Here is a 69,156-nt window from a genome sequence, read left to right as displayed (position 1 = left end):
AAGGAAGACATGGCTGACATGGAAGACAAGGCAGACGACCAGGCCGAAGAAGGCTGGACAGACGGCCAGGGCAACAGACTTGAAGACCCCCCATGGCAGAGCAGACGACCACCAAAGCAGTTTATATGGGCTTGAAGACCCCCACAGCGGAGCAGATGACCACCAAAGCAGTTCAGATGGGCTTGAAGACCCCCACGGCGGAGCAGACGACCACCAGAGCAGTGTAGACAGGCTTGAGAATCCCCACGGTGGAGCAGATGACCACCACTGCAGCTCATATGGGCTTGAGGACCCCCACGGCGGAGCAGATAACCACAACAGCAGATCAGGTAGCACTGGGAACCAACATGGCTGAACAGGAGAAACTAAAACATGAAGCACAGAGAACTTAACATTGGCCACTAGGGCCATGACAGTACAGGCAGGGAGCTCAGAAAAGCCCTCCAGGGCTCTGACTGGAACATCCTCTCTGGTCATGTAACGGTGAGCAGACAGTTCAGGAACCTCCTCTGCGGTTGTGTCGGGACAAACAGACAGTTCTGGTACGACCTCTGCGGTCATGTCGAGGCAGACAGGAAACTCAGGGACGACCTCTGTGGTCGTATCCAGGCAGACAGGAAGTCCATAACCCACGGGGCTGGGTTAGGCTCTGGAGCGGATTCATGGACTGGAACAGTCTCTGGAGAGAAGTCATTGACTGGAGCGGGCTCTGGAGCGGATTCATGGACTGGAGCAGTCTCTGGAGAGAATTCATGGACTGCATTCGATGTGTGTGCAGCCCACACACACCAAATGGCTGTGGCCATAATGGCCAACGCTGCAATCTCTGAGGGCTCAGGCGTGGCAGCCATGTTGGCTGAGGGCTCAGTCGTGGCAGCCATCTTGGCTGAGGGCTCAGGCGTGGCAGCCATCTTGGCTGAGGGCTCAGGCGTGGGAACTATAGGGCAGGAAGATGCATAAAGCACAGGGCTAGCAATCTTTAAAACAGGACATGCTGGTGATAAAGATGGGCCAAACATCGGAGCTTGGTGTGTCCTGCCCCCCTCCAAAAAATGTTTAGGGGTAGCTTCCTCCTTAACCTCCCCCACAGTAAAAGGTGAACCAACTGTGAGCAGAGCAAAATCCAAAAATTCGGTGAGCGACCCTCAAGGACCATAACTGATTAAATAATCTTGCAGTGGTTTGTTTAATCCATGACAGAAGAAGAGAGCAAAGTCAGGCAGGTCAGATAAATAGGCAATGTCCAGAAACTTTTGAATATGATCCTCGAAGGTACAATTACCTTGACGTAGGCGGACAAGATGTATTGCTGGATCCATGTTGTGGCTGGAAACGCTCAAAAAAGCCACTGGATCTTGGTGGGGCTGATTATTCTGTAATGGAAGGGACAGGACAACAGAGTTGGAGATCCACGTGCAGGCTTTATTAATCGGATGAGCGTGGTCGTTAGTGATGGGACATTTGAACCGAGGCTTCGGAGCTTGTGTTGAGCATAAATGGGCGTGCCAGATGAAGCGTCGATTCGAGGCTTGTGTTGGGAATGTAGAAATCACGTGACCGATGACAAACGAGGCCTCGGTTTGTGTGGAATACGTCATCGGTTCGGTTTGAGTGTCGCTTCCGAATAAAGGGGTGTCGAAACACGCGCCACCTTGTGGGTGTTTCAGGAGTAGTAGAACCAGTAATAGTAGTATAGTGTCGGAGAGTCAGAGTTGTGTCATTGTCGTTATTGTATTATTAGAGCTATATTATTTTATTATATTGGGTTATATTAGTGTTAGTATATTTTTGTTATTATTACTTATATTAGTTATATTATATTATTATTATTATATTACATAGATAAGATTAGTTGGATTGCTTTGGATTTTTGGACTTGGACTGGACTGCTGGTTGATTTGGATCGCCCTTTTGGATTTGTTTGCTTTTTGTGTGACCTCTTAATGGAGCCAACAAGAAAGAGGAAATCCTCCCCTGTCTGGGAGCATTTTGAAATGGTTGCTCACAATAAGATATGTGCAATTGTTATATTTTACTGTCTTAATATAATTATAATCCTCACTATATGGCTGTATAATCTTTCATGTCTATTATTTCATGTTTCAAGGTGAAATGCTTGCTGTGCCTGAAGGAGCTGACATACAGCAAAACACCTCCTCCATGCTCAGGCATTATCGAGCACTGCATGAACATGCAGAAACTACTAACAATCCACACAGTACTCAAAGTAATACATAATATTTATTTTTCTTTATTTAAATAAGTTGTTAGGCTACTACAATACACCAGATTTGTATTTTATTATAGATTCCAAAAAAGAAATGGTGAATGAGGCCCTGGTGAACATGGCCGTCAAGGACTCCCAACCCTTTTCCATTGTGGAAGATGCAGGATCTCTCAAGATCTGAGGATCCACTAGTATATTGGGCTCAACAGAAGCATCTGTATCCTCACTTATACCAGCTGGCACTGGCATTCTTATGTTTCCCTGCATCCTCTGTCCTTGCGAAAGGATCTTTTCCAAGGCTGGAGAGGTTTTGTCCAAGAGGAATCGTCTAAACCCCAACACACTTCAAAAAATACTGTTCCTCAATAAAAATCAATTATAATCCTTCCTTCACCCACCCCAAACTGCTCTGTTGCAGTTTGCTCCATATCCCCAGTCCCATAAGCACAATCACTGCACTCAACACAGCATCAATTTTGTTGTACATACTGTCACTCACTATCCAAACAATTTATGAATAATTAATTAACTGTGTGTGTGTGTGTGTGTGTGTGTGTGTGTGACAGTTGTCTTTGCACAAGTAAAATCAGACAGAGAAAGATACATATTTTATTTTATACCCAGGCAATTCAGGTCATAGACTCAGGATTAATTTTGTCTGCTATTTCTTTGCACAGTAGCTAGGTGTCACTAGTGAGCAATGCTGAATGAAGCTTCGGGTAATGAACCTTTTGGTGAAGCAATGGGTTGCGAAGCCTCAGTGCTTCATGAGGCTTCATTTGCCCATCACTAGTGGTCGTACAGGCAGAGGGTCAAACACCAGCAAACAGATATAGGAAGGCAAGGCAAAAGAGTAATCCAAACACAGGCAAAGGTCTAGGCAGGCAGCAAATGATTATAAACAAGGAAACAGTCCAGGGTCAAAAACAAAAGCAAGGAAAGGCAAGGGCTAAACAATACTCAGCAATGAGTGTGTGCAGCTTATAAAGGGAACCTGATGGGAAACAGGTGTGAGTGTGATCAGTGCCTAGCTGAGGGATTGTGGGAAATGTAGTCCAGAGTGAAGTGACTGCGTGTATGCAATGAAAAAGTCTTAATGGTGAAACAGAGAACTCTGGTGGGGAGTGGAAGGAAGCAGCAGTGAGCGGAAACGTGACATAGCCTAACAATCATTTAACTGATTTGAAAATAGAAATTAGTAATGTGTATGCCAGTTTAAAGAAATGCTTTTTTTAGATTTTAACTGAAAGTGTGTCTGGTGCCTGAACAATGCTAGGAAGACTGTTCCAAGGTTTAGGTGCAAAATAGGAAAAGGATCTACCGCCTGCGGTTGATTTTTATATTCTAGGTATTATCAACTGGCCAGAATTTTGAGATCACAATAGACGTGAAGGACTATAATGCATTAGCAGCTCACTCAAGTACTGGGGAGCTAAACCATTTAGGGTTTGGTAAGTAATTAGCAAGATTTTAAAATCTATACCACGTTTAATTGGTAGCCAATGCAGTGTTGACAGAACCGTGCTAATATGGTCATACTTCTGGTTCTAGTAAGAACTCACCAGCTGTAGTTTGTTACTGATTATTACTGATTAATTATTACAGATTAATTACACCACCTAATGTCACGTGTATGTTCTGTTTACCTTCTGTTCTGTCTTGTCTGCATTAGTCCTTATTAATCATTATGGTTTCTAATTAAGTCTCATCAGCTGTTCCCGTCTAGTAGTCATTGTCTGTGTATTTAAGTTCCTGCCTGTTCTGTGTTCTTTGTCAGTCATGGTTTATTGTAAGTTGTTACTGGTGTAACCCGTGATGCTCTCCTGTTGGATTAAAGACTGTGTTTTCTGCTATTACCTTCGTCGTGAGTTTTCTAAGATACCAGAACCGTAATAGAATGACTGACCCTCAAATTGAGTAACGAAGATGGACTCACCAGCGTTGCGTTTCTTCCTCCTCTCGGAGAGCAGGCCGTATTTGGAATACCTGGTCTGGACCCTCCGCAATGACGGCCTCTTTCCCTCAGCCAGCGAGCCCGAGGTCGTTTCAAGACCGGAGAACATCAAAGCCCCGGAGTCGATGCAAGCGGGTCAGTCCATCGCAGAGCCAGAAGCAGATCTAGACCTGATTGATCTGTGGTCCACGGATCCAATTCCCACCCAAGTCCCCACCCCCGAATCCTCCTCGTCTTTGCTGGTCCCGTCCGGTTATCTGGATGCTCCGGTCCCGTCCGGAGATCTGTCCGTTTCCCTGCCTGACTTCCTGATCCCGTCTCCATCACTGGTCACGGCCAGTCCCCAGGATCTGTTGGTACCACGGGTGTCGACAAGCTCCTCGGCTCTGTCCCCGCCGCTCACACTGTGCGGCTCATCCTCTTCGCCTCGGGCATCACCTCCATCAGCTTGGCTTGAGACCGAGTCCTCGCCTCCACTTCGGGCCTCCAGGCCCACGTCTCCATCTCGAGCCGTCAGCCCGTCACCATCACTTCGGCTCACCGCTCCCTCAACGTTTCTGTGGCCCGTCTGTCCGGATGCTCCGCTGTGCTCACTCGTCACTCCAGGTCGGCCTCCGGCGGTCGACGCCCAGCTTCCGCTACGGACTTCTGGGATTCCAGCTGCGCCGGAACCCTGCACCCCTACAGCGTCATCGGGCTCCTCTCTTCCTCCGACCTCCCCGTCGTGCTCGCTCGCCCCATCGTCACCTCGGTCATCCGAGTCCCCGTCATCGCCTCGGCCCCGCGAGCCAGCAGCTCAGCACCAGGCTTCCAGGCATGCGATGTCGCCTAGGTCCGTCAGCCGCTACGTTCCGCCGGCGCCGGCGCCTCCACTCACCATGGTTCCGTCACCGCTGATTGGTTCCAGGGTTTCGTCCGCCTCTGCAGTCAGGATCTCACCCTGGCTCCTCCCACCGTCAACTTCACCATGGTGCCCGTGGTCTACTCCTCCAGGTTGCTGTCTGTCAACCGCTCCACGCCCTCCACCGAAGCCTCCGCCCTATCTCTTCTTTATAGACTTTGTTATGGCGCGAGGAATAAAAAGAAGTTTTTTTTTTTTTTTTTTTTTTTTTTTTTAAGATGAGGTTAAGTGCTCACGAAAGAGATGGGTTGTCAGCTGTCTTTTGAATATTGCCAGGGATTCCGCATTCCGGATGAAGGCAGGAAGATCATTCCACCAGCAAGGGACAGTGAATGAGAATGTTCTGGAAAGTGATTTCATGCCTCTCTGTGATGGTACCACAAGCCTTCGCTCCTTTAATGAGCGCAGGTTTCTGGTAGGAGTGTAGACGCGTAAGAGTGAGTGGAAGTAGGAGGGTGCTGAGCCTGTGGTGGATCTGTAAGCAAGCGTCAACGCCTTGAATTTGATGCGAGCAGCAAGTGGTAGCCAGTGAAGAGAGATGAAGAGAGGCGTGACGTGGGCTCTTTTGGGCTCGTTGAAGACGAGACGTGCTGCTGCGTTCTGAATCATTTGTAGAGGCTTGATTGTGCATGATGGCAGTCCAGCCAGAAGAGCATTGCAGTAATCAAGCCTAGAAATGACCAGAGCCTGGACCAGAAGTTGTGTTGCATGTTCTGTTAGAAAGGGCCTGATTTTCCTGATGTTGTAAAGTGCAAATCTGCATGACCGAGCTGTCTTTGCAATGTGGTCTTTGAAGGTCAGGTGATCATCAAGGATTACTCCAAGATTTCTGGCCGAATTTGATGGGGTAATTGAGGATGTGCCTAGCTGGATGCTGAAATCGTGATTTAGAGTCAGATTGGCAGGGAAGACGAGAAGCTCAGTCTTAGCCAGGTTGAGCTGTAGATGATGTTCTTTCATCCATGCCGAGATGTCCGCCAGACAGCTTGATATTCGTGCAGCTACTGTGGGATCATCTGGTTGGAATGAAAGGAAGAGTTGTGTGTCATCAGCATAGCAATGGTAGGAGAAACCATGTGCCTGAATGATGGGACCAAGTGATGTAGTGTAAATGGAGAAGAGGAGGGGTCCAAGAACTGAACCCTGAGGAACACCCGTGGTCAGTTGATGAGCTTTGGATACCTCCCCTCTCCAGGCAACCCTGAAAGACCTTCCTGTGAGATAGGATTCAAACCAGAGAAGTGGAGTACCTGTGATGCCCAGTGATGAGAGGGTGGACATGAGGATCTGATGATTCACCGTGTCAAAGGCAGCAGATAGATCGAGCAGAATGAGAAATGATGATTTGGAATCAGCCTTTGCAATCCGCAGGGATTCAGTGACCGACAGCAGTGCAGTCTCAGTCGAGTGGCCACTTTTGAAACCAGATTGATTGACATCCAGCTGGTTGCTCTGTGAGAGGAAAGATGACACCTAGTTGAAAACAACTCGTTCAAGTGTTTTTCCTATGAATGGTAGGAGAGAAACAGGTCTGTTGCTGTCTACAAGAGACGTGTTTAATGTGGGTTTCTTAAGCAGTGGGGTTACCCGAGCCTGCTTGAATGTGTTAGGGAAAGTGCCAGTGTGGAGAGATGTGTTGATGATGTGTGTCAGTGCTGGTAAAAGTGTGGGAGCGATGGCTTGTAGAAGGTGTGTGGGGATGGGATCTAGAGGGCAGGTAGTAGGATGATTGGAGAGGAGAAGTTTGGATACTTCTGTCTCAGTGAGGGGGAGAATGAAGAGAGAAGGTGTGTGGCTGTGTGTGTGGTTGGTCTGTGTTCTTGTGTGTGTGGAGCGGAGAACTGACTGCTGTTGTGTGGAGCGGAGAACTGAATGTTCTGTTTACCTTCTGTTCTGTCTTGTCTGCATTAGTCCTTATTAGTCATTATGGTTTCTAATTAAGTCTCATCAGCTGTTCCCATTTAGTAGTCATTGTCTGTGTATTTAAGTTCCTGCCTGTTCTGTGTTCTTTGTCAGTCATGGTTTATTGTAAGTTGTTACTGGTGTAACCCGCGATGTGTAACACCTAAAGGAAGCAAATAGGTTAAATAATAGAGGACCCAAAATTGAGCCTTGAAGAACACCACAAGATATGACATCACGTCTGGTGGTGTAGGTACCCAGTGTGACTTAGTATTCCCTGCTGTTTAAGAAGGATCTGAACCAGTCTAAGACAGAACCTGACCCAACCCAGTTGTGTAATCAGTTGAGTAGACTCTCATGATCAGCCAGAGCTGCACAATTAATTGTAAAAAGACCGCGATCTTGATTCAAACTTAATTAATGCCGACGATTCTCCCGCGTCTTTTAAACCTTTGACAAAATCATACCGGAACATTCAAATATGTGTTTGTGCTGCCAGAGAGAGAGAGCAGTTTTGAACCACACATTGGTTATTTCTTTGTTTCAAATTATCACAGAAGTACTGAGATATAAGTTTTAAGTTTTTATTTAAGTTAATATATAAACACTGAAGTCTACAATAGCGATCAAAATAGAGCAAACTACCTTTTGAAACGAACTTGGCATGCCAAGTAATGGTTGTATCAATTACATCTTATTCCACTAGGTGGTGACAAGTGACTGTTAGAAAAATTTATTTATTAATAAATTTATTATTAACTGTATTTATTAATGAGTCATTGAATTCATTCAAAACCATTTTTAAAGAATTCATTCAAACATTTTCCAGCAATTAGAGTTAGTAATTTATATTTTATCAGAACCTCTAGTAAATTAGATGTTATTTTGTTTAGTTTTATATTCAGAATCGTGGGGGAATCGTGATCTCTATTTGAAACAAAAAAATCGTGATTCTCATTTTATCCAGAATCGTGCAGTTCTATGATCAACAGTGTCAAAAGCCGCACTCAGATCTAAAAGAACAAGGATTGCCAAGTTACATGAGTCCTGAATAACTTGCAGATTGTTTAAAACCTTAATCAAGGCTGTTTCTGTTCTCTAGTTTGCCCGAAAGCAAGACTGAAATGTCTTATTAAGTTTATTGGTGTTGAGATACAGCGCATCCAGAAAGTATTCATAGCGCTTCACTTCTTCCACATTTTGTTATGTTACAGCCTTATTCCAAAAGGGATTGAATTCAATAATTTCCTCAAAATTCTACTAACAATACCCCCCCATAATGACAACATGAAAGAAGTTTGTTTGAAATCTTTGTAAATTTATAAAAATAGAAAAAAAGCCCATGTATATAAGTATTCACAATACTTTGTTGACCAAGTACACCCTCGGTCAAGGCACCAAGTACAGCCTCTTTATTTCTTTCAGTCTTTTATTTAATCTAATTATTTTTTATTTTTGGGCAGTTTCTCCCATTCTTCTTTGCAGGACCTCTCAAGCTCCATCAGGTTGGATGGGGAGCGTTGGTGCACAGCCATTTTCAGATCTCTGGGCTCTGGCTGGGTCACTCAAGGACATTCACAGATTTGTCCAATAGCCACTCCTTTGTTATCTTGGCTGTGTTCTTAGGGTTGTTGTCCTGTTGGAAAATGAACCTTCTGAGGTCTAGAGCGCTGTGGAGCAGGTTTTCATCAAGGATGTCTTTGTACATTGCTGCATTCATCTTTCCATCGATCCTGACTAGTCTGCCAATTCCTGCCACTGAATAACAGCCCCACAGCATGATTCTGCCACCATCATGCTTCACTATAGGGATGGTATTAGCTTGCTATTCAGGCCAAAGTGTTTTGTTCTTTGTTTCATCAGACCAGAGAATTTTGTTTCTCATGGTCTGAGAATCCTCCAGGCGAGCTGTCATGTGCCTTTTATTGAAGAGTGGCTTCCATCTGGCCACTCTACCATACAGGCCTGATTGATGGAGTGCTGCAGAGATGGTTGTCTGGAGCTCTGTCAGAGTGACCATTGGGTTCTTGGTCACCTCTCGGACTAAGGTCCTTCACCCCCGATCGCTCAGTTTGGCTGGGTAGCCCACTCTAGGAAGAGTCCTGGTGGTAAACTTCTTCTATTTACGGATGATGGAGGCCACTGTGCTCAATGGGACCTTCAATGCTACAGAAATGTTACTGTACCCTTCCCCAGATCTGTGCCTTGATACAATCCTGTCTCTGAGGTCTACAGACAATTCCTTGGACTTCATGGGTTTGTGCTCTGACAAACATTGTTAACTGTGGGACCTTATATAGACAGGTGTGTGCCTTTCCAAATCATGTCCAGTCAACTGAATTTACCACAGGTGGACTCCAATCAAGTTGCAGAAACACTCAAGGATGATCACTGGAAACAGGATGAACCTGAGCTCAATTTTGAGTGTCATGGCAAAGGCTGTGAATACTTATGTACATGTGATATTTTTCAAATTTGCAAAGATTTCAAACAAACTTCTTTCATGTTGTCATTATGGGGTATTGTTTGTAGAATTTTGAGGAAAATTATGAATTTAATCCCTTTTGGAATAAGGCTGTAGCATAAAGTGGAAAAAGTGGGTAAAAGTGAAACGCTGTGAATACTTTCCGGATGCATTGTAGTTATTAAGCTGTATGGATACTATTTGTTCAATTACTTTACCAAGAAATGGAAAATTAGAGATTGTAGTTACTGAGACAGAAGAATAATAGGGTATATGTCGAATGTCACATGACCAAACCGGAAAACTGATCTCATTGCATCTGCTTGTCAGAGAAAGTGTAAACAGCAGTGTGAACTGCATGACGACATATCTATGGACTTTTAAGGTAATCAGCAAAAATACCTAGTTCACATTGTTATAGGTGTTTTATTCTATTAAATATCTAAATGAAAAATTAAAAAGCTTTTAAATATCAATCTGCATATGCGGGGGACATCAGTTATGCCCATCTTTGCTCACTCCTTTTAAGTTATCTTGAATAAAACAGCTATTTTTTCATGAAGCACATACAAAAGACCTAAACCAGAAGCGATCTGATATGTTTTACAGAATACTTAAGTTAGATTGCCCATAACCCCTACTGCAGTTTTAAACATGTGGAAAAAAATCCTTGTGTAGGGACTGATTAATGATGTTCAGGATTTTTGGTATAAGCAGTTCAAGTGTTTTGAGAAATTTAGTTGGAAAACGGCCAAGAGAGCAGCTAGAGGAATTCATAAGTGATATAACTTGTGTAAGTGTATTGGGGCTGACAGCTAAGGAGGAGGACAAATTACATAGCAAAGGACTAGCTGGAGAGTTGCAGACCTTACAAGTACAAGGAAAGTGAGCAGAATTGATTTTATAAAAGAAAAGATTTATTAATAAACATCATCCATATATTCCACCATCATCCATATACTTCTGCAGTAAAACAGCAACAACAAACAACACTGAAAACTGTGATTGTATCTGTATACAATGAAAACAATGAATCGATCGGTGTAACAGATGTATATCTGTAGTGTAGCACATCATTTGGTTCATGGTGTCCTGAAATCATTAAACAGGACAAACAAATATCAATCAAAATGAGAGGCTCAGAATACAGGAATACAAAAATCTTATTTTTCAAGAAGCAAAAACTAGAATTTAGGTCCTCTGTTCCAAAACTAAGGTGTCTTTTGAGTAGTGAGAATGAAAGCAATATTAGTCACACCATGTCTTCTAGCCTTTCTTGGCCGCTCGCTCTTTTTTCTCAATGAAGAGAATGAGTTTTTTAACCCATGGTGTCCTGGGGTTTAGACAGATCCTTTCTCCACTTGATAAACCAGCACTGAAAAGGGGGAAAAAAGATTTATGAATGCTATTGAAAATTTTGGCTCAGTATTGTTTTTTTCTTTTTTTTTTTTAAAGAAATAATACTTTTATTCAGCTTGGACACATTCAATTAACCATGACAGTAAAGACATTTATAATGTCACAAAAGTGTTCTATTTCAAATAAATGCTGTTGTTTTGAACTTTATATTTATTAACTGTTCCTTCTAAAAATTTATCATGGTTTCCATAAAAATATTATAAACAGCACAACTGTTTTTAACAATGAAAATAATAAGAAATGTTTCTTGAACAGCAAATCAGCATATTAGAATGATTTCTGAAGGATAATGTGACACTGAAGACTGGAGTAATGATGCTGAAAATTCAGCTTTACCATCACAGGAATATATATTACATTTTAAAATATATTACAATAGAAAACAGTTATTTTAAATTATAATATATTTCACAATTTTCTGTATTTTTGCTCAAATAAATGCAGTCTTGGTGAGTAAAATAGACTTCTTTCAAAACATTACAAATATTCAAAGGTAGTGTATTTATTTATTTTTTTTGGTTAAAAAAATGCTGGTTAGAATTCGAGGGTGTGTTTTCATATACAAACCTGATGTGAAAATATATGTAAATAAACGATCAACTAATAACATTTATGCTCATGCAAAATCAAACACACATTTTCAGTTATGACAAAAGCCCTTGAATATTTACAACATCCTGCCTCATAATGAATTACTAAATTGAAATATTTCAGGAAAATGACTGAGGAAATACCTACATAACCTCAGTTGTCTTGCAGTGAGGGCCTCTAGGCAGGATCTCCACTCGCCGCAGGTTGTCATGTGGAATGATCCTGGACTCCAGTTTCAGACACATGCAGCGGGTGTTGTAACCTGCGCTGAGAGGCTGCACAGCTGAGGAAACAGACAACAGTTAGTAAGGCTGGACGGCCAAAGAAAAAAGTGAGTCCAACAGCCATTGCACAACTAAACTCACATGTGATTTAATGGTCTTGAGCAAAAAAGGATTTATATTTCCTTATATGTACTTTGAGGAAATGTGAAGCAAGTTCATCATAGCTCCAAGGAAAATGCTGCCCACATTTCGAATGAAACTATGTTGACATATTTAAATATATATATCATTATATTGAATTGTTGTCCTTCTGGAGAAATGTTGACATGGTAGACCATTTTATGCCAGCAAAACCCAGCTAATTTCTAGTGATTGAAGCAAAATATAATAGACAGATAATGAATATGAAGCTTACCACCGGACAGAACGATGCTGGCTACAATAACGGTTAACATCAGGAAGACGTTCATGATGGGTGAAGCTTCTGCTGTTGATTTCTGAAAACACTCAAGATCAGATGCCGTTATTTGGACTGCTGTACGGCCTTATATATTATGCTTTTAGAGGCCTTGTGATACAATAGTGATTTTATACCACTTCCCCTTTAACTGTTGTGTGTGTTTTTGTGTGTCTCTTCATGTGCGTGCGAAGGCTCATGTGTAAATATGTGGTTTGTATCTGTTCACATGTTCATCAGCCGTGTGTCATCTGGACACATCTCATGTTCTCCAGGTTACCAAGTTCAAAATCCCCCTGGAGTCCCAAGTTGTTTTTACCAAAAATTATATGTCAAGTGCTTTGCAGTGCGTGATTCACATTGGTCTGCTTACCACAGGTGAAGCATTTCTATATTAGCCCAAAAATTACATGAAACGTTAATCAAATAATTATATACTATCTATCTATCTGTCTGTCTGCCGGTCGGTCTGTACATCCATCCATTCGTCTATCTATCTGTCTTACTTTTGCTTAAGTCTTCTTCAAAAGACCTCAGTAATTTTATGTGAGTTTCAGGAAAGATCTCGACAATGTCTCAGATGTGCTCAGATTTGACAAGATCTCAAAGTCTGCTATCAAATGTCAGAGATCTCAATATGATCTCAAACATTTCTCATCAAATTCTTCCCAGATCATATATTATAAACACTCACTGGATGACAACTATTGACTCATTTGTGACTGAATTTTATTTCTTCTACAGAATTTTGAAAAAAACATCTGAGTTATATTTGTTGAACAATAACTGAAGTCCATTAAGTATCTTGAGTTATAAAAGAGCAGTAAATTCTGGTGTGTGGGTGTGTGTGTGTACACAAGCCTGTTTTGCTGCTGATAGTGTGACTTTTATTGGCAGGAACATTCCAGTCTGTCTGTCTGTCTATCTATGTCTGTCCATGTCTGTCTATCAAATTCAAATTTGCTTCATTTTCATTACTGTAAATAATACAATATTGCCAAAGCTTGGAATACATACATACATACATACATACATAAAATAATACAATTTTTAAATCTATCTATCTATCTATCTATCTATCTATCTATCTATCTATCTATCTATCTATCTATCTATCTATCTATCTATCTATCTATCTATCTATCTATCTATCTATCTATCTATCTATCTATCTATCTATCTATCTATTTCTGTCTGTATGTATCTGTATATCTATCTGCTATTTTTTGGCAGCTGTTACAGTAACATTTTTACAATAAATCTTCTAATTTAACCTTGAGAATTGAAGTACTATTAGATAGCTTCGATATTTGTACCACTATTTACAATGACACTAATAACTCTTAATATCTGAATGCAATGTCAATCAGTAGTTATTGATTTTTTGAATAACCAGACACAAACCTCTACATTCAATTGTGTTTGCTCCCATTTATCAAAGTGCATACACATACAAACTTTAGTCCAAAAGCGCGTACATTTGGAGAAATACACGTTTACCTCATATTTCATTAGAATAGTGTTAAACAAATAGTGTTAAGTTTTCTGTTGAAAAATCCTTTCCAAATATTGGTCTAATCCTTCTTTCTGCTATATGTTTTGAGACTGAACAGAGCAGGTGTCTTATAGAGGACATGAGAGAAGTTCATGTGCCAAGTGAATTGTTTTATCTATAAAGATACATCTGCCCAAACAAAAAAAGTATACAAAGAAAGAGGTCAGAATTAGTTTAGGGGCACTGTGCATGAAGAAATACGAGTCGATAATAAAAATTCAAGACAAGTTACAGCACATGTGTTTACAGTAAGCTATGACTTCCATGCAGGAGGAAAGTGATTTGATATCAATCAGTGAAATCTTCTGGTGTAGTATTTCATTTGTGTGCCATTATGCAAGTGCAAGATATGCATGTAAAAATTGATGATTCTTGCATCTTGCATCATTTATTATGTATATGAAATCATCATTTTCCCAGACAGCAAAATATAATCAGCTCTCAAAATATGTATAAGCAATAATTTACCACAAAATAAACATTGTGATCATTTACTCATTAGTTTCAAACCCACTTTGACTTTCTTTGGAATTTATCAATTTTATAAATGTTATTTGTTTCTGTGGATTTCATTTATTTTATAAAAGTCATTTGTTTTTAGATTTATTTAATACTTGCTGCAAGAAAAAAATTACAAATCAGTGCCCTAAACTGTATTCAGTCATGATACAAATGCTTATGTCACGGGTGGTTGCAGGTGCAGGCAGACACACAAAGACTAAACAATAAAGTTCCAACAAGAGTTTAATAACTAATATCCAAAAGGCAAACATATGGTTGCAACACACATAATCATAAACGTGACCAGACAGAGAATAAATGTAAGGGTACAACTTAAATATATATATATACAACTTATATATATATATACAGCTATGGAAAAAATTAAGAGACCACTTAACATTGATTTCTGAACTTGGAGTGGTCTCTTAATTTTTTCCATAGCTGTATATATATATATATATATATATATATATATATATATATATATATATATATATATACCCATCAGGCATAACATTATGACCACCTTCCTATTATTGTGTTTGCCCCCCTTTTATTGCCAAAACAGCTCTGACCTGTTGAGGCATGGACTCCACTAGACCCCTGAAGATGTGCTGTGGTATCTGCACCAAGATGTTAGCAGTAGATCCTTTAAGTCCTGTAAGCTGTGAGGTGGGGCCTCGGCCATTCATGTGATGTAAAAGAAAATGTGATTCATCAGACCAGGCCACCTTCTTCCATTGCTCCGTGGTCCAGTTCTGATGCTCGTGTGCCCAATGTTGGTGCTTTCGGCGGTGGACAGGGGTCAGCATATGCAGCCCCATATGCAAAAAACTGTGATGCACTGTGTATTCTGACACCTTTCTATCAGAACCAGCATTAACTTCTTAAGCAATATGAGCTACATAAGCCGTCTGTTGGATCGGACCACACGGGCCAGCCTTCGCTCCCCACATGCATCAATGAGCCTTGGCCGCCCATGACCCTGTCGCCGATTCACCACTGTTCCTTCCTTGGACCACTTTTGAAAGATACTGACCACTGCAGACTGGGAACACCCCATAAGAGCTGCAGTTTTGGAGATGCTCTGACCCAGTCGTCTAGCCATATATAGCTATATATATATATATGTATATATATATATATATATATATATATATATATATATATATATATATATATATATATATACACACACACAGTATATATATATATATATGACCTCTTAAAGTGGACAAAGACAATTTTCTGAAGATTGTTGAAAATGAGAAAAAACAACTTTATTTTCTATTTATTTTTTTACATGATCTACAATACTTTTTATACTTTCATGCAATATCACTTCTGGTACATCAGCATTAGTGCTTTCAGACAAAATGACAATACAGTCTAACATTTGGCATCATGCATATTTTCTAAAGCTTTCATAAATTTGCGTAGTCAAAATGTGTTTCTCTATCACTTTTAACGAGCATCCAAACAGGGTTCTATTGACATTTTGTAATGGTAGATGTATGTTTGCATTGAACAGATGCATTTAACAGGTCTCTAAACATAAAGTAAGAAAACGTTTGCATGTAAACATGAGAAATTATCCTTCGATGATCTTTTTCACCCATTCATCTTTGGGATTGAGGCAGGTCTGTCCTTGTTTCAGTGTGGCACTGTGTACCACAAAGAAGGTTTATTGGGGTGAAGGCAGATTAAAAGACAGATTAAATAGATTATGAAAGACAATATTAATTTGAATCCATCATGCATGCAGACATCTGCATTGTACTGATAGTTTATGTCACACTCACATGATCTGCATGTTTCTGCATTGTGCTCCAGCAGGAATCATCTGTATGTTCTGTATTAGTTTGGGGTAAATTGGTTTTCCGGAATATGTTCGAAGACACGGGCAGCGTAGCTGTGGAGCCAACAGTCTAGCAGCAAAGACTTCATGAAATGAGACAGGAATAAAAGTAATAAGAGTAGGCTCTTACAATATGTGTTTCTACACATTTTTAGAGCTGATTTACAGTATAACTTAATTCTATGTGCATCATTGATCATTACTTGAAACTATCTGTATTGCATAAAGCACTATATAAATAAAGGTGACTTGACACATGCCCATTTGTAATTCTTTAAAAAAAAAAAAGACTTAAAAGGATCAAATACAATGGATATTGCCAATAAAATTCAGAAAATGCCTCTGCTTACCTTCTCTTTTGGACAGCAGTGTCATGCATGTCAAAAAAACGAAGGTTGCTTTGGTGAACTTCATCATTGTGAAATTTCCCAATGAGCAATCAACGTGTAACTAAATAAAAGGTAAAGCTGCAGATGTTTCCTAGAGCAATTCACTTCTCTAATTCACCCGTCTGCAGACAGTGTGTGAGTATTTTGGCAGGACTTTCTCTTTTAAAGAACCTCGGTACTGACATCACGTTAATCAAAAGTGATTGTGCAACAAGTCTCCCTTCAGTGAACCCAAATTCTGCTGAATTGTTCCAGGAGCTTTGGAGGAAGGCATGCTTTGAGAAACATTTGATGATACATTTTCAACATTTTCAGCAGAAGAAAGAAAAGCTTTTCCCAAACAGAGATTGTGATTGATATTGTGAGATTGTGAAGCTAATAATATCATAATAATATAATATACCTAAAATCTACATTTAGACAGAAGACATTGAAAGATGAAATATGCACAAGGTGAAGTTTGATAGTGTTGAAGAAGGACAAATGTTGAAGGCTTCTTATGTGGTGTTACAGCACATTATTGCCAAATGCAAAAAAAGTCCATCTAATCAGCGAGCCTCTCATTTGGCCTGCCAAAGCAGACATATGGAATTATCTGGAGCAAATAAAAAAATTGCATCATAATATGTAAATTTATATATTACATTATATATCATAATGCAATGTACAAATCTATCGAAATATGTAATAATAACAGTTGCTGTATGTGAAATGTTTCTCAAGTCAACATGTGTTGTCAAATTGTAATGTTTTAGATCAAAGGGGTTCAGATGACCAAAAAGTTTGGGAATCCTTGAAGTAAGTATGATGCAAAATTACAGGAACAATGGACACATGGACACTTAGTAGGAACATAAATGGACATGAAATCTTGATTTGAGCTGAAATCTTGAAAAGATGTGAGAGGATAAAACAGAAAGAAATATTAATTCATAAATCTCCTTCTGATTTAGCAAATGCTTCTTTTCAAAGCAACTTAGAAATGGAAAACACCATAAGCATTTTGTCATAAGAAACAACATTAGCAGTACAAAATGTCAAGTTTATAGTATAAGGTAGATTATTCTCAAGCATGAGCAGAAAAAAACTGGAGCAGAAGAAAATGGAAACTGACCACCAGGAAAGGCTGATTGCAAGGAGATGTGCAATAAAACATTAATCATAATTACCATACCACAAAGTTATCCTCAACTCCCAAGCAGGCCAGACCAACCACAGACTATCTGATGTAAACTGCAAAAACCAGAGCCCTAAGCTGTCCAGAAACCCTCAACCCTCCAATTTCACTGGCTGAAACCTACACAACTTCCAGGAGTCACACAGATTTTTATTCTTTATAATAGCCTGATGTCATACGAACAAACTAAATTGTAATTTGTATATATAAAAAGAGCATTTTTTAGGTTAGCTGCATCAAGTCACTTACATTTACATTTAACTTAACCATTTAGCAGATGCTTTTCTCCAAAGCAACTTACAAATGAGAACAACAGAAGCAATCAAATCAACATGAGGGCAACAGTATAACGGTGAAGCAATATGATCTGTAAAGCTTAAAGGTGCCCTAGAACTTTTTTTAAAAAGATGTAATATAAGTCTAAGGTGTCCCCTGAATGTGTCTGTGAAGTTTCAGCTCAAAATACCCCATAGATTTTTTTTAATTCATTTTTTTAACTGCCTATTTTGGGGCATAATTAGAAATGAGCCGATTCAGGGTGTGTGGCCCTTTAAATCTGGTGCTCCATTCCCCAAGAGCTCGCGCTTGCCTTAAACAACATAAAAAAAGTTCAAACAGCTAATATAACCCTCAAAATGGATCTTTACAAAGTGTTTGTCATGCAGCATGTCTAATCGCGTAAGTACAGTGTTTATTTTGATGTTTACATTGATTCTGAATGAGTTTGAGGCTGTGCTCCGTGGCTAACGGCTAATGCTACACTGTTGGAGAGATTTATAAAGAATGAAGTTGTGTTTATGAATTATACAGACTGCAAGTGTTTAAAAATTAAAATAGCGACGGCTCTTGTCTACGTGAATACAGTAAGAAACGATGGTAACTTTAACCACATTTAACAGTACATTAGCAACATGCTAACGAAACATTTAGAAAGACAATTTACAAATATCACAAAAAATATCATGTTATCATGAATCATGTCAGTTATTATTGCTCCATCTGCCATTTTTTTGCTATTGTCCTTGCTTGCTTACTTAGTCTGTTGATTCAGCTGTGCACATCCAGACGTTCTGCCCTTGTCTAATGCCCTTCATAATGTTGGGCAGGGTTGCCAACTCTCACGCATCTGGCGTAACACTCACGCTTTCAGCATCAATCTCACGCTCTCACGCACACGCAAGAAATGTCACGCCAAAATCCATTTTTCTCCCTTCTCACTTCGTTAATTTTCTGTTGATGACTAGACCATAGCGTATTAATGACAGGAGTTTAAGGCCCACAGCTGTTACATCTCCCTACAACGTTCTCACTGCAGTATTCTCTGGTCGTTGATTGGCTGAAAACCTTACACCTGATACGTCAGTTGCGTGTGAGAATTTCAGAGAGAGTTCGGAGCATAGGTTCGGAGTCGGCACGTGTGAAAGTTTGGAAGACAATCAAGGTAAGCAAATAATAAAATGGTGAGCCTTGTCACTACAGACGTAGCCTTGCCTAATCAGTCTGTGTGCCGAGACTAAGTTACAGACTTCAACTATAGTTGCAAATGTTGTCTGACGTGCGTTATGATGTGGGCTAGCTAAATTGCTCAATAAAAACTAGTCTCATGTAGGGTCCGAAATTAACACCCGCCAAGCGCCAAATGCGGGTAGATTTTCCGTTTGGCGAGCAAATCTCAAAAGTATGGCAAGCCAAAGTACTCACAAACGCCTGGTCGGACGTCTGATTGCACACTGACGCGTCAAAAGCGCGCGTTTTGACAGCAAAACGCGCGTCCTCGACGTGTGATTTGCGTTAAGAACAAGCGTTCTTAACGCGCGCTTTGGTATCATGGGAAACGCGCGTCAAGAACGCGCGTTTTTGTGTACCAAAACGCGCGTTCTCGGCGTGTGATTTGCTATTAAAACGCGCGTTCTTGACGTGCGCTTTGGAGTGACCAAAAACGCGCGCTTTTGACGTGCGTTTATCATAACAAAAATGGGCGTCGAATACGTGCGTTTTGAGTCAGACAAAACGCTCGTTATGAACGTGTGAACAGGTAAACCAAACAGGCAGTGCAAACGTGTGTTTAAAGTGTCCATCAGGCGAAGAGAACGCGCTCTTTCCTTAGAGTTCTCAAAAGTGCATGTCGAAAGCGTGTGCTCACTCTTTAGGGCTTTGAGTCTGTTATGTTTTTGTCCGCTATAGGTTTAGGACAGTATTATCATTAAACTCAACCAAAACAACATGGAATTTTCGAGGATAAATTTGGCAGATGATTATAATGATTGAGTTATAATCCATAATAATTAATATGAAATATGCATATGAAAACGTAAAACTATTATTTAAAATAGCCGCGGGGGATGACAGTGGATATTCCTTCGATCAAGGCCAAAACTTTGTAAATTTGTAAGGAGCCAATAAAATACTACACCATATGTGTGATCATCTTGGCTATATATTACGGTGGCGTATTGCCTCATACATAATATTTTTTTTCCCTCAATTATGTCGTTAAGACATCTTTTCTCGTAATAACGAGAATTTATGTTGTTAAGACATCTTTTCTCGTAATAACGAGATGTTATGTCGTTAAAACGACATTTTGTTGGCATATATGACGTGAATGTATATAGGCTATACCTTTATCTGATCTATAGAGAATTTATCATGCCTTTATCACACTTCCGCACTCGAAAAGCAGAAGCAAATATAGTGTAAAATACCTTTAGATGCCTGTATCGATGGCAGTGCCCATAGAGTTATGAACACAATAATTGTTTTATTGGCGTGTAGCCTATGCAGTTTCTAATAGCCTAATAAAACACAGTTTTATTATTTAGCATTACTTACTTTCTGGAAAATAACTCGCACCTGATTATGCCACATGCACAAAGTCAGAATTAAGTTTTTGAGAGAAAATAATTATCATTGGTGTTTCAGTCGCATTTTATTATAGGTCTATTCAAAAATAATTTTGCTAAAATACACAGGCCTGCGCTACGGATACAAAAATAATGCTATATTGTCATAGACCTATTTATCAAAATAAAACTGATGAATGAAAGTGGAGACAATACCTCAAAAAAGGTCTTCTGTGAACGAAGAAAAAACAAGATGAAATCTTATAAAAGGAATAAATAGCCTATTTCTAGCTAGGCATACACGAAATATATTAAACCTAAATAATTAACATATTAAGAAAATGAAAGAAAAAAAATGCGACAAGTAGACCATATGATGAGTTTCGATTCATTTTTGAGAAGTTCACGGAAAGGCATTGCTTGTCTTTATTTTTCAAGCAATGTTTTATTGTGTGAGTGCAAATAATAGTTACAATAATAGTTATACCTACACGGATTCGAATGGTGTTACTCTTATGACCATAAATGTCTGAGTATTTTAAGTTGTTTATGCTTTTATAACAAAATTAAAGTGAACGCGCCGGCGCCATATCAGTTTTAGCTAGGCTACTATAACTTGACATCGCATGCAGCCTGTTTATTGTCAAAACAAAATACATTCAACCAAATACAGAAAAAGCCACTGCTCATTTTAGTCTGTGTACAATCAGGGCTGAATTTCCCGAAACCTTGTTAACTCTACGTCGTTAACGTTAATACATGTTTCCCGAAACGTTCTTGTATACCTTCTGTAAGTCATACTTTCGTAAGGTTGGTCTGGACCACTCTTAACTATACCTTATCACTGCTGACAGTCTATACGAATATAATTCTGAAGTTGTAATGCACCCAGTGTTCAATTAGGATAATGACAAAGAATAAAATGCAAAGATTCACTTCAAATGTGCTTTAGCTCTGATCCAGAGACAGACGCGCTCAGCTCTTGTCATATATCACAACTATATTTAGTGTTTTCAACCCCACATCAGGTTTATTTAGATTTCAGTCATTTAAATACACATATGAGGCACTAGGCTATATAAAAATACATTTATAGTTTGTTAAATTCAAATTCAATACACCGATGTCTATAGAAGCTGCAATAATAACCCTTTCAATTATATAATTTGACGAAGTGTTTTATTAATATCAGATACACATTGTGTATGAAACATAAGTTTACTCTATTCTTCTCCCAGTTCACCAGCCACATACTTTAATGTATTTCGGGGAAAATTAAGTAAATCCGACAGCTCTGAATTGCAGTGCAAACTCATCGCGCGACAAAAATTCACTTCCACATATTTTACAATCGGAATATATCATAAAATGCTTGGTGTAGTTAACAAGTTTGGGAATATTTTGAATAACAAAGGAAAAACGATATAAACGAGTTACATACATATCTGCCAGCTGCATGACGCGTCTCCAAGAAATTAATACTCTAAAATTATGTTCTAAATAACTGTCGCCTTAAACTCGCGCTGATGGGGGCTCCGCACCCCCAGAATATAGATAAATTACAAGATAGATTTAGTTTGTAATTTGGATTATTTTTATAAGATCCAATGAGTCCTGATAAATGCATTTTCTACTTCTGAAGTGCTTATTTTTATAAAGAACACTGATTTCTCACATAACATAGTGAAGCAGCCCCTGTATAGAGTGAATTATCGATTCTCGAGCCATTGATATCAACCAATTCAGCTTCAGTGCCATGGGCAGCACCTGGTAACGTCGCACTTAAGAAGGTATATCTTAAGCAACCTCCTAAGGTATAGTTCGGGGAACATGCCTGAAAAAGGTATACATTCAGTTAAGGTATACTTTAGGGTCTTCGTAGCGCGCTGAGAGACAACGTTATCGGGAAATCCAGCCCAGGGCTGCGTTTCCCAAAAGCATCGTAAGCTTAAGTTGATCGTAGCTCTATTGAAACCAATGGAGCTTGGAGCTACGATCAATTTAGGCTTACGATGCTTTTGGGAAACGCTACCCAGAGCGTTTAAATAATAAATAGGCTATAGGATCCAAATAGTGCATATGGAAACATATGGATTTATGCCAAATGGGTTTCTATTTCAGTTTAGCTTTAAATTAATTTGGTTTGGGGTTGACGTTTATATATTATATGTCATTATTGTTCTGTTTTTCTGAATACCATTAAATTTAAAAGATTTGTAGCGCAAGGGGAACTAAAAAAGCCTACGCAGTGGTGGGATTAAATACCCCTATGCCAACCTGAAGCCGGGCTAGCCGGTAAAAACGAAATTTTTACAAAAAAATATGCTAAACATGTATTTTAGGCTATTTCCACAACAAATCCTTTACATTGTTCTATACAAAATATAAGTATTAAATAAACATAAATTATATTGGCATTCATTACCTACAAACAATATTTTAAAGCCTAAACTACTAAATTTTGTTATACATTCAAGTTAATTTTACTGCACAGAAATAGAGTTTAAAAAAAAATAGTGTTCAAAAGATTACATGTATTGGAAAAAATATTAAAAAGAAAATGTTAGCCACATATTGCCAATCTAGACAAATACATCCCAAAAATAGCCTAAAGTTTGTCGATATTCTTATTGAATATTCATGAATATTTAGAATGATTAGAAATAAATTCAACAGGGATTGACTTGATATAGGCCTATGTATTGTTCATGCATAACATTTATTAAATAGGCCTATATCGGCCTATAGCATTTATGTATTTTTAAATCCCTCATTTGGGGCTGAGCCCCACTAATATTTAAATTATCGACCCTGTTCCAAACATGTTTTTGCGCATGTGAGTGCTGTTTTGGGACACGAAAGCATTGTTTAACAACATAATAGGCGTAAATATATTTTAATGTCCAAGTGCTAATACACAATTGGATTTGTGCCGAATGAGAGCCCAACAGTGTCAATTTAAATACATTTTTTTAGGCTTTTAAATAAATATTGTTTGTAATGAATGCCATAATTTGTTTATGATTATTTTATACTTTTTATAACAATTTTCAGTCTTGTTTTGTATTGAATACCATTATGGATTTGTTGTGGAGATAGTCTAAAATACATGTTTAAAGCTTAATGCTTGTATAATGTGTGACATAAAAGACCAAACTCAGTAAACACCATACTAAACCATACTATGTACAGCAAAGCAGATGAGCCCAGAATATGAACGCAGTTCGTTTAATTAGCCTACATTAAGTGTTTTTCTCTTATAGAAAACCGTTATAAAGAAAAAGCTCAAGGTCGCGTAATGTAGCCTACTAAGTGATAGGCTATTAAAAGATCAAATTCTGCACGAATACAGTTTTCTGTGTAGTACCTATGCTTTCTTAGTAGGCTACAGCGTTTAATATGTAGGCTAGGCCTACACATTTTTCTGGACATCGCTCATTGTTTCTACCTTAATACATTGTTTAAATTAATATGTTAGCTAACTACATATAGCCTATGTAGGCTATATATGTCTGAAATTAGGCCATAACTTGTACAGTCACCTTTGATAACAGATTAGGTACTCCAAATTGTAATGTTAAAGCATTTCCTATAAAGCTGCTTTAAAACTATAGGCCTAAGTATTGTGAAAAGCGCTAAAAAAATAAATGTAAATTGAACCGATATAGGCTATATGAGCTCTATAGATCAGATAAAGGTATACAGGTATTTTTCGTACACGTCACGTACAAAATATGTGATTTTAACGACATAACATCTCGTTATTACGAGAAAAGATGTCTTAATGACATAATTGAGGGGAAAAAATATTATTTATGAGGCAATGCGCCACCGTAATATATAGCCAAGATGATCATACATGTCGTTATTGGCTCCTTACAAACTTACAAAGTTTTGGCCTTGATCGAAGGTATATCCACTGTCATCCCCCACGGCTATTTTAAATAATAGTTTTACGTTTTCATATGCATATTTCATATTAATTATTATGGATTATAACTCAACCATTATAATCATCTGCCAGATTTATCCTCGATAATTCCATGTTGTTTTGGTTGAGTTTAATGATAATGCTGTCCTAAACCTATAGCGGACAAAAACATAACAGACTCAAAGCCCTAAAGAGTGAGCACACGCTTTCGACATGCACTTTTGAGAACTCTAAGGAAAGAGCGCGTTCTCTTCGCCTGATGGACACTTTAAACACACGTTTGCACTGCCTGTTTGGTTTACCTGTTCACACGTTCATAACGAGCGTTTTGTCTGACTCAAAACGCACGTATTCGACGCCCATTTTTGTTATGATAAACGCACGTCAAAAGCGCGCGTTTTTGGTCACTCCAAAGCGCACGTCAAGAACGCGCGTTTTAATAGCAAATCACACGCGCGTTTCTTGACGCGCGTTTCCCATGATACCAAAGCGCGCGTTAAGAACGCGTGTTCTTAACGCAAATCACACGTCGAGGACGCGCGTTTTGCTGTCAAAACGCGCGCTTTTGACGCGTCAGTGTGCAATCAGACGTCCGACCAGGCCAGTGAGTACTTTGGCTTGCCATACAAAAGGCTATCCGCCACACTGGCGGCTTAATGTTCATACCAAAATATGAAATTTTCAGCGCGCACGAGCAGAGAGAGAGAGAGTCCCGGCCGCGCGCGCGCACTCAATATTCAGAGCGGCCAAAGCGTCAAGCTTCCCCGTACTTTTTGACAAGCGTCTTTGACAAAGCGGCCAGAGCTTCTTTGCAGCTCAAGTCGGCGGCGGTGTGTACGTACAGTTAACGCTCTATTTCTTGAGGGCGCTGAGGAAAAAGGATATGTGAAGCTCCTGCCATTGGAAGAAGCGGTCGCCGCCCATTTGTGGCCGCGCACCCATCAAAGCCGCGCAGAACGTCTTCAACACTCCCGGATCGTGCACACTCCGCCGCTGGCCAGGCTGCTTCTGCTTAACACACCATGGCCGTTATTTTCTCGAGAAAAGGAGTTTTCTCATAGCGTTTGCAACGCAATACTCGTTCCCTTATCTCTCAGGGAACCGAGGTTACGTAAGTAACCGAGTACGTTATATACGTTTTGTTATATAACAACCAATATGACAACTTTAGCACATTTATCAGCTATACATTCATTCAGTGTTTTCCATTAATGACCCTCTGCTGCCGCCACCGTTTCATAATGAGTACAAAAGTATTTAAAAAAAAAAAAAAAAAAAAAAAAATGTTTGAACCCTTTTTAATGTCCAGGTACAAGTCAATGCTGTTTCTTTGTTCAATTTGCGCACTGTACATGGGTTGAAGCTCTTAATTTTGAGTTTCCAGAGTGCACCAGATTGATGCATTTAACCTTAAAATGTACAAAATTTTCTTACGGGGGGGGGGGGGGGGATGCATGCCCCCGGACCCCCCTAGCAGGGGGAACATCCAACAAAGTTTTACAAATTACAGTGTCAAATAATGTACATTTTCTGAACAAGAATACGACAACAAAAGCTCCTTTCATGTCAGTAAAGCTATTAATACAAAATTGAAATGTCTTTGGACAAATATAGATTTGGGCTAAGCCCCGAATGTTTCCAGTGTCTGGCTCCGCCCCTGTCAGGTAACAAAACGGACAAAAAATAAAATAAATTATTTCACCCCAATGATACTAACATGGACTGACATTGATTTTTAAAATTAGGGTTACCAAACATTTTCTCCGCGCACGCGCAAACTGAAATTTTTACAAAGCCTCACTCCAGCCAAAGTCCCAAAGTTGGCAACCCTGATGTTGGGAACATGGGCTTGCATATGCAAATATCGGGGGTGTACACCCCGACTGTTACGTAATAGTCGGTGTTATGTTGAGATTCGCCTGTTCTTCTGAGGTCTTTTAAACAAATGAGATTTATATAAGAAGGAGGAAACAATGGAGTTTGAGACTCACTGTATGTCTTTTCCATGTACTGAACTCTTGTTATTTAACTATACCGAGGTAAATTCAATTTTTGAATCTAGGGCACCTTTAAACGATCATCCATCACAACTCCGAGGTTCCTGGCTGTCCTGGAAGGAGTTATGTTTCACGAACCAAGTTGAATGGAGAGGTTATGATGAAGCGTTGGGTTGGCACTGACCACAAGCAGTTCTGTCATGACAACTCTGAGTGTTTGGCATGGTAATGGGTATGACAGTGTTGATATGTTTGGTCTTGGCAGAGGAATAGATCTGCTTTTATTGCTGCTGCTGCAGATCAAGTACGGGCCTTGCTGCCAATACATACAAGACATGCTGCTGTGAGCAAGTAAGACATGCTGCTGCTGTACAATATAGCATACATGAATTAGCCAGTGGCATAACTTTGTTTTAAAAAGTGGGTGGAACAGATGTTTAATATGATAATTTCATCCTTACATCTACAATAATTGTTAGTCTCGAGAGTATTTACATTAGTCAATAAATACGTGGATCTGCATTTCATATTAGATTGACCTGATGGACTAGTGGTAAAATTTTTGTTCATGAAGTTGTTTATGAATTATACAGACTGCAAGTGTTTAATAAAATGAAACTAACGACAGTCTTGTATCTGTGAATACAGTAAGAATCTTTAACCACATTTAACTGTACATTAGCAACATGCTAACGAAACATTTAGAAAGACAATTTACAAATATCACTAAAAATATCATGAATAATGTCAGTTATTATTGCTCCATCTGCCATTTTTCGCTATTGTCCTTGCTTGCTAACCTAGTCTGATGATTCAGCTGTGCACATCCAGACGTCCTGCCCTTGTGTAATGCCTTGAACATGAGCTGGCATATGCAAATATTGGGGGCGTACATATTAATGTTCCCGACTGTTACGTAACAGTCGGTGTTATGTTGAGATTCGCCAGTTCTTCTGAGGTCTTTTAAACAAATGAGATTTATATAAGAAGGAGGAAACAATGGTGTTTGAGACTCACTGTATGTCATTTCCATGTACTGAACTCTTGTTATTCAACTATGCCAAGGTAAATTCAATTTTTAATTCTAGGGCACCTTTAAACATTTTAATGCCATTATATGTTTTCTCACACTCTTATAAACAAAGATTCTTTATTGGCATCTACAGTTCCATTAAGAACCTTTAACATCCATGGAACCTTTTTGTTCTTCAAAAGGTTCTTTATAGTAGAAAATGGTTTAGATTTTTAGAATGTTCTTCACACTAAGAGAAAATCTGTTCTTTTAAGAACTGTTCACAGAAAGGATCTTTGGGGAACCAAAAATGGTTATTCTATTGAATCACTGTGAAAACCCCTTTAGGAATATTTTTAAGACTTGAATGAGAGCAGATGTCACAAGATTCAATAACTTGCATGTCTTCAGAAGATCTATGCATGAGTTACATGGCCCATTTTTATGACAGACTTTCGATGCTTTTGAAAACTTAAAAGCTTCAGTCCCTGTTCATTGTAACTGCATGCAAACATTTTTCAGATTTTCTCATTTTGGATTCTGCAGAAGAAAGTCATTCTGGTTTGGAATGACAGTGAGTAGCTTATGGAAAAATACTGAATTCAGAAACTGAATTGAGATGACAAAAAGGCACAATAAAACCAACAAAAATATCCATTTTGACAAATAAAACAGTTTTTATTAGCATAAGCACAATTCATCATAATTAAGCAATATCAACTATATTAGCATAAAAAAAAACTACAATTCGGTGACACTAACAATAAATATATAAAATTAAGATCAGGTAAAGTAACAGTAAAAAAAAATCACTTCACATTTTATAAAACAAAAGCATGTTTTTACATTCAATACTTAATTTATCACCTAGAAATGATAAATTAAATTTAAAAATACTATATAACAGTAGTATTAGTCGAATATATCAGTTTCTTCAGTTGCTCTTTGTGTTTTTAAAACTGTGATTCTCATTCATTACTGGCTCTTGACTTTCCTCTTGTTCATTCTGCAAACATGAAGAGACACACAGTACATTAGTGTCTGAAGCTGCTGCAGTGTCCGAGTTTAAAAGTATTAATAAAAATTATTCATTAGAGTGATTTAATTAACTTATATTAATAATAAGAAGATAATAAGATAATAAGAACTTACCCATCCTTGAGAGAAATAACCCAGTCTTTTTTAGAATCAAGACACATCTGTCCTCTGTTCATTCTAGCACTGTAAGAAACAAATGTATAATTATTTAAAATCTATAAAATGACACTGTTTCATTATTATTATTATTATAGCCTGAATTTGAAGTGTTGCTTTGGTAAGTTTCACACTTACATGATCTCCTCATTTTTGCATTTTGGCCCAGCAGGAATCACCTTCAATGACAGTATTTTTTTAATAGGAATTGGTGGTCCTGAATGTTTTTGAATGCACTGGCAGCGCAGATTGATGCGAGGTTGTTTACCTGCAGTGACAGAGAAAGAGTTGGTGTAAGATGTAGCATGAAGTATCTGATTGATTTAAAACACTGTTATGAAAGTTATTCTGCTTACCTTCAGCTGTGGACAGCAGTGCAGCTGTGCAGATCAGAGATATGAGGGCTGGTACGGTGAACTTCATTCTGAACCGGTGTTGTGCACAGCAATGCCAGTAAACGTGTCAAGTGAGTGTCTGCTATAGTCTAACACAGGCCTGCACTCTCCCTTTTATAGAGAGAGACTCCCACACAACAAGCAACTGTTTGTTGCGCAATTTCCATTTCTGACAAATCTTCTCTTCCAAGGAACTCTCACTTTCAATGGCTATTATTATGTTGTAATTTACTTTACTAACAAGAATAAAAACACTTCTTAACCCTATAAAGCCTACTGGTTCACATTTGATACACACATTTCTAAGGCATCTATATTATCAACATGATCAAACTTTGCTGAAAAACCTGTTGTACACAATCTACTACATGCCTTCTGTCATCTAAATTATAGCTTATATATTTTTTTAACAAGTAAAAGGCCTAAAAATGATCTACCTTCAGGTCATGCTTCATGTGTCTTTATGCTGTGAAATCTTGACTGATTTTTCTAAAGTAAACATAAGAATAACTTTCGTAGACATTTACTAGACTGAAGCAACTTAGGTTTACTTGAATATCCATAAATCTTCTTAAAATGTAAGCATCAGTTTGTCAAGATTCATTATATCTTTGTTTATACCATATAGAATCTCAGTATTGATGGGATGACTGCATGTTTTAAACATTTTATTGAACAGGTTAGTTGATCGCCTGATATGATGTTACCCATTCAGAGCTTGCAAGCCGCACCTCTTAAAGTGGCCGTGATTTAACCCCCTTTTAAAGAGATAGAAGAATCGACAGATCCATCAATCATCACAACAATTGTGTGTTACAGCCCTAAATACAAGAAATTCCTTCTTTCTTTATTTATTTCTTTGCGGCCAAACAGACATGTGCGTTGGCTCTTTTGTCTCAGGCTGCCCATCGAGGCATGTGCCAAGCCAACATCAAAGTTTGATTTCAAACTTTATTTTCTAGTTAACGTTATTGTAGTATAAAGCAGAGCAGGTCAGAGTGTTGTGGGAGCTGAATGAGGCCGCTGGAGCAATTGCGCAACACACGCCTCATGAGCAGCAGAACTTTTATTATGCCACAGTCGCCGGCGCTGCTTCCACTTTTCCGGTCATGAGTAGGAGATAGCACAGCTCTGTTTATCATATTAGATACATTCGAGAGTATTGAAAATGATGTTATAACGTTACTCTGTGCGTTTGCTCGGCAGCTGCTGTGAGACATTTGTTTGAGACACACTGCAGTAAGCTAGATCGATTTTAGAATATATTAAATACTGGATGGCTTGTGTTGATAAATGGCATGCAATTCATTTTAAAACGTATTGTATGATGGAGAAAATGCTGTATTACTGTTACTAAAAATAAAGCTGCATCTGATTATGCTATGTTAGCTACTTGACAATATAGCGTTTTCTCTGAGGCATGGTAAAGCATGGTACTCGCAAAAAATCAAGAAAATTCGATTTAAACAATAAGACTAAACGTGTTGAGCTATATAACAAAAATTTTTTTTGTCTATAAATATATCAAAACAGTTGTTCCCTTGTCTATTAAAACGTGTATTATATTAAAGCGTCTTTGGTGTTTCCATGGTTTCTACAAAATAAAACCGGAAACTGAGGCAGACCGGGTTAACGCGGGTATGACGCCATTGACAGGCGACTCCTCACACGTCCCGGAGCCTTGGCAAAGAATATACTAAAACAAGAAGCAACACTCAATAGAACGTTCCATTGCAACACCGGCACCCAGCAGCGGCCCTGCGTTTCCGCCATTTTGTGGTGAAAGCGACTCGGCAGTCCACTAGTTTCTATGGCAATATCAGCTGCTTTGTTAAAAAAAAAAGTACATTAAAGCTGAAATCCAACCTCAATGATGACAACACAGAATAAAATACTATAACTAGTGATCATCAAATCCTTTTTACAGTTTATTTTACAGTGTAAGACTTCCACTTTTTTCACAAAAACTTTTTGCTCTCTAGAAACCCAGTCAGTTTGGGTTAAAATTCTTTAAAAGATCTAGTATTAGCATTAAGCTTATAAACATTGAATTAATACCAACATATGAAATTAAATTAAGGACATGCATCAGAAAATTGGAAATGTTGGACAATAAATATATAAATATAACAGCTTGATTTTGTAGTGTTGTCTAATGTCCGTTAAAGCAAAAGTGTCCGAAAGTGGGAATTATGCAATAACGGACACAGCAATGCATCATGTATTATAAGATTGTTATGTTTGTAGCGTGATCCATTAAAACGTACAATATAGCCTATTTCAATTCAGATAGTGGAGTGATACTATTATTACTATTACTTCACTAGGTCTGAAATATATTGTTCACTGTAAACATGATAATCTTAAGTTTATTAATTATTAATTTACTATTAATAAATGTGTAAAGTTGCATAAAATGGAAATACTCAATAAAGTAGGCTAACTACGTTACTTCAGATGGTTGAATGGTTGAATGGTTGGATACCACAACTGGTAAAATAAAACATATATAAGACAATACAACATTTACTGTAGGTGCCATAAAATTTACTGATGATTTCATTTGAAAAATATTCTTTTGCACTTCTGATTTGGCAGTGAAATTCGCCGATTTTGGGTGCATAAGATGTGAAGGATTCTATGGTCCAGTTAGTATTTTCACCCTATAATGGCGGCCGCATTACCGGAGCGCCATCTAGTGGCTGTTGCCCAAAAAGTATCAGAGTGTCACCTCTTGGGTTCTACACTCTTTGGCCTTGGTTAAAATTGCAATTTTCTCACGATTTACAAATAGTTGGAAACATTTGAGATATTGTAAGTACTCAAGTGAACAAAATATAAAACACTGGCCTAGTGGTTTTTGGATATTTTACTGCAAAAATATTACATAGGTCCTATTAGGGATGCACCGATACCAAGCTCATGTACTTGTACTCGTACTTGTAAAAATACCCCCGATACCAAAGACCGATACCTCACGTGACGTAACTGACAGAATTGTCCGTGGACAGAGACTCCGGCTGCAGCAGCAGAAACAACACACACATTGCGAACATCCCAGTTCTCTTCTCTCAGACAGCGCGCGATCAGTTCTCCTCGCGCATGAATGGTCATCATGCACACATAGTAATGTTAGTCAAAATGTCCATCGTGTGGAGTATCTCACGTAAGTACAGTTATGGCTTAAGTGGACATAAACATTTGGGTGAAAACAGGATATGTGTCGGTCTTAAAGGGACCGTAGCCTATATTTGTCAATGTTAATAAAACAACAAAAGATGTTAAATAAATGTATACATGGTAAATAAACCGACTGGTTCTGAAAAACAAGTTTATTTAATTTGTATATCTATAATATTTGTTGTATTGTTTGTAATTTGTTCGTAAATGTATTTTTATATAACAACAATTGTATATTGGTAATTATGCCCTTTGGAGGTTATTGGACACTGTGAAATTTTTGTTCTTTAAGTTTGTGACAAGCACATAAAAATTATAACTTTTTTCATTAGAGTAATAATAAAGAAGCTGTCCTACATTCATTAGATCACTCACTGTGTTGTGCTTGGAAAACGTCTCGGTTATGTATATAACCTTAGTTCCCTGAATAGGGAACGAGACGCTGCGTAAATCGCTATGGGAACGCCTCTGCGTGATGTTGTCGTGAAGCACGTATGCAATCTGTCCAATCAGGAGACGGAACGTCATAGGCGGGTGACGTCACTGACCAGGAACCATAAAGCCAGCCCGAAAACACTGTCATTCAGCTTCTCAAAGTCTGAAGCAAGTCGCTCTCGGGCATGCAGGGAGTATGGCAAGGATACGCAGCGTCTCGTTCCCTATTCAGGGAACTAAGGTTATATACATAACCGAGACGTTCCCTTTCAAGGGAACTCGCGCTGCGTAAATCGCTATGGGAGCGCCATACCAACGTCGCCATAGAAACAAGTGAGCGATCGTGTGAGGCCTAGGCGCACAGTTCACAGTAGCACTTGAGCCCCTGGAGTGGAGCCGAGGTCTAGTTCATAGAACTTAACAAAAGTGTGCGGTGAGGACCAGCCTGCCGCATCACAAATGTCATTGAGGGAAACCCCTGAAATAAAAGCCTTGGAGGCAGCCATACTCCTGGTTGAGTGAGCCCGGACAGCCAATGGTGAAGGCTGTTCAACCGACTCGTAAGCAAGTGAGATAGCCTCAACCACCCACTTGCTCATTCTCTGCTTAGATGCTGGTAGACCCTTCCTAGATGCACCAAAACAGCTCAGCTTTTCTCCACATGGCAGCTCTGTGGACATACGCATCTAATGCCCGTACTGGACATAGCAGATTAAGCTTTTCCTGGTCCAATGACGTAAAAGGAGGAGGACAGAAGGCCTGCAGTACTATAGGCCTCGCAGTATTAGTGAGAACCTTAGGAACATATCCAGGTCTAGGATGTAGAAATGCCTTCACATTGCCAGGCGCAAATTCCAAGCACGATGGAGCAACCGACAGGGCTTGAATGTCCCCAATTCTCTTGAGAGACGAGATGATAAGGAGAAACACTGTCTTAAGTGTTAGAAATTTCTCTGCCACTTCTTCGATGGGCTCGAAGGGGGCCATAGATAGGCCCTGTAATACAATGGCCAAATCCCATGTCGGAACTCTCGTGCATACTGCAGGTCTAAGACTCAAAGTGCCACGAAGGAAACGTGTAATGAGCGGGTGTCTCCCCAAAGATACCCCACTTAAAGGAGCGTGGTAAGCATTATCGCCACGTACACCTTCAGCGTGGAGGGGGATAACCCTGCAGAAAATCTATCTTGTAGGAACTCCAGCACCGCGCTAACCGGGCAGTTAACTGGATTCCACTGATGATTTTCACACCAAGAAGTGAATAATCTCTACTTCAAGGCGTAAAGTTTCCTCGTGGGTGGAGCTCTGGACTGGAGTATGGTCTCAACAACCTCAGTTGAGAGACCGGAATCTATGAGACGTGCCCCCTCAGAGGCCACGCCCACAGCTTCCATAACTCCGGGCGGGGATGCAGTATTAGACCGCCCACCTGAGAGAGAAGGTCCTCCCTGATCGGAATCTCCATCGGAGACCTGTCGAGGAGAGAGACCAGGTCCGAGAACCATACTCGGGCCGACCAGTAAGGGGCAACTAGTAAGAGACGGGCCCCGTCCTGGCGAACTCTCTCCAGAACTCCTGGGAGCAGAGCAATCGGGGGAAATGCGTACAGCGGTAGCCTCGGCCACGGCTGTACCATAACATCCAGCCCAAGAGGTGCTGGGTTTGTCATAGAGAACCACAGTGGACAGTGAGTCGTCTCTCGAGACGCAAACAGATCCACTTGGGCTTCGCCGTAGTTCTCCCATAGGAGCTTCACCACATACGGATGAAGTCTCCATTCCCCGGGCCTCGGCCCCTGCCTCGACAGGATGTCTGCCCCCACATTCAGGTACCCTGGGATATATACTGCTCTGAGGGATAGCAGTTTCCCTTGGGACCACAGGAGAATCTGATTCGCCAGTTTGTAGAGCGGGCGTGATCTCAGACCCCCCTGGTGATTTATATATGAGACTACTGATGTGTTGTCTGATCGAACTAAGCAGCGCCGCATGACTCTGATCATACGAAACAGATTCCCCCTCGGTGAGAACCCCTTGGTTTTGAGCCACCACTGCAGTGGTCTCATGTTCAGCAGGCCAAAAGGTATCACGTTGGACACTGCTGCCATCAGACCTAACAGTCTCTGAAACTGTTTCACAGTGAGTGACTGGCCTAGCTTTATGTCCGAGACAGTATTGAGAATTGATGTTATTCAAGCCGGAGATAAACGGGCTCTCATAATCACTGAATCCCATACCACGCCTAGATAAGTGGTTCTCTGAGCTGGAGAAAGCACACTTTTCTTCGCGTTTAGTCTCAACCCCAACTTTTCCATGTGAGCGAGAACAACATCTCGATGTTGAACCGCCATCTGCTCTGATTGAGCGAGAATCAACCAATCGTCTATGTAGTTGAGAATGCGGGTGCCCTGCATACGCAAGGGCGTCAGAGCCGCGTCTACACATTTGGTAAAAGTGCGGGGTGACAGCACTAGGCCGAAGGGGAGAACCCTATATTGGTATGCTTCGCCCCCGAAAGCAAACCTCAGGAATTCTCTGTGATGCGGGAGGATTGATACATGGAAGTACGCGTCCTTTAGATCTATCGTCACAAACCAGTCCTCAGATCTGATTTGTGACATGACATGCTTTACTGCACTTCCTGTGCCAGCACCAGAGCATGTTCGGGGTTTACCACCGTGGTTAGAACCCCGTTGAATCGGGGTGGGCGTGTTCTGAACTGAATCGCAAACCCCTCTTCTATAGTTTGCAGGACCCACTGAGATACTTTTGACAGATTTTTCCACTCTGACAAAAAATCTACTAAGGGAACCAGCCTCTCGAGGCTGGTCTCTGGTGGAACATGAGCAGCCAGCACAGTGCCCTGAAATGGCGGACCGGCAGGGAACAACTGGCGTGGCTGCAGAGAGAGCACGCCACCCTCGGGTGACACGCAGGGAACTACTGCACCCCGGCATTGTGGCGGGGTTGGCAGAGCGCCCTCCTGAGGGCACCGAAGACACACAGGCTCCGTATAGTGAGGTGAACACTGCCTGTCTCCGGAGGGGACCGCTCTCAGAATCCTATGTCAGGATTTCTTAGACGAAGCCCTCTTAGCAGCAATGACAGCCCTCAGATCCGTCTTGCCCTTCGAGGACTTCGCCTGTGAGCGCTGTCCCGTCTCCCAGCTCCTTGGAGGGGGAGTACGGGTAGCAACACTCTGCTTTTGGAGGAGCTCGCACTCGGTCTCTGCTGCTCTCGCCCAGCAGCAGAGGGGATTTGGGCCCGTTGAGGGAGAAACTGCTGCAAGGCTTTCTTCACCTCTTGGAACCTGTCGGTGACGGTAGAGATAGCATCACCAAACAGGTTGGAAGGATCAAGTGGGGCGTCCAAGAGAAACGTCTTGTCCTTGTCCTTAATCTCAGTGAGATTAAGCCACAAGTGCCGCTCCGTGGCCACAAGGGCTGCCATAGAATGGCCCGCTGACTTGGCCGTCTCCTTAGTGGCACAGAGAGCGAGATCGGCAGTAAGACGTAACTCCTGGATGAGATCGGCCCCTACTTCATCACTTTCCCCCAAATCTTTCAGCAGGTCAGCTTGGTATGCTTGCATGATGGACATGGTGTGCAAGCATGCAGCAGCCTGACCTGCTGCCGAGTACGCTTTGCCCACTAGTGCTGAAGTAGTCTTGAGCGGCTTAGTGGGCAACGTTGGGGCTTTAAGGGACGATGCCGCCTGCGGAGAGAGATGGCTCGCAAGCGTCTCCTCCGCTGTAGGCAATGCCCCATACCCTTGCCTTCTCATCCCCGCCACATTGCTGTAAATGGAGGTTTGAGGTGTATAGACACGGGTAGACACCGGTCTCTTCCACGACCTCGACACCTCAAACGGTAGCGCCCGACGTGGAGGCTGAGCAGACCTGGACGGCAAAAAGCGTTCATCGAGTTTGCTTCTCACCGTTTGCTCTTGCTTCTCGGCTGGCCAATCGATGTTCAACTTGACGACAGCACGAGAAAGCACCTCCATGAGCTCCTCGCTCGCGGGAGACTGAAGTGGCGAATCTTCAGACTCTCCCGTTGCCACGCTAACAACATCTAGCTCCTCAGAACTAGACGACATTAACGTGACTGTATCCACCGGAGCGGAAGAAACCGCAACGCGTGCTTCCTGCCTCCGAATGGATACACTACTAGATGCAGCAGGTGAGGGCAGAGATAAGGCATGGCCCGTCTCTAACCCCTCTGCTACATCCATCTGCGAACCCCAAGACATAAGGCGCCGCCCTGCCTCAACAGAAGCGGGACCCGACCCCTGGGGAACGCAAACCGAGCCACTCTCCTCAAAGAGAGCCCGGCAGGAGCGCAGCGTTCTCAACGGTAGCTGCTCACAGTGCACACAGGCAGCCCCCTCGAGAGCTGCCTGGGCATGCTGCGCTCCCAGGCAAACAACACACATTTCATGTGGGTCCCCATCCGGGATAAAACGCGGACAAGGGTGCACACACTTCCTGAATTGTTGTTCGCTCGCCATAGTTAACCAACTTTGTAAGACAGACAACAGTAAATATGACAGACAGATCACACGTATCGCTTGCTGAAGACACAGAAGCTGAATGACAGTGTTTTCGGGCTGGCTTTATGGTTCCTGGTCAGTGACGTCACCCGCCTATGATGTTCCGTCTCCTGATTGGACAGATTGCATATGTGCTTCACGACGACATCACGCAGAGGCATTCCCATAGCGATTTACGCAGCACAGGGAACTGCAACATCACCAAAAAAAAAAAAAAAAAAAAAGAGAGAGAGAGAGAGAGAAATTAATAAATGTATAGATATCGGTCTCGGTGAGTACTAGAAAAAAGTATCGGTACTCGTACTTGGTCCTTAAAAAATGGTATCGGTGTATCCCTAGGGCCTATTGCACCTTTAAATGTGTCACCTCTTGTTCAGCCCAGTCTTGTTCTGCTCCATTCCTGCATAGTATTCCAGTTAAGACTCAATTGAGTTATTTGGGTGTGATCATTTGTAAAGATATCAATGTGAGAGTAAAGTTAAATTAAAGTAAAGTTAGATTAACCTACCCTGCTCTTTCCTTGCATGTGGATAAGTCAATTTGTGTAGAGGTTGATAGAATGCTTTTTGACTTTTTATGGAAAGTGAATTTTATGCTTCACTTTATAGAAATCAATGCATTAACCACCGCTGATGCCAGTCATTGGGGCATACAGTACCCTTAAACAGGATGTTTCTGAACGGTTAGTTGATGAATTTATGTAGCTGATGTGGAGTTAACTATCTTAAAGTCATGATAATCTATAAATCACTTGTGTGGGAACTATTGTAAGATGCCTACAGAGTCAGACAATGAATGCTGCATGAAGAGGGAACAGGTATAGTTTAGTTTTATTACTGTTATGTTGTCATCTTGTTTTATGACATGCTATTGCATTTGTGTTTTGTACTGTATTTCAATAACATGGGTGGCCTCACCCCTTTGTTGTGTGTTCTCGGGGGCAGGGTTTATGTAAATTTTAGGGTTAGTGATGTCACCAACTCGGGAAGAATCTCATTGTAGTCCCTACCAGCCATTTGTTGAAGTCCTTAAAAAGCGATTTCTGTAAAATATTTTTTTTTTCATCTCTTAGTTAGATTTGTCTGAAATTACTTCTGTTAAAGGATTAGTTCACTTCTGAATGTAAATTTCCTGATAATTTACTCACCCCCATGTCATCCAAGATGTTCATGTCTTTATTTCTTCAGTCAAAAATAGAATAAAAATTTATATACTTTATAACCACAAATGCTCATCATGCACTGCTCTGCGATCCGCCACTAATCCTTTAAATACAATTACTCTTTCCCACACTCATTCACATTTGTTTCTTCTCTCTGGGCTGTGTTTTGTTTAAAAAACATGCTTGCGCTTACACACACACACACACACACACACAATAATTCTGAAATTAAAATAAGATGACAAAAACAAATTAATGTCTTAATATGTTTGTAGAGCAAAAGTTCATAGACCAACTTTAATAATAGTAATATTGATGTTGTTTTGATGTTGTTAGAAAAAGAATATATAGTTTTCTTGCTTCACACTGGTTTTTGCTTCAGTGCTTGAAACATTTTACATTTCAAAGAATTTCTCAATTTTTTTAGTTAATAAAAAGGGGGTAAATTAAGTAATAGCATGGTAAAAACATGGTAACATTCAAAACTTTAAAACCTTTGTACATTTACTTATTAATGAGAAGTTACTGATTATATGGTTTTAGCTGAAAAACATTACAGTATTTTTTTTTACAATTGCTAGGACACATTTCTCAACACTTAGGTCACTTTTTCAAATCTCATCACACAGTTTTCCTAACCAACTTTCATCTTGGCACATAAGTTCATTTCACATTCAACATACACTAAATCTACCAAAACACTTCATTCATCATTTCGAAATATTTTAGGAACGTTCAAATTATCTTTTTTTTATATTTTTTTATACGTATTACAATTTTACAATTGCTAACGTTTACCAATACTTAAAGTACTTTTTCTAAACTCTTAACACAGCAACACACCTACATCACAGCATTAGCCAAATAGTTAATTTTCAGCCCAAAACCATATTTAAAAAAAAAAAAAATACAAACTTTACATTTCAAAATGCTAAAAACATTTTTCTACATATACTAACTCAATCAAAACACAGCAAACCCAATTCAAAATTGAGTTGTACTGTCAAAACACTAGCACTAGTTTTCTATCCAACATGAACATAATAGTCAATCATTGCCCAATGACTGTCAAAATACTAACAGTTGATGACGTTATAAAAACTGCATTACTTGTCATGTTTCAGTTCTATGGAGGACCAGGAGTGCCACTAACTCACAGGAGACGAGAACACAAGGAGATGAGGGAACACGCTGGAGACAGGTAAGTATCTTCGTTGGAGTCCTTAAAGTAAGCAGACAGGTAAGTGTATCATTAACGAGACTGGACAGTGACTGAGTGTGAGCTTGTGTCTTTTATGGTGCTGTTGATGAGGGTGCTGATTGATGACAGGTGTGTGTGGTTAGTACTCCGGTGATGACGTGCGCTGTGTCTGCGTGGGGGTAGAGCCTGGTGTGTCTGTGACATTACCCCCCCCCCCCCACGGCTTGCTCCTGAGGGCCGTGGACCCCGATGTTGTGGTGGTCGACCGCTGCCGCGTGGTGCTGGTCTGTCGGGATGAGTGGCATGGAAGTTGTCAAACAGGCTTGGGTCGAGTATATCATTCCTGGGAACCCACGAGTGCTTCTCGGGACCGTAACCTTCCCAATCTACGAGGTACTCCAGGTGACCACCACAACGCCGGGAGTCTAAGATGTCCTGAACCAGGTAGGCCGCTCCATCATCCATGATGAGAGGAAGGGGGGGTTCCTCGGTTGCACCAGGCACCGTGGAGAGAGTGACAGAAGGATAATGAGGCGTTAAATGTGATACATGTAAAGTGGGGTGAATTTTATACTCAGGCGGGAGCTGGAACTGGTAAGTAACAGGGTTAATCTGCTGGACGATGGTGAAGGGGCCAATGAACCTGGGACTCAGCTTCCTACAGGGCAGGCGCATCCTGATGTCTCTCGTAGACAGCCAGACCTTCTGTCCTGGCTGGTAGTTGGGTGCATCGGAGCGTCGAAGGTTGGCCGTCATCCTGCGCCTGCGTAGGGCTCGTTGGAGCTGGTGGTGTGCTGAGTCCCAGAGCCTCTCGCTCTCTCAGAACCAGTAGATGACCGCAGGAACATCCGAGGGTTCCCCAGTCCAGGGAAACAGTGGGGGTTGATAGCCGAGTATGCACTGGAACGGGGTGAGTCCGGTGGTAAGCTGACGAAGCGAGTTCTGGGCGTACTCAGCCCAACCCAGGAACTGGTTCCAAGATTCCTGGTGGCCGTGACAGAAGGTACGCAGTAAGCGACCGATCTCCTGTATCTTCCGCTCTGTCTGCCCGTTTGTCTGGGGATGGTAACCTGAAGAGAGGCTTAAGGTCACACCTAGGAGGTTTAAGAATGCTTTCCAGACTCTGGAGATAAACTGTGGTCCTCGGTCTGATACAGTGTCCTCAGGAATTCCATAGTATCTGAAAATACAGTTAAACATTAGTTCAGCAGTCTCCATAGCAGTAGGCAATCCTCTTAGAGGAATTAGACGACATGACTTTGAGAATCTGTACACAACCACCAGAATGTATGTGCAGTTATCAGTTACTGGGAGGTCGGTGGTGATGAAATCAACCACTAGGTGTGACCAGGGACGATTAGGAATGGGCAGAGGCTGGAGTTTGCCGGAGGGAAGATGGCGTGGACTTTTGGAGATGGTGCATTCCTTGCATCCTTGCACGTACCTTCTAACATCAGCTGCCATATTTGGCCACCATAAGTGTTGTTTTAGCAATGAGAGGGTCTCATTGACCCCAGGGTGGCCAGTGCCCAGTGACGAGTGAGAGGTGTGGATGAGGGGAGTGCACCGTGTCCGGGTGACGTAGAGCAAACCTGGGGGGCAACCCGGCGGAGCATTGGTGGAGGCATTGGACTCAGGAAGGGTTTCTTCTGACCAGATTGACAAAGATTTTCTCTGGTAGGATGGACTCTGGGCTTTCAGGGGTATCATCAGGACCATGGATACGAGAGAGAGCGTCAGCCTTTACGTTCTTGGATTCTGGACGATAAGTGATGGAGAAATTGAACCGGGTAAAGAACAAAGCCCACCTAGCTTGACAAGGGTTTAATCTCTTTGCATCTCGAAGGTATTCCAGGTTCTTGTGGTCTGTGAAGACCACAAACAGATGTTGAGCCCCTTCGAGCCAATGCCTCCACTCCTCTAGGGCAAGCTTGATGGCAAGAAGCTCCCTATTCCCGATGTCATAGTTCACTTCCGCCGGGTTGAGTTTGCGGGAGAAGAAGGCACATGGGTGCAGTCTACTCGGGTTCCCCTGCTGCTGGGAGAGGACCGCTCCCACTCCGGTGGTGGAGGCGTCAACTTCCACAACGCAAGGCTTGTCGGGGTCCGGATGTACCAGGAGGGGAGCGGTGGTAAAGGCTTTCTTAAGCGTGTCAAAGGCGTGGGTGGCGGCTGGAGTCCAGGACAGAAACTTGGGCTTACTGCGTAGGAGATCCGTGAGGGGAGTGTTGATGATACTGTAACCTTGGATGAAACGTCGATAGAAATGGGCAAATCTGAGAAATCTTTGAAGCTCTTTCACTGATGTGGGAATGGGGCAGTCCTTTATGGCAGAAACCTTCCTCTCGTCCATCCGGATGCCACTGTGATCAATGTAGTAGCCAAGGAACTGCACTGAGGGTTGATGGAAGGAACACTTTTCTGCCTTTAAGAACAGGTTGAACTCCCTCAAGCGTTGCAGGACCTCCGCAACGTGGCAGCGATGGTCGGCCAAGCTCCGGGAGTATATCAAGATGTCATCGATGTACACTTGGACTGACTTGTGCAGGAGCTCCCGGAGCACCTCGTGGATGAAATCCTGGAATATGGAGGGGGCGTTGACAAGTCCATATGGCATGACCAAGTACTCATAGTGGCCAGTAGGGGTCACAAAGGCCGTCTTCCATTTGTCCCCCTCACGTATCCGGATGAGGTTATATGCGCTGCGGAGGTCCAACTTGGTGAACACAGTGACACCTTGGAGATGTTCCAATGCAGGAGGCTTTCTTGGGGCAGAAGACATCGCTGAAGTGGGAGTAACATTTCGGGATGTCCATGTCCATGGATGTCCAATGTCCATGGAGCGTTTCTCTAGGGGGCTTTCAGTGGAGGTAGCACAGACTGGTATTTCTTCGGAACGCAGAGAATTTGGGACTGGAAACTCAGGAAAACAGTTCATAAAACAGTTGTCACCCCACTTCAGGATTTCTCCCATCTTCCATGAGATGACGGGATTATGCTGCTCCAACCATGGGCGCCCTAAAATCACGTCAGCTGTGGAATCCTCCAGAACCAGCAGATGGATGTCTTCAAAGTGGAGGATGCCAACTTGGAGTTGAATGGGACCGATGCTGTAGCGCACTTGCCGTAGTGGTCTTCCAGTTACCGAGTGGATTTGGTAAATCGACGGCATGGCTGTAGATTTAAGTTGGAGCTGGCTCCAGAGATGAAATTCCCGGCTGACCCAGAATCGAGGAGGGCATTAACTGGAAGACTTAAACCGGCAGTAGTAAGGTTTACAACAATGGTAAGTGGTTTCATCTTATTTAGTGAAGGAATGATAACACTCACCATGGGACGAGCTGGGCAAGTGGGGCATTCAGAGATGTATTTCCCAGCTTGGCCACAATACAAACAGAGGTTCTGGGTCAGCCGTCTCTGCCGCTCAGCTGGTGACAAACGGGATTGTTCCACTTGCATGGGCTCGCTGGCTGGTTCTGGGGAGCTGACGGATTCTGGTCGGTGGAGGGGTGATGGGAAGAACGACTGGCCCTGGTTCTCTTCGAGACACAACTACATACAAGTGGCGAATCTGATGGAGAGTTGTATGAAGCGCTCGAGCCCGATGGAATCCTCGTATGCAGTGAGATGCAACCGCAAACATGGATCCAATCCTTGACAATATGTCGTGATGAGAGCTTGTTCGTTCCAACCGCTAGAGGCAGCCAGGGTTCTGAACTTCAGAGCATAGTCAGTAACAGACATGGAACCTTGTTTTAGTTGATATAATCTCTCACCAATCGATGAATCCAAAACAGGTTTTCCAAAGACTTCCTTGAAGTGAGAGGTGAAACTGGAGAGAGACTGGGTGATCGGATTTTTCTGTGACCAGAGCGGTTCCGCCCAGCGAAGCGCCTTGCCATCGAGTTGAGAGATTATGAACGCTACCTTGGAATGATCATCGGGATATAAGTGCGGTTGCATCTCCAGGACCAGCGAACACTGCAGGAGGAATCCGTTGCAATCCTCCACCGAACCAGAGAAGTGCGCCGGTTTGGCCATGGGACTGGCGACCGCAGATGGTGAAGGAGAGGTGGCGGTGAATGCAGAAATGTGTGCTGGTGCAGATGCTGGGGAAGTGCTGGAGAGTGTTCCCCGAAGACTGTCGACGAGTTCCTGGAAGGGATCTGGGGTGCTCATCCTGGTTGTTCAGCAGTGTTGGTCCGGTCTTCTGTTACAGTACAGAAGGGGACTGAGACACAGATGGAATAGTTAATAGGTTTATTGAACAACCAGGAATGGCAGGCAGAGTGCAGGTGAGTTATAGCAGGTGGATAAGTTGACAGATATGATTGTAGAACTGATACTTGTCTTGTAATTGCAGGAATGGAGAATCGCTGGCAGACTTGAAGCAGATCAGACACAGAGTAACTCACAGGAGACGAGGAGAACACAAGGAAATGAGGGAACACGCTGGAGACAGGTGAGTATCTTCGTTGGAGTCCTTAACACTCTGGAGACTGAGGTATTGCCGGCGATACCACCTCAGTTTTTTTTTTACCAGTGTGAAAGAGACTCAAAATACTCTGTCAATATTTCACATACAATTAAGAGTTATACACCATTTTAATCTGTTGAATATCTTCTTTTATTTGTGTACACTCAGAGTAAAAACAAAATGTTGTGCTTTTTGCAAAATAAAGAAAACTTACATAATGCGTGATCTCTCGTCTCCCTCTGAACTAAGTCCAATCTGATAGTTCTCAGAAAATGAACTGTAACTTAGTGAATACTAATGACACAAAAATGAGACTTATGTCTAAAAAACGTTGAAATGTCAGGTTTTAAATTGTGTAAGTCAAATTGAAAACAAATATTCTCTGTTTATGTAATCTATATGAAAAGAGACAAAAGTCAGAAGAGTCGTTCCGCCCACGGAACGAGCGCTATTCAGATGCAAATTCTGAGGCAATCCATGTATACATCGTCGCAATTGTGTATTTATTGTCTTCAAAGGTGTTTTGCATAGCCATAGTTAGCGATCTCTGGAAGCCTCTGTTAGTCCGGTTAGTTCCTGGATTGTCACATTGCCTATTCGGGGAGCGATCCAAGATGGCAGCTGGTGCGGTCGCAGTTTCATGCAGTTAAACAAATTCGACTTTCCATTCCCTATATTTCAACTATACTTAAACCTGGTTGCATAATAACGATTGAGTATGCATTAGACCATCGTTCTGTTTTGTTTTTGCGAAGTATCTAGCTAGTTATGTTAGTTTAATTCCCTCCTAAGTTGGCGATCGTTAACTGAACTCTCTGACGCACATGCAAACTAAGGACAGCATGATGAAGCGCAAAGGGAATAATAAGAATTCTACCTCCAAGTTGAATACAGAAGAGATGGAATTTGATATACCTGTCTCGGTGGACAATGGTTCTGCTTTACATATTGAACTAGACCATCAATATTCGCAAAAATGTCCCGATGTCACCTGGTCTGTCAGCCCCAGTCTCGATCCCGTGCATAATTCCGATTTAGATACGCCTGTGAAACCACAACAAAAAAGATCTCGAGATGACATTTCCCTGACGGAATTACAAGACAATGTAATCGCGGCCAAAATTAAGGAAAGTACAGACGATCTCGGAAAAAATTATTACCAGCAACACTGTGAGCATTGAGGCCCTTAAAAAATCAATTGACTTTGTGTTTGAAGAAGTAAACACATTGAAAACAGACATGAAAAGCTGCAAATCTACTACAAACCTGAATAGCACCAAAATACACGAACTTGAGCAAAGGCTTGACGATGCTGAACGCTACCAGCGGAGATGGAACCTCCGTCTGTATGGGATTCCTGAACATCCTGAGGAAGACATCAAGCATAAAGTCATTGCTATCTGTCTCTCAGTTGCTCCTGATTCAAGCGTATCTTTTAAAGATGACATAGATATTGTGCATCGACTGGGAAAGCTGAAAGAGCAAGACGGTAGACCTAGACCAGTGATCATTCGTTTCGTGAGAAGATCTACGCGGGACCTGATCTGGCGGCTGGCCAAGACCTCCGAACATCTGAGGAATCACAAGCTGAGATTTACCGAAGATCTATCTCAAGCAGACAAATTGTTGAGGATAAAGAGATGGCCGTTGATCGAAGCTGCTAGGAAGGAAGGAAAGAGAGCGTTTTTTGTTGGTGTGCGCGTAATCATCGATGGGAAAGAGGTGCGTTCACCCTTGTGAAAACAAGTGGCCTCGCCTGTGACATGTAAACATTTTTCCTGACCTACTGTTGGCCAACTTGTAAGTTTATATTAGGCTTCTTTTGCAAGTCTAATGCAAGTTAATTTCTGGACAAAGTTGATTGTAACAGTTAGTATCGTAACCTGGTTCATACTCGTTCTATTTTTTTTCTCGAAGGGAATGGAAGTTTTTCTCATATTGTTCTCGTTCTTTCTGTTCTTCATATATTCATGTCATTTTCGTTAGTTACACTTAATGTCAGGGGTTTAAGATTAAACGTTAAATGTAAGGCTTTGTTTTTATTTGCAAAACAGCAGAAATCTGACTTTTGTTTCTTTCAAGAAGTTCATTCAATTCCTAAAGATGTAAATTACTGGAAAGCACAATGGGGTAATGATGTTTGGTTTGCTCATGGGTCTGAGTGTTCGGCGGGTGTTGCAATTTTAAAAAACATATTTTCTGGGGACATTTTATTTTCTGAGGGGGACCCCCTTGGTCATTATATTATTTTAGTTAACAAATTAGATCTGGTGACTATAATCATTATCAATTTTTATGGGTACAATTCTAAAACTGCTCTGAAAATGATGCTATATTTAAAAGTCTACAGGTGCTGGTCATATAATTAGAATATCATGAAAAAGTTCATTTTTTTATTGTAAATTATTTTTAAAAATGAAACTTTCATATATTCTAGATTCCCTACATGTAAAGTAAAACATTTCAAACGTTTTTTTTTATTTTATTTTGATGATTAGAGTTTACAGCTCATGAAAGTCCAAAATCTAGTATCTCAAAATATTAGAATATTTCCTAATATCAATCAAAAAATGGATTTTCAAAACAGAAAAGTTTAAGTTCTTTAAAGTATGTTCATTTGTGCACTCTGTAGCGAAAATTAACTCAAAGGGGAAATATTAATAATTATTCATAACTCATTATGATTATTAATTATGATTAATTATGAATATGCAAATCCGTTAATCAGATTAACTGGACGTAGCTACATTAAAATTAACATTACAATCAGTTAACCTGTTCGTCCAGTGAACGCTCAGTGTTGATTGTTTATTAATTCTAAGAAATGTCAAATTCCAAGTTATGGAAAAATAATATTTCTTATTGTACTGCTCTACTCAGAGCACATAGTCCGGATCTATCACTTAAGAGGCAATTCATTAGCAGACAGAGTCAGAACCAAACGTGTATTGTGCACAATCTTTATTAACTAACTCACAAACACATAACTAAACTAACAAACACATAACATAACATACATAAAGGGTCACACACACACACACACACACACACACACACACACGCAAGTCAGAATGAGTAATGATAGAGTTGAACCGGAAGAGATGCTGTTACTAGAGCTACATGAAATGTCAAAGACAATCTGGAAAGGACTCATCAGTTTCTTTTGGCAATAGCAAAGGTAAGTCTTTACAAATCAATACTAAATCGCTGTTTAGCATTAAAATGTACGATACTTGCAAGATGCCTTTAGGCTGAAGAGTGTCAGATCTGCAGGTTGAGGATAACTCTTGAAGTTATCATCTGAAGTTGTTGCCAGTCTGTTGGGTGATGAGCACATGGCTGGGTGTTGTAGGCCAGGGGCCTAACAGCCTTGCGGCCGGGCCTAGAGAGGCCGGCCGCAAGGAGATTTGTTTGGTTGTCTAGAAGCAAGGAAGAAGAGAAGGGAGTGGCCCTGTTCAATCGTTTTTAACCTCTGGTCAAAGCCAACCTCTTAGGAATGATGGGGGCCAATGAGGTCGTTGTATTTCCGGGTGACACACACCTCCCCTTGGTGGGGCTTTTATGACCGAGCAAGATTAAACTGGTTGAGCTTTGAAGGCGGACTATTAAAGATCCTTATAACACTTATGTGTTGTGCAGGTATGGACATACCACATACACAAGCATTTAAATCTGCTCGATACGAATGCATAGACACCAAACATGGCATAATTGAAGTGACCGTGCAGGTCATAACATTTAACAATCATCAAACATGTAAATACAATGAGTACAATACAACAACAGTAATAATGGATACCATTTCCTGAGAAGGATTCATTTATAGCACAGTCTGTCTATACATTAATGGCATAGAGTCTGTGTTCTGTGTGGAAAATGCAGGGAAGATGCAGATTTTCTGTGTCTCTACTCTGTTCTCCATGCGGCAACCACATTCCTCAGCACAATAAACTTGTAACTGAAAACTTCCCGGGGGATGGGGACAGACTCCAGAGTGAGCTTAAAACTATTGGTTAACTAACCAATAATTGTGTCTGATTTGCCTCAGTCATTACAACTCAATACTTGGTCGGCAGCACATATTACAGCAAATGACTTGCTCCTAGCACAAATTACAGCATCAGTGAAGTGTGGCATGGAAGTGATCAGCCTGTGGCACTGCTGAGGCACTATTGAGCCTTCAGATCATCTGTATATTGTTGGATTGACTGTTTCTCATCTTTCTCTTGAAAATATCCCATAGATTCAGGGGTCAGGCATGTTGGCTGGCCAATAAAACAGTAATATCATGGTCAGCAAACCACTTGGAAGTGGTTTTTGCACTGTGGGCAGGTGCTAAAGTCCTGCTGGAAAAGGAAATCAGCATCTCCATAAAGCTTGTCAGCAGATGGAAGCATAAAGTGCTCCAAAATCTCCTGGAAGATGGCTGCATTGACTTTGCACTTGATAAAACACAATGGACTAACACCATGTGGTAGATTTTTCCCTACGCACCTGACTTAGTTAAACCTGGGTGTCCCTGACACCATAAACAAATAAACCTGGGTGTCCCTGACACCATCAACCAATAAACCTGGGTGTCCCTGACACCATCAACCAATAAACCTGGGTGTCCCTGACACCATAAACCAATAAATTTATACTCTACTAAGCGTACTTCAATACCTGTTCGAGTCGGCCGACGTCTCGGCCTATTTTGGGGGCCTATCACCTGATACTAAGCTCTTTAGTGCTCCCCACCGCCACTATGACCTGATAATAAGCTCTTTAGTGCTCCTCACCACTAAACACTATCACTATAGTATGGAAAGAGTTCTCTAGTGCTTAGTTGTTTGCTGCAGCCTAAAAACCAAACAGACTCCAGTCTATGCCTCAGAATATGCTTTAATCACGGCCGGGAGAGTTCTCATCATTCCAGAGAATCTCTCTCCGAACAAAGGAATACAACAGGTTTTATAGGATTTCAGGTACACTTCATAGTCAGCATGGCATGATCTATTACTCATTATCATCAGTCTCAATATGATTAGTTTAGATTTAAGAAAAACATCTCAGTTCCTCTGTCCCGCTTACTGCCGGAGTAAATTTAGATTAGAACAACTGAATCACAGGATCATCAAAAAATATCACTGGGTTAATAGTTCAGATTACTCAATAGGTTAAAACAACCTCTCAAAGACTATTTTTTATCCCCAAAAGGGATGCTGTCTAGCCAGCACAGCAGAATGTTTCTGAATCACAACACTCAGTCCTCAGTTTCTCTATTTCTAAGTTAGATTATTATTATTAGGCCTGTAGAAGAAAAGAAATGTTAGTTCATTATTAATTAGTTCAAAAATTCCATCACATTCCCCTCTCTTGATCATATTTTACTTCAATCAAAAAATGATCAAACTTGATTAAAATCGATGCACATTATTATCCTTGCAGATTTTGGTATTCATCCCTGACAGCCGGCAACAATTCCACATACTCTCTTTCTTCTCTTGCTTCCACAATGCTTTGGACAAATCTCCCCAACACAACTCGAATGCACCTCATTAAACATCCAATTATCATCATTGCAACAAGCAAGGTTGTGAATATCATTGCCAAAAACTTAAGTATGGGTCCGAAGATATTGCCAAAAGCATTGCGGAAGGCATCAGAGATCCAATCTAAACTCCATCCTATCCCCTTATTCTTGGCCTGTTCATCTTGCCACAAATCATCCCGAACCTTTGTCATGTCAGCACCTTTGAAATACTACCATCATCAGCATCATAAGCTGGAACAAAAGTTCAACATTCCTTACCAATTTTCACACAAACTCCCCCCTCCTCTGCCAGGATCGCATCCAGAGCCATCCTATTTTCTAGAGTCATTTGTCTCAGAGCTCCTACTTCAGTTTTCAAAAATGTCAAAGCCAATTGAGTGTCATTTGCAAATCGGAATAGTTAACACTCCGATCCCGGTCCAGCTATACGAATCATAATACACCTTAATTCATGATCTTCTACCGGCTCTGGAGACAATGGATATGGGTATGCGGCAGAGAAGGAGGCCTGTGCACAAACATAGCAATTTTTGTTAGGTGCATGCTGTTTGGCTGTGTAATTAGCATATTTCCAAAACATATTCAACTCAAAATGGTGCTGGTTCATATTGGATGAGTGGTCATGATGAACAGGAACTGACATCACCTCCCTTTTCCCTCTACTTGCTCCCTCTAAAAGCACAACCAAAATCACAACACTTATGAATGCAATAACACATATGCTACACTTAAACAATTTGTCGGCCCAGAGCCGCTCCCAGGTGCGCTGATCATCCCGTTGGCCCCACAGACGTCTGAAGCGTTCCATCTTCACCTTGATGACTCTTTGCGAGCCGTTGCAAGGTCTTTCCTTCATTGGCAGAGGAGGGATCGTCACTAGTACGCCCTGTTTTCCTCTACTTCTGGCTTGAATCTGCATGTTGGTGGGGCTTACAATGTGACACGTGAACCCAGGTGTCACGTTCAGCGACCTTGATTGCGGTGTTTGTTGTTAAAATGATCTCGTACGGCCCTAGCCACCTTGGGTTGCTTCACGCCTTTCGCCTGAGATCTTTGATCCAGACCCACTGTCCTGGCTCGTAAGAGTGCTGTGGTCCAACACCTGGAACTGGCAGAGCAGCCTTAACCTGCGAATGGATTGTTTTGATAGTTTTGGTGTAGGGAAAACACCCTAGGAAGTAAAATTAGCTCAAATGAAATATTTATAGGGAATTATAAAGAGTTGTTTAGGTTACGACCGAGCAACTGAGTCGTCCAGCGTTCATTTGCTCGAACCGTAATAAGCTCTTGTAGCGGATATAAATATCCAACAATCGTGAAAACACTGATTAGAGCACGGTAACTTGAAATCGACAGTTTAAGACATTAAATCATAAAGCACATAATACAAGACACTTTCTTTTAAAATCTACAAGAGATTTTATTTATTCTAACACAAACTAATCTAACACAAAGGCACGCACACACACACACACACACACACACACACACACACACACACACACATTCATACGCGTTGCAGTAAGAAGGAAATGAGAGAGAAAAATATCTCTCTTTTGAAAGAGAGAGAGAGAGAGAGAGAGGGAGAGAGAGAGTGATCCGATTAACCGAATTCCTATCAATGCATTTCAAAGACCAGAACGAACCATGAATCATTCGTTTAAATGCACCAGTTCAGTTTTCATCTGGAGGTACTTGCTTGCGTTGACTTAAAGGTGAATTTCCCTCGTCGTGCAGAGGAGGGTTTCCCAAGTCGATGATTGGTCCAGATCAGGTCCGTGTGGGACAATGAAACGAAGTCTCTTTGTCGCTGGAGTTGAAGCGGCAAAAGTCGTTGGTTGAACTTTGCGGCGAAACTTAGGACACAAGACTTTCAGCGGTAAAGGAAAATTAAGTAAAGAAAAGAAAAGTGAGTGAAGGTTGGATGGCTTGAATGAGCTGCTTGTCTGTTCTTTCTTGTTACTCCATTGTTCTTGGTACTTGTCTACTTGTCTTGGCTTCTTTTCCCAGAACAGAACCAACTCCCTGTTCGTTTACTAACCAACTTCTCCCTTCACTATCTTGCAATATGATCATTTAAACTTAGTTGTTTGTCACCCCTCTGAGGAGTCCTGGCCAATCAGACATTGTCCTGTTTCAAGAGGGCCTTCCTCTGCCCCCAATAAAACATAAGTGTTACATCCTGTTTCTGCTTCAGCAGAGAGTGCCATTTTAACATGATTTCTATTAAATGGAATACAATACATTTTAAACAGATTTCATTCAAGTCAGGATATAGGAAAGGGGGAAAGAATCAAATTAAGTCCAAATAAGGCATACTTTCAGTCATTCAGTCAAGAGTTAACACATTTACATGACTTGTGAGTGTTCTAAAGCCTAACTGTTTACAGGTAGTACTTGTGGACACATAATGCAAAATGTATGTAGTTAAAAGATGTTTGATAAGTCCGTTAAAATTGTTGGAACAATTTTGAAGCAGTTTTATTTGTTCAACAGTCTCTTTGGCTTTCCTGTGAAGTAAGGAAACAAAAGGGTCTGGATTGTCTCTCTGTCTTCTTGGGTGACCCTTTGGTATGTCGCTTCTGCTATCAGGAAGCATGTGTCGTAAAAGTAATCAGCCTGGCTTTATCTGCAGACGGGCCGGAGCCGGAACCTCAATTCTGAATTAGAATTATGTTTTGAAAGAATCATCTGAATGATTCATTTGTCTGGTTCGTCCACAGTTCCTACATTGGTTAAGGATAACATATATTTTCTCATTTGCTCATCCACCCCCGCCAAACCCTCCTGGGGAGGAGGTTAAATTCCTACTCGCATGGGACGACCTGTAAGAATTTCATGTGGGCTGAGGGCTGTTCTTGCCCCTTTTCGGGCTCTCATGGCCATCAAAACAATGGGTAAGGCTTGGACCCATGTCATTCCAGTTTCTGCCATAACTTTACACAATTTATTTTTTATCGTTTGGTTAGACCTCTCAACAGCACCACCACTCTGTGGTCTATAGGAGCAATGCGTTTTCAAATTTATTCTTAGTCCTCTTGCCAATTCAGTTATAACTTTATTTACAAAATGAGTTCCATTGTCACTAGACAATTTTGCAGGCACTCCCCATCTGGGAACTACCTCTCGTATTAGAGCTTTTGCTACAGCCGCAGCATCAGCTTTTCTGCTTGGGAAACACTCAACCCACTTTGAAAACATATCAACAATAACAAGACAATACTTATACCCTTGACATGGTGTCAATTCAATGAAATCCATCATGACGTGCTCGAAGGGAAATTCTGGTACAGGGTGAGCAGAGGGAACAATCCGTTTACTCTGCTTTCCCATATTATTCGCTGCGCAGATGTGGCATTTCTGGCAGAATTTCTCTGCCACTGCTGTAAATCCTGGAGCCACCCAGGAAGTACTGATCAAATCATTCATAGCCAATTTTGAGGCATGATCTACCCCATGAGCCTAATTTGCAATGTTTGGATATAGCTGTTTAGGCAGAAATGGCTTACCTGTTTCGGTATCTCTCCAGACACCTTCATCATCTTTTACACCCCTCTCTGACCAAATTTTCAACTCACGGTCAGTACCCAGTTTCTGAACCTCGCTTAATGATGGTGGTAGCTGGGTGCTATCGGTAGCGAGGGATGTAAAACCTATAAATTCAGTTGGCACGCATCCCGTCAGTGCGGTGTTTTTTGCTATGGAATCGGCAAAATTATTACCTTTTGATATTTCATCAGAACTTTTCATATGAGCCGCGCATTTACAAATAGCGATTTCTTTTGGCAACAGTAAATTCTCCAATAACTTATCAATCAATTTTGAATGTGCCACGGGTTTTCCGTTAGCAGTAAGGAAACCTCGGTTCTTCCATACTGCTCCATGGTCATGGCAGACGCCAAAAGCATAACGTGAGTCAGTATATATTGTGACAGAACGGCCTTTAGCTAATTCACATGCACACGAGAGTGCAACAAGTTCTGCTGCTTGAGCTGAATGATGTTGAGGTAAACATTGGGTTTCAACTATCTCGAATTTAATACAAATGGCATATGCAGTTGAAAGCAGTCCCGTATGTGGATTCCGGAGACACGACCCATCCACATAATAAATCAATTCAGGATTGGATAAAGGTGTATCTTGTAAATCAAGTCGTGGTTTCGTCATTATCTCTACTACCTGTGTACAGTCGTGGGGTTCCCCATCTTCCTCTGTGGGAAGTAGTGTCGACGGGTTTAACATGGTGCATCTTTTCAATGTGACATTTGACATTGTGAGCAGGACGTTTTGCCAGTGCAGTGAACGTGCAGCTGTCAGATGAGCTGTCCTTGACTGCAATAACAAAGCGTGTACTGCATGAGAAACATAAACAGTTAATTGATGGAAAGCCACCAAACATGCTAATACAGCTTCGACCGTGGCGGCTACAGAACGTAGGCACTGTGGCATTCCTCTTGCGACAGTGTCTAATCGTTTGGAATAATATGCGATCGGGCGTCGACGGTCACCATGGGACTGAGTTAAAACAGCAGACATGAACCCTTTTTTCTCAGAGACAAATAATTCAAAAACCTTTGTATAATCAGCCAGCCCTAAACTGGGTGCAGTGGTCAATGATAATTTTAATTTCTCAAATGCAATTTGGCGTTCGTCTGTCCAAGTGATCAGATCTGTCATTTTTTTGACCTCATGAGCTGCCATGAGAAGGGGATTTGAGATCTCAGCATAATCTTGGATCCATGGCCTACAGTATCCCGTCATCCCTAGAAATGTCATCATCTGCACTTTTGTAACTGGTTTCGGAATTTTTCGGATCGCTTCAATTCGATCTAGGCCTAAAGCTCGGCCATTTGCTGAGATTAGATGGCCAAGATACCTTACTTCCTGTTTTACTAACTGCAACTTATTTTTGGACACCTTATGTCCATTTTCTGCCAAGAAATTCAACAATGCACGTGTGTCGGCTTCACAGGAGGCTTTGTCTGTGGAGCAAATCAACAAATCATCCACATACTGAATTAATGTACTTCCTTTAGGTGGGATGAAACTTTCTAAATTTCGGGAAAGTTCTTCGGTAAACACAGTGGGAGATTCTGTATATCCCTGCGGCATTACAGTCCAAGTCCAGCGCTTATTCTGGAATTGGAATGAGAACCAGAATCTACTCTCTGGGCGGACTGGGATCGAGAAAAATGCATTTGCCAAATCAACTACTGAGAAGTAAGTGGCATTATTTGGAATCTCGGATAGAATTATAGAAGGATTAGGTACGATTGGAGAACGAGGCTGAACAGCTGCATTCACCAATCGCAAATCCTGCACAAAACGCCATTCGCCTGATGCCTTTCTTACAGGGAGTATCAGTGAATTGATGGGTGAATCTGGACAAGGCACAATAGCCCCCTTTTCGACAAGCGCTGCATGAACTTTAGAAATTCCTTCTACAGCTTCTTTGCTGAGAGGATATTGAGGCCTATATGGCCTGTGCTGAGTTTTAGGCGTGATTACAAGAGGCGTTGCATTCTTTATCCGACCAATATCAAATTTATCTTTTGCCCAAAGAGTCTCTGGAACCCCTGATAAATCAAAATCATTTTCAATTGGAGTACTAGAAATACTATTTCTCTCTTCACTGCACAACCTGTGAACCGTCACTGTCTGCATTGTTGGATATGCTCTTACCCCTGCTTCATTTGTATAATACCCATCATCATGCCAAGTCCAGCCCCCCCTCTCCACTTGCTCCGTGAGCCACACTCCTACTTCCGCCCAGGAGTTTCCTCTTTTCCCCACTGAGACGTGAGGCTGGACTTGCATCTGTTGGAAAAGAGTAGATTGAGATGGTGTTAGTTTTACAGTGAATGCTGAGAAATGCTGCGATATTAATAGATACTCATGATTTAATATCTCACCCAGAGATCCATCGAACCAACTTTCTTCATACTCGCTATTTCTTTCATGACCCACAAACCATGAAGTGCAATGGAAATGAGATGGTTTTTCATAATCAGCAGGTATAAAACTATATTCTGAATACGGATCAAATGAAGGAGTTATAGCCCAATTATAATACCTGTTTGGTAATATCTGAGCAAAATTAGCACTCATAGTTGTCACTTCAACTCCCCTCAAGGAAACATCGATTGTTAATCCTAATTTAGAAATTAGATCCCTGCCCATCAAATTTAAAGGACATGTTTGAGAAATCAGAAATGAATGTGTACACTTTTTCTCCCCATTAACTACTGCTAATGGCATTGACACTTTATCAATCTGTGCTATCCCTGATATACCATAAGTAGTACAAGTTTGGTTAGAAAGTGGCAATTTATCAAATTTAGATGCAGTCTCTACCGTAAGTGTTGACCTCGTGGCCCCAGTGTCCAATAACATGGAGATTGGAAGTCCTTGTACAAGTATTGTCATCATTGGATTTGAGCTTGGGTCTTTAGTCAGTTGAATAAGCTGAGTTGTTCGGGTTTGAGTGTCTCCCACCTCATCCTATGCTGTGGAGCTTGCCGTTGGCGGAGGGGGAGGGAAAGAAGAAGTGTGTTGTTGCTCTCTGTAGTTCTGCCTCTGCTGCGGGTAGCTCTGCTGTGGCTGCTGTCGGAAGTTATTTTGGTACTGCTGCTGTTGGGGGAAGTTTTTCGGATTTTCTGGACACTCCCTGGCCCAATGACCTTTCTGGCCGCAGATTCTACACCTGTCTCTGTCCCCAATCCTGCCATTCTGTGCATTCCACCTGCCACGGCCTCTGCCTCTTCCTCTTCTTGCCTCTTGATAGTTGTCATCTCTTGGCATTTGGTTGTTGGACTGGGACTGGGACTGGTAAAACATGTACTGAGCATTCTCCAACTTCTGCTGTTTCTCTGTGTTCCTCTTTTCATCATTCTGCTCAGCATGCTTGGCATGTTGCATCGCCACTTCCAGATTCTGAGCTTCCCATCCAATGCAGGTCAATTTGACAGCTTTCTGTATGTTTGGAAGCAGGCCATTTACAAAATGGTGTTTCAGAACTCCTGTGTTGTCGGTTCCTTCTGGAAGACCTGCACATTCATCAACAACAGTCTTTAGTCTCGCAAGATAAGCAGTGACAGTCTCACCTTTCAACTGCTTCGTGTTGGCAATCGCTGCCCAGTCTGGCCGTAGTGGGTAAGCCAGTCTCAGTCTCTCAAGCATTGCTGTCCATTGAACTCTCCACTCCTGAGTTTCAGTTCCTCCTTCATCCAGACGCTGCAGGGCGGGGTTGAAAGCGTCTTCGCCTGCTCCACGCACTTCTGTCCACTTCAATCCCAGTCTTGCACTGAATATTGCTGACCAGTCTCGACCTGTGGGTTTATAAGTTACATCAACATTTGTAACTGCACTTATGAACCGTTCTACCCCTTTTTCTGGATCTGGGAGTGCGGCTGTCACATTTCGAAGCTCTTCCAAATCCCAAGGTCTCTCCACCCACACTGGCCCTTCAGCACCTGGAAACTGAAGCATAGGCAAATTACAAGTTTTCTCAGTCTTTTTCCCAATCACAGAGACCGACCGAGTTTTCATTGGGTGTGTGAGAGGTGGTTTTCCAGCTTTTCTTTTCACCCCCTTGAATATGCGGCTTAGGGGCTCACGCAACTCAGGTGTCATCGCCTCGTTCAGGAGTCTTCGAACTTCCTGATAAACCCCTGCATTCCTCTCATCCTCATCATCATCTGAGCTCTCACCCTCTGTCTTCACTTCCCCTTTCCTGGAGCATGGCTCTGCAGAGCTCCCAGCCACTGGCACTTGTCCAACTTCCTCTTCTCCCACAGCATTGTATGGCGGGGGCCGCCTGCACCCACTCACTGCCTGCATATCATCGAGCTCTTGCTTCTGCTTCTTGGTCTGCAAGGCAATAAGAGCAACCTTTTCCTCCTCACCTTTTCTTTGCCTCTCGTATCGAGCCTCTGCTTCCCGCTCCCATCTGTTGAACAGTGTCCAGTCAATCCGTCTCCGCTTCTTTGGGGACAGATTCTCCAGGATACGTCTTGATTCTCCTAAAACTGACACACTCAAAGTACCACAGTTTTTCTCAAATTGTCCTTTTGTGAACTTTGACCACAAATGAATTTGAGCAATTTGTTCTTCTCGCAAATTCCACTTTCTAACCAATTCTCGGAAAGGACCCCGGATCTCAGTTTTTTCAGTTTTTATTTTACCGCAGCAATTCCCCATTGTTAATTAAGCAAGCAAGTACTTCTTTGCAGAAACAATAGCAAAAGCAAGATATTCTTCCTATATTTCCTTCTCTTATTTCAACGAGAGTAATAGCAATAGCAAAAAGAGGGCAGACAGAATAAGCAAATTCTTCGTTGCTAGAAGGAGAGAAAGAGGAAAAAACAATCTTATAAATTCAGTTTACTGGATAAATATCTGAGCTATATCTCCAAGCCCAAATCATGGGATATCCTGGAATAGGAGGAACAGGATTCAATCCCAATTCTCCTGTGCTTCTATCTATGTATGGTCTTAAATTAGGTCTAGTCAGCAAATACAAGGATGTTTGACCTACCATTAAATATGGGTCTAGATTGTAATCATAATACCATGCTTTAGTAAAACCAATCCCCAAAACTGCAAAATCTTGCTCAAATATTTGTTCAACTTGGCCACTCAATCTCAATCCTACACGACGTCTTACATAAGTATATCTTGTTAAATTGAAAGGATATCGCTGCAGTGAATTCAGTCGAATTTCATCATCCCTATAGGCTAACGGGATACACCTCTTAAAACTGGGACTAGCCAGTGTCTCTCTTACTTATTCACAGCTCAACACAACACAACACAACATGCAAACAAAGAACATAAACAAACAAACAACATCCAACAGACAGAATTTCGAATTGCAAAACTGCATCTTGTTTGTCCCAATAAAAAGCAAATCAAAGGAAAAGACTGGAGTCTGTGTATGTCCTACCTTAAACCTTAAGTCCTTTCAGCCCGTCTCGGATGTATCCCTCCGTCGATCGGGGTCTCGGGGTCTTTTCTTGATTCAAATTGCAAGTTGGCGGAATGCAGAAACTTACTCAAATTTAAAACTATCTGGCCCCTGGCCCCCACCGACGGACGGAGGGAGGATCCCTTGGGCTCCTGGCTGGCTCGCCAAAACTGTGGTAGATTTTTCCCTACGCACCTGACTTAGTTAAACCTGGGTGTCCCTGACACCATAAACAAATAAACCTGGGTGTCCCTGACACCATAAACCAATAAATTTATACTCTACTAAGCGTACTTCAATACCTGTTCGAGTCGGCCGACGTCTCGGCCTATTTTGGGGGCCTATCACCTGATACTAAGCTCTTTAGTGCTCCCCACCGCCACTATCACCTGATAATAAGCTCTTTAGTGCTCCTCACCACTAAACACTATCACTATAGTATGGAAAGTGTTCTCTAGTGCTTAGTTGTTTGCTGCAGCCTAAAAACCAAACAGACTCCAGTCTATGCCTCAGAATATGCTTTAATCACGGCCGGGAGAGTTCTCATCATTCCAGAGAATCTCTCTCCGAACAAAGGAATACAACAGGTTTTATAGGATTTCAGGTACACTTCATAGTCAGCATGGCATGATCTATTACTCATTATCATCAGTCTCAATATGATTAGTTTAGATTTAAGAAAAACATCTCAGTTCCTCTGTCCGGCTTACTGACGGAGTAAATTTAGATTAGAACAACTGTATCACAGGATCATCAAAAAATATCACTGGGTTAATAGTTCAGATTACTCAATAGGTTAAAACAACCTCTCAAAGACTATTTTTTATCCCCAAAAGGGATGCTGTCTAGCCAGCACAGCAGAATGTTTCTGAATCACAACACTCAGTCCTAGTGACTGTTTCTCTATTTCTTAGTTAGATTATTATTATTAGGCCTGTAGAAGAAAAGAAATGTTAGTTCATTATTAATTAGTTCAAAAATTCCATCACAACCAGCAGATGTCACGGCCCCCCAAATCATTACTGACTTCAGAAACTTCACACTAGACTTCAAGCAGCTTGGATTCTGTGCCTCTCCAGTCTTGCTTCAGACTCTGGGACCATGATTTCAACATGAAATGCAAAATTTACTTTTATCTGAAAAGAGGACTTTCGACCACTGTTCACTGTCCAGTTCTTTTTCTCCTTAGCCCAGGTAAGATGCTTCTGACGTTGTTTCTGTTTCAGAAGTGGCTTGGTAGTCCTTTTCCTGAAGATGTCTGAGTGTGGTGACTCTTGATGCGCTGACTCCGGCTTCATTTGACTCATTGTGAAGCTCTCCCAAGTGTTTTAATTGGCTTTACTTGACAGTATTCTCAAGCTTGCAGTCATCCCTGTTGCTTGTGCACCTTTGCCTACCCAATTTCTTCCTTCCAGTCAACTTTGCATTTAATATGCTTTAATATTTCACTCTGTAAACAGCCACCCTATTCAGTAATGACTTTCTGTGACTTACTCTCTTTGTGGAGGGTGTCAATGATTGCCTCCTGGACCATTGCCAAGTCAGCAGTCTTCCCCATTAGTGTGGTTTCAAAGAACAAGAGATACCCGGAATTTATACTGTAGGGATGGTCATTTAATGAAACTCAAATGTAAATATTCTAATATTTTGAGATTTTGGACTTTCATTAGCTGTACGCTCTAATCAACAAATTTAAAAAAAAAAAAAAAAAAAAAAAAAAAACCTTTAGAAATGTTTTACTTTACATGTAGGGAATCTAGTATAAATGAAAGTTTCATTTTTTAAAATAATTTACAATAAAAAAATTATTTTTTTCACGATCTTCTAATTATATGACCAGCACCTGTAGAAAGCCAAATTACATATTGCTTCTCTAAATTCCCAAATTCACTTATTATAATAGGAGGAGATTTCAATATCACTTTAGACAACTCCCTTGACCGGTGGCCAACTCGCAATGTAAATTCATATAACTCCACTCTAAAGGCCTTTATGCAGAAATTTGGAGTAACAGACATTTGGAGAGAGAAATTCCCTGGTATTAGGTCTCTTACATGGAATAATAAGGCATGTACCAGTATGTCTCGCATTGACTATTGGTTAACTCCATGCAGTTTACAAAAAGAAGATATTTCTGTTGATATTCTTCCTACGCCATTAACAGATCATAAGGCCGTGTCTATCAATATTTTTTTACATTCTTCTTATTCCTCCAACTACCATAATTCTTATTGGAAGCTCAGTAAGTCATTATTGGAACATAAATTTGTAAAGATGACCATTCGCAGTTTGATTGCACAAAATTGGAATATAGCTCAGATTAGTAATAATTATTGCACTAATTGGGAATTATTTAAATTTGAAGTTTGTAAATGTCTTAGAAAGTTTGGAAGTATATTATCTAAAGCTAAAAGACTATTTATAAAAGGAAGGCAGAGGGTGCCTTCATTAGGTCTAGACAGAGATGGTTAGAAAAGGGAGAACAGAATTCAGCATATTTCTTTCAATTAGAAAAATTTAATGCAAAAACAAATACAATTTCACATTTGAATATCAATGGCATGATAACAAATAACTCAAAGGACATTGCAGATTACTGTTCAACCTTTTACAGCAGTCTTTATGAATCAAGATATAATGAATTTGATTCCTCTATTTTTATAGATAGTCTTATTAATTCAAAATCGATAAATGAAGACCAAAAAGAACAGTGTGATATTCCTATATTTATAGAAGAAGTCCTTCATGCTATCACAGAACTTAAATTAAATAAATCCCCTGGTGTAGATGGTTTAACTTCTGAATTCTATAAAACCTTTTCAGAAGATCTTGCTCCTTTTCTTTTAAAGCTTTTTTTTTTTTTTTTTTTTTTTACAATGCATCGAATATGGTAAACTTCCACCTACTCTGACACAAGGCCTAATTATCTTAATTCCCAAAGCAAAAAAAGACACTTTTACCAAGAGACCTGTCTTTGAGGGGGAAGGTATTGATCACAAAGGCAGAGGGCATCTCCAGACTTACATATGCAGCGCTCTCCTTAGCAGTTAATAAAAAAACTTTGTAAAATTATTGATAATATGCTTTTTAACATTTTATGGAAAAATAAAACCCACTATATAAAGAAATCTGTGGTTATGAACTCAATTGAAAATGGAAGTCTAAACTTCTTAGATTTTTCTACCCTTAATCACACCTTCAAAGTGAATTGGATTAAACAATTCCTCAAAAAACCAACATCTATTTGGAATATTATACCTCACTTTATCTTTTCCCAGGTTGGTGGTCTTCAATTCCTTTTGCTCTGTGACTACAGCATTACCAAAATTCCCTTAAAACTGTCTAATTTTCACAAACAGATGCTTCTTTCATGGAATTTAATCTATAAACACAATTTCTCTCCAAATAGGTGTTTTATTTGGAATAATAAGCACATTATGTATAAATCAAAATCTTTATTTTTTGAAAACTGGTTTTATAATAACATAGTTGTTGTTAGCCAACTTTTTAATCATGAAGGACTTATGCTAACTTATTCTGAATTTCTTTCTAAATATAACATTCCAGTCACTCCAAAAGATTATGCTGTGGTCATGGATGCTGTTCCCTCTGGTCTAAAAATGCTTCTTAAAAATACCTTTCCTCAACTCTCTCCATCCTTGTTGGATCCTGCTGATACTGAAGTTGGTCGGATTTGTTTCTCTCTTTCCTCTGTTAAGAAAAATAATCGTTACATTCGGGCTTTGTTTCAAAGGGATATTGTCTCCAGTCCTGCTATTGTATCATTTTGGAATGGTTATGTGGATGGTCTGTTGTGGAGTAAAATCTGGAAACTTCCTCATAAATATTTAATCACAAATAAAATCAAAGAAATTTCTTTTAAAATTATTTACAGATATTACCCTTGTAAATACTATCTTGTAAACAAATTTAATTTCGATATTGAAATACTTTGTACATTTTGTGGTTTACAAGTTGAAACATTATATCATTTATTTTGGAGTTGTCCTTATTTAGTTAATTTTTGTTCAGTTTCTGTTCTTTTATTAAGGCTCACATCATGCCCAGCTTTGAACTGTGCTTTAAAAATGTTTTATTTGGTTTCTTTTCCTACAACAAATGTTATCATAAGGAATATTATTTAATTAATCTACTGCTTCTTTTAGCTAAATTTTGCATTCATAAATCTAAATTTGGAGGAAATAAGCCTTGTTTTTAATTTTGAAATCAGAATTAAATCAATACTTAAATATAGTGCTTTGTTTAAAAAATAAGAAAGCTACAAAATGTGCTTCTATTTGTAAACATTTTCATATTAATTAGCTTTTATTTCTATTTTTTTCCCTAAATTTGTCTGGTTTACTTTATTTATGTATTTGTTTTATGTTTGTTAATGAAGTTTATTTAATGTACCCCCTGACTGTAATTATAATTTGTTAAAACAATAAAAGTTTAATAAAAAAAAAAAAAAAAAAAAAAAAACATGGCCTATTCTTCTTTAGCAGGCATTTGTGGACTAAAGGTGCACAGAGCGCCCTCCGGCTGCAAGTATGAATTGAAAACACAGTATCCAGTGCTCACAGTGATGACAATGAATATTAAATAAATATTAATCCTCTGTATAGAAAATTGACATTAACATATGAGAATCCATCAATATTTCTCCAAATGTGCATGCTTTTAAGCTAAAAGCCTATATGAAATGCCATAGAGGTAACATAATTGTTCAGACACTTTGCATCACAGAAATACATTATATTTTAAAGTATATAATAGAATACCATTATTTTAAATTGTAATAGTATTTCACAGTATTGCTGTTTTTTTCTGTATGTTTGATATACACCATGATGAGCTTGAAACATGATCACGTAGAGATCCAAATAGAGTTATTCAAGTAAACTGGTGAATTTTTGTCAAATCGCAATATATAGTCGCAGAAAAAGATTCTAATTCAAAACGTTCTAATTTACTTATCAAAGATGCTGCAAAATCCCCCTTGAGAAGAGATGTTTAGAAATGAGGTTAATAGAGCAATTTCTGGAGCACTTCTACTAGATGTCTTCTGTGTGAAGGTGACAGGGACATTCAAATGTCATGGGAATTAAAAACAGCACTTCATGCAGGATCTGTAGGTGTCTGTGTGGTAAATTTCAGGTTCAGTTTGTGGGGAAGGAAGAGGACAGGGTTGACTTTGACTACTGACTGAGCTTTTATTACACAAAATAAGGTTCCAACAAAAAAATCTGTGCAACGCACAACAAATAATCCACAACCGAAGAAGGGCTTCACTCCAGTACGATCTCCCAATCAGTCCCACGTGCGTCTCAGTGAGTAGTCCCTCTCTCTCTCACACACTCCTGCTTCTCCTGGCGTTTTATCCTGTCTCCGCGCCAATTACTGGAATGAGAAACAGGTGTTCGTGATTTGCATTTAACCCACTCACTCACCACACGTCTCCTGACGCTCTCTCCCATTGCAGACTTTGCTGAACCACGCCCGCTCGCCACAGTCTGCCTTTACAGATACTGCATGGCTTTTTTAGGGTACACTTGGCCGCTTGGTGGGTGTGCCTACAGCACCAGCAGTGGTGATTTGTTTGTATCAAATTCGTGATCTGCTGTTTCTTGAAGGACTTGAAGGTAGGGCATTGACTGAGATAATAATCATATTTGTCACAATATGGACAGAAGGCTTTGGGCTACGCTTTATGAATTTCGTGGGTAATTGAAGGTACTGAAGCAGGTCCAGTAGGTAGTTTGGTGGGGCCCTCTTCTGCACAGTGGAGCACAGTAGCTGAACGTCCTGTAGGATTCACTGGTCTTCCTCGCTCACGCTTCTGCTCTACCCTTCGCTGATGGTCAGAAATTTGACTTTCACTGCTCTGGCACCATGCTTCATATTGTAACCATTTAGAGAAGTCCAGGAGGTTATACACTGAGCCTGGGTGATGAAACATGTGTCTCCTGAACTCTGACCTCATTTCAGGAGGTAATTTGCTTAGAAGCCTTTTCACATGCGAGCCACATCTCAGTTCTGCCTGCCCTTCATGGCCCAAAGTCTCTAGCATACCGACAAGGGATCTAATCTGCAATGCGAACTTGTTGAAGGCTGCAGTGTCTCCTCGTCGAATGTCAGGTGCATCCATCACTTTAACTATCCTCCTGAGTGCTAGTTTATAAGGTTGGCCAAAACTCTCAGTCATAGCAGACATAGTATCCATATAAGGGAAAGGTGAGTTAAGATAGGAGTTGGCTACCAGGCGGGCTTCATCTAACCTCAGGTGATCCATCAGTATTTGATAGTGGAAGAGCTCAGTAGCATCAGCAGGTAAAGGTTCTCAAGAGCAATCTTCAGTCTGGTGAACTCACTAGGGTCACCTGTGACGAAGTCTGGAATGGTCGGGGTAGGACCACGGTAGGTACTCTCTAGCTCATCTGGATGTGGGGTGGAAGCTCTGTGTGTAGGTCTCAAATACCAAGGTCTCTGTGGCTCATATCTATAATCTGGGTGAAAGGGGTGGACAGCCCTGCCTGGCCCAAGCCTATGCTCTGCATACCTGCATGGATCATAGTCCTGGGTGCTATACTTAGGAAGTGGTGGAGCAACTTTGTGAGTAGTGGCAGGGATAGATTCATCTGGATAACCAGTAAACAGGAAGTCAGGATAAATTGGAGGCTTGACTGTCTTCGGAACTTCCTGTTTGGTGGACAGTGTGGTCTGTATGTGATCTCGCATTACTTGAAGGTCACTGAGCATCTTTCCCAGGAAATCAACCAGCACATGCTCTCTTAAAGACTCCTCTCTGGCAAATTAGGTAGATTTGAACAACCTCTATAGTCCACAGTCTGCTTTGGGGTAGGTAATGAACTATAATCCCCTCTCTGGGGAAACAGATCCGATCTCACTGGCGCAGCAACTGTACTGGTCACCTGCAATGACTGCCTGGAGGTAGATAAGTGGGGAAGTGGTGTTGCAAGAGCGCAATATGTGGGTGGGTGTGTGGTACAACAATAAAACACTAATAAAGAAATAATCAGCATAAAATGTCTTGACTGTTATATAAATTAAATCATTATACATCAAATTACACAATAAAATGCTATAGTATACATAACTACAGTCAGAGTATTAACTTTCAGTGGAAAAATACTATGAAATATGGCACTGTCACGTTTTTGTAAACATAATCGGCATGTTGAAACCAAAAGTGTCTGTATACTGGCAAATAAATATCAAACAGCGCACTATACAGTACTCCCATATAAACTTGATATGAATAACTCTCAGTATAGTAGCATTTTGACATGAATAAACATACGGAACAGGGTGAAGATATCACAAACTGCGATATTATAATTGTGAACATACAGCACGTGAACACGCCGAATGCGCTAGTTTGCTTTAACACTGTTCATTCTGATTAACTCAATAACAGCGGAGAAATACCAAATTGACTCGTAATCAAATACTACGATTAACAAAGACTATCTAATGACTAGAAGGGGTACTCACAATCAGTCATAGACACACACAATAGCACACAAATTGAGGTTATTTCTCCCGGTCCCAGGCAAGTTTGTCTCTCGCTTCATTCGGTTGCATCATGGTGATGACTGACAGGTGAGCTAAGTCCCACCTTTCCAACAACCACAGCTGTCTAATTCATCTGCATTTATATGCTGTTTTTCCTAAACAATGGCTATGTTTGAACAATTTAAGTGCTATAAACTCTTAGAGCTCATCAATGATTGATTTAGCACATGAAGGATAGGACATCAAACCTGAAAAACCTTCATTTGAGCAACGGGCCTAAATAAATACATTTCTTACATTCTCTACATTTAATAATAATGATATTTTTTGTACCCATAAAGCTACATGAATGTGATTCAGGTTTTGATGAAGTGTGCGGTCACTGTATCTCTGGTCAAGTGTTACTCAGAAAACACTGTGTAAGCACTTGAGAAGAAGACAAAGTGCTGCTTTTGATGGTCCTCTTATAAAGGCAGAGATGAGAAAGCCTGTGATTAAAGCACAGAGAAAAGAAAGAAATAAACCTCATCTACTCCAACTAAATTCTCATAAGCACTCTTTGTTCAGACAGGCAGAAAAAAATCAGATTTTTGGATTATCTGCCTCAAATCATTTAAATTGATGCAATCTAAACAGCAAAAAGCGGCATTTTTACAATCCTGAAAAACGCAATGTCTTGTTGGGAATGATCTAGGCTATAGCTGTACAAATAGACTGTCCCTTTCCTGCACACATGCTTAGAAATCTGGTGCACAATGTCTGCAGCAGAATAGATCAAAGAGAGAGACATAAATGAGGAAATATGAACACATACTGCAGTATACAAATGACATAAACTTTTTCATCACACAGAACACAAGTAATATTGTTTTTGCCTCTAATGATATGAAGCCAAGTAAAAAGAAGTTACTTTGACACTAAATGCCCCATGTGTTACAAAAGCGTGTCATTAAATATTGTCCACTACTGGACAATGGTTCAAACACTCAGAGCTTTAAAAGATGTTAAGGTCGTGTTACTTCATTACTTCACTTCGCAGCACTTGCAAAGATGAATTGAGCAGCAATTAGGAAGGATCGATGGCCTGATGTCGGTGCTATTCTACGCAACCTGCTGAATTAAATACAGCATATTTAATTAAAACATAGTGAAATCACTGAGCTAATTCGCCTTTCCAGCGTAACCTTTGATAATCATAAGCCTCTGATAACGATGTAATGATCTGGGTGTGTTGCTTTAAGGTTTAAACCATGATTGGGGTTTCCCCAAGCCTTGCAACGATAGAGCCGAATATGGTACCCCATTCATTGTTCTGTGCTTTCTAAAACTAATGGTACTTGAATCATGTGGATCATTAACGACGTGCTATATGTTACAATGCAAACAAGCACGACAAGCTCACGTTGAACAACGAGCGCTCTGTCTCTAAAAAATGCGTGCGACGACTGCATAATACTGATTATGAATGTGAAAAGAGAGCAAAAGAGTATGATTCTACACACAATCAACATCAAAGTGCATAAAACAATGAAAATACTTATCACTGAGATGAAATGGCTGATGTAGTGATGATGCGAGAATGGTGAAGATTGCAGCCGTGTCTTTGATGATAGGCCCTTTGATGATATTGCTGAAACGAAATTCGAAAACAATAGAAATCCACGAAGAGAGGACCTGCATGCTTCTGAAATTAAACGGGAATTTTTTCTCTCATTGCTTTGTCTCATTGCTGCGACAGCACATATAATAGGTCTGTAAATGCATCATGAGAGGAACATTGCTTAAGCAATGGTAAATTGATAAAAGCACTGATAAAACTTATCAGTAATTTAGATAACGATAAAGTCAGGCTGGGTTTTAAATGAGCTATATATCTCAAGATGAGAAATCATCTCAGGTTATGTATGTAACCCTGGTACCCTGAATAGGGAACGAGACGTTGCGTTAAACGCAATGGGAACGCCTCTGCGTGATCGTGTTGTAAAGCACTCATGAAATCTAACCAATAACGTGACGAGACGTCAGAAGCGGGTGATGTCATGGACCAGGAAACTATAAAGCGTACCCAAAACAAAGAACGCTAGCTTCTGATTATGGCTGAAGCAAGAAGCTCACAGGTACACCGGGGGTACGGCTAAGCGACGCAGAATCTCATTCCCTATTCAGGGAACCAGGGTTACATACATAACCTGAGACGTTCCATTTCATGGGAACTGTCGACGCTGCATCGAACGCAATGGGAACGCTGTCCCAACTACACCATAGTGCCAAGTCTGTTATCACTGAGAGAGCACAGCTGACCCCGGAGTAGAGCCGACATCAAAGTTATAAAACATAATAAATGTATGCTGGGAGGACCACCCAGCCGCATCACATATGTTGTGGATGGAAACTCCTGACACCAGAGCCTTTGAGGCTGCCATACCCCTGATAGAATGGGTGCGGACAGATGGCTGTCCGGCTGCTTCATAAGCAAGTGAGATGGCCTCAACCACCCACTTGCTCATTCTCTGCTTAGACGCCGGGCCTCTCTTCTTGGGAGACCCGTAAAATACAAACAACTGGTCGGTTTTACGCCACAGGGCAGCTCTGTGGACGTAGGAGTCTAAAGCCCTCACTGGGCACAGCAGATTAAGTTTCTCCTGATCCAAGTTTAAGAAAGAAGAAGGACAGAAAGCCTGTAGTACAATAGGCCCTGGGACGTTGGTGGGGAGCTTTGGCACATAGCCAGGGGTGCATTTCCCGAAAGCGTCGTTGGTGAACCATGGTCGTAAGTCCCATTGAACTCTATTGGTAACGACCGAACTTGCGACCATAGTTCGCTTCGGGAAACGCGCCCCAGGTCTAGTGTGAAGATCTTGAAGATCTCCTATTCTCTTGAGAGATGAGATAGCCAGTAGAAATACTGTTTTCAGAGTGAGGAACTTCTCAGAAACCTCTTCTAGTGGTTCAAAGGGAGCCTCAGCTAATCCCTCTAGTACCACGGCCAAGTCCCAGGCTGGAGTTCTTGTACAAACAGCAGGCCTCAGCCTCAGAGTACCATGAAGGAAGCGTATAACAAGGGGATCCCGACCTACTAAAGAGTCCCCCAGAGGAGCATGATAGGCCAATATAGCCGCC

At 40.9% G+C, this 69,156-nt stretch overlaps 4 protein-coding genes across 5 annotated transcripts; all 4 read right to left on the bottom strand.

Annotated features, from left to right (window-relative positions):
* Positions 1-10,343: 10,343 nt before the first annotated feature.
* On the bottom strand, positions 10,344-12,257 carry cxcl19 (chemokine (C-X-C motif) ligand 19). Of its 2 annotated transcripts, XM_048184689.1 has the most exons (4): positions 12,098-12,257; positions 11,606-11,741; positions 10,707-10,823; positions 10,344-10,540 (listed from the first exon to the last, which is right to left on the bottom strand). In XM_048184689.1, the coding sequence occupies exons 1-3, from the start codon at positions 12,150-12,152 to the stop codon at positions 10,715-10,717; spliced, it is 300 nt and encodes a 99-aa protein (XP_048040646.1). In that variant the 5' UTR covers positions 12,153-12,257; the 3' UTR covers positions 10,344-10,540; positions 10,707-10,714. The 2 variants fall into 2 exon arrangements, with proteins under 2 accessions (XP_048040646.1, XP_048040645.1); XM_048184688.1 differs by having other exon boundaries at positions 10,344-10,823.
* A 3,193-nt stretch (positions 12,258-15,450) lies between these two features.
* cxcl8b.3 (chemokine (C-X-C motif) ligand 8b, duplicate 3) lies at positions 15,451-16,758 on the bottom strand. The gene is made up of 3 exons (XM_048183359.1): positions 16,407-16,758; positions 16,001-16,139; positions 15,451-15,862 (listed from the first exon to the last, which is right to left on the bottom strand). Exons 1-3 carry the CDS (start codon positions 16,471-16,473, stop codon positions 15,790-15,792), a joined length of 279 nt encoding a protein of 92 aa, XP_048039316.1. The 5' UTR covers positions 16,474-16,758; the 3' UTR covers positions 15,451-15,789.
* An 11,300-nt stretch (positions 16,759-28,058) lies between these two features.
* On the bottom strand, positions 28,059-29,114 carry LOC125264132 (growth-regulated alpha protein-like). The gene is made up of 4 exons (XM_048183358.1): positions 28,956-29,114; positions 28,738-28,867; positions 28,558-28,626; positions 28,059-28,411 (listed from the first exon to the last, which is right to left on the bottom strand). Exons 1-4 carry the CDS (start codon positions 29,020-29,022, stop codon positions 28,381-28,383), a joined length of 297 nt encoding a protein of 98 aa, XP_048039315.1. The 5' UTR covers positions 29,023-29,114; the 3' UTR covers positions 28,059-28,380.
* A 26,209-nt stretch (positions 29,115-55,323) lies between these two features.
* On the bottom strand, positions 55,324-57,734 carry LOC125264035. Its single transcript, XM_048183284.1, has 2 exons — positions 55,448-57,734; positions 55,324-55,352 (listed from the first exon to the last, which is right to left on the bottom strand). The coding sequence occupies exon 1, from the start codon at positions 57,732-57,734 to the stop codon at positions 56,037-56,039; it is 1,698 nt and encodes a 565-aa protein (XP_048039241.1). The 3' UTR covers positions 55,324-55,352; positions 55,448-56,036.
* Between the last annotated feature and the right edge of the window lie 11,422 nt (positions 57,735-69,156).

This window comes from Megalobrama amblycephala, linkage group LG3, assembly GCF_018812025.1.
Source record: "Megalobrama amblycephala isolate DHTTF-2021 linkage group LG3, ASM1881202v1, whole genome shotgun sequence".
Classification (NCBI taxonomy): Eukaryota; Metazoa; Chordata; class Actinopteri; order Cypriniformes; family Xenocyprididae; genus Megalobrama; species Megalobrama amblycephala.
The sequence above is the reverse complement of the archived record's forward strand: the minus strand, read 5'-3'. Positions and strand labels throughout refer to the sequence as shown.

Excerpts from the sequence above, each read along its gene's own strand:
- LOC125264035 (XM_048183284.1), bottom strand. The coding sequence starts at position 57,734 with ATGGGGAATTGCTGCGGTAAAATAAAAACTGAAAAAACTGAGATCCGG.
- cxcl8b.3 (XM_048183359.1), bottom strand. The coding sequence starts at position 16,473 with ATGATGAAGTTCACCAAAGCAACCTTCGTTTTTTTGACATGCATGACA. Across the intron at positions 16,140-16,406 it reads ACTGCTGTCCAAAAGAGAAG|TCTTTGCTGCTAGACTGTTG; the intron begins GTAAGCAGAGGC and ends CATTTCATGAAG. Across the intron at positions 15,863-16,000 it reads TGCAGAAACATGCAGATCAT|TGCCACACTGAAACAAGGAC; the intron begins GTGAGTGTGACA and ends TGTGGTACACAG.
- cxcl19 (XM_048184688.1), bottom strand. The coding sequence starts at position 12,152 with ATGAACGTCTTCCTGATGTTAACCGTTATTGTAGCCAGCATCGTTCTG. Across the intron at positions 11,742-12,097 it reads CAGCATCGTTCTGTCCGGTG|CTGTGCAGCCTCTCAGCGCA; the intron begins GTAAGCTTCATA and ends CTGTTTCCTCAG. Across the intron at positions 10,824-11,605 it reads TGCAAGACAACTGAGGTTAT|TGCTGGTTTATCAAGTGGAG; the intron begins GTAGGTATTTCC and ends CCCCCTTTTCAG.
- LOC125264132 (XM_048183358.1), bottom strand. The coding sequence starts at position 29,022 with ATGAAGTTCACCGTACCAGCCCTCATATCTCTGATCTGCACAGCTGCA. Across the intron at positions 28,868-28,955 it reads ACTGCTGTCCACAGCTGAAG|GTAAACAACCTCGCATCAAT; the intron begins GTAAGCAGAATA and ends CTGTCACTGCAG. Across the intron at positions 28,627-28,737 it reads TGCAAAAATGAGGAGATCAT|TGCTAGAATGAACAGAGGAC; the intron begins GTAAGTGTGAAA and ends TGTTTCTTACAG.